General features: G+C 35.5%; 2 protein-coding genes across 2 annotated transcripts; both read right to left on the bottom strand.

Annotated features, from left to right (window-relative positions):
• Positions 1 to 9919: 9919 nt before the first annotated feature.
• LOC149960452 (uncharacterized) lies at positions 9920 to 10570 on the bottom strand. Its single transcript, XM_090177106.1, has one exon. The coding sequence runs from the start codon at positions 10568 to 10570 to the stop codon at positions 9920 to 9922; it is 651 nt and encodes a 216-aa protein (XP_090033232.1).
• Positions 10571 to 41189: 30619 nt separating this feature from the next.
• On the bottom strand, positions 41190 to 46656 carry LOC149960451 (uncharacterized). Its single transcript, XM_090176976.1, has 2 exons — positions 45006 to 46656; positions 41190 to 44356 (listed from the first exon to the last, which is right to left on the bottom strand). Exons 1-2 carry the CDS (start codon positions 46654 to 46656, stop codon positions 41190 to 41192), a joined length of 4818 nt encoding a protein of 1605 aa, XP_090033102.1.
• Between the last annotated feature and the right edge of the window lie 25433 nt (positions 46657 to 72089).

Raw genomic sequence — 72089 nt, 5'->3', positions numbered from 1 at the left:
ATCGTTCACGTGATCATATACTGATCGTTCACGTGTTTGAACACCGGTTATTTACGTTTAGGGCACCATTCAATACACGTGTTAGAACACATAATTGGTTCCTATATAACACCTTTAATTGTATGTGTTCAAACACCGTAGTAACATTAAACGAACATCGAACTCCCATTCTTTAACCCTAGTAATTCTCCTACATTCATAAATGAAAATATTGCATTATTGCTAATTATAAACACCCACAACTTTTTCATTTTAATTTTTTTAACATACCCGCCTAAAATTAAATATTAAATATGATTAATAAATTTTATGTCCAATATTATTTATAAACTTTCGAATAAAACAATATTTTCAAATAATTTTTTAATGAAATGAATTTTTCAATAAAACAGCAATATGAACATAAGTCAAAATTTTTAGGCCAGAGTTTCCAAAAGTAGACCAGTTCCGCCCTATTGGGGCTCATTAGTGCTGTGTAGGAGCTCTGGCTATCCTTGGAAATCTGCCGATATCAGTATAACTAATAAACAATTAGAGTGCCCTATAAGTGAGCAGTCCATTGAAACGTATAGTGAAATTCTTCACCAATGATTGCATGGCGGTCGCTATTCAGCAGACATCTTTTACGCTCGGGCTTCCGTTGAATTCCAACGTTAAGATATTTATATCAAAGGTCAAAAATTTTGGACCAGAGATTCCAACAGTAGACAAGAACAAGACGTACGACGGTCAGAATACACACAATCCACTCAATGTGTTAAGTTTGTTTGAGCTATTCACAGCAACCTGCAACGCTGGTATCACAACCAAAATATATCCACGGTCACACATATATTCATATTTACACTTATTTGTTACTTCTAATCATACTTTGAAAGCATCGAAGATTCCTTCGATCAGTATCACTCTTATATTTTACTTCTGATCACACTTATTTGTTACTACTAGTCAGCCGTTGAGTGTCACACTTATTTCTTCTGGTTATACGACAAAAACTAGTTCGAACAGTTTCATACTTATTTATTACTTCTGATCATACTTATTTGTTACCTTGAGTGTCCCACTTATTACTTCTGTTCATACGCCGAAGACTAGGTCGATTAGTGTCATACCTTCAGGGCACGTGTAAATTACCACCAAAAAACCATCATGAGTTAAAAACCTTTAAAACACGCGGAGATCACGTGTGAAATTACACGAACCGATTTTCGTGTAATTTAACATTAAAAAAACAACTTCACGCCATGTGTAAATTAACACCAAAAAACCATAGTGAGTTAAAAACCTTTAAAACACGCTGAGATCACGAGTGAAATTACACGAACTGATTTTTGTGTAATTTAACATTTAAAAAACACCTGCAGGGCACGTGTAAATTCACACCAAAAAACCATCGTGAGTTAAAAACCTTTAAGACACCAGGAGATCACGTGTTAAATTACACGAACTGTATTTCGTGAGCTATTAAAGGGGCTCCAAAGTCCAGTGGCAAAATGTGTGTAAAGTCAGTAAAGTGCGAAATTTAGTGAGGGGTTGGGGGGAATGAAAAGCATGCTCAATTTTCTTTTTTTTTTGCCACCGAACTTTGGAGCCCCTTTAACGCTAAATTCCACGTTTTCTACACGTGTGTAATTTTCAAACACGTATTATCCACGAAAAATACGAAAATTCCACTATAAATACACGTGTTTTTGCTACCTGGGAATGTTTATGGTTCGCCATAACAGTACTGAAATCAGAGTAAAAAAACTAAGAATTGTCTGAATAGAACTACGCTTTAGGTACTTTAAACATATCCTAAATGTGAAATTGATCTTTGATGCTTCTGAATGACTAATACATGAAAATGAAAGTTACTCGTTGAAAAACTTCAATAATTTTCTTTCCTTTTACACACTTTATAAAACAATGGCAAGTCGTAAGCTCAGAAAACAATAATACCAATGAAGGGGTAATCATACGTTTCTATAAGGCCTTTATTAAAAGGTGGGTAAAAATGTCGACCCTCGCAGCAATATTTGAATTTATATGAAAACGAAACTTCCGGTCTTGCGTAGAAGATTTCAGGCTAGCCAATGTTTCTCGTGGTACTTACATCTGCTCAAGACATTTTTACAGTTTAAGGGGACCAACAGATGAAAACCCAGATCCCATACCGTTAGCTACTCTTTTGGATCCTAATTTTGCTTTTCATAATCAAATACATCAAGTAATACACGTTGCAACTTTCTTTTCTTTATAATTATTATAAATTATAACTATATTATCATATCTTTGTAGGAAGAAAGACTTCTAGCCGAACCTCAAGAAAAAGTAGATCACAAAACAACTGAACCGCAGGAAGCGCAAGAAACAATGGATCAAGGAGCAGCCGAACCTCAACCTGCGTCTCTAGAAAGTAACAGTCTGAACTTGAAAGGCTTGTTACCACTAACTGGATGGTCAATGGAAATTTGTGAAAATGGTGTCATCTTTACTAAACATAGAAACAGAGAAATAGTGTTATCTTGTGAACTTCTTAAAAATGATACAATTTCCAATGGTAATGATGATCAGCTTGTTAGTATTACAATTATTGCCTTAGGTAAAGAAATACCTAGTGACAAAATTGATAAGAATTTGGAAATTCAGTGCAATACAGACGTATATAGCTTTTTAAAAAGGTTGAATTTTTTCAAAATCTGTCCTGGGAATAACGATGAAGATCTCGTTACACTTCACAAAGAGCGACGACCAAACAACCATAAAACGAACAGCAACTACTCTGAAAATTTAAAATCTGTTTATAGTAATAGATGCGAAGGTTTTATTGAAGTTTTGAAGAAGAGATGCGTTGCATGTCAACTTTATCGCTCAAGTTTGCGAACCCTACGTTTGCGTTCCAAAGTTGTCACTAAACAGTCTGCTAGCGCGAAAGCCAAGTCCTCCAAAGTTAATAAGAAGTTTAAAAAATGCCATTATCAGAGAAGGGATAAAAAGAACTTTCAGATTTAAAACGGCTATTTAAGGAAAAAATTAAGAAAGAGAAACCAGGATCGTTTATGTCAATTTTCATTAAGCAACAATTACAATTGGAACGATCTAAATATGGCATGAAGTGGTGCTCCTACATGAAGAATAAATCCAAATCTGGATACGAAGCCTTACGAAAATCCGGAATAATTACACTTCCTACAACGAGAACATTGTACAATCATGATCACACTTTGCAAAACAAATCTGGATTTAATCAAGATGTTTTTAATGAGCTAGTGAATGTTACTAACATTGATAACCTTCCAGAACACAAGAAATACTTTGCACTTCTTTTAGATTAAATGTCCAACAAGCCAGATTTAAATTGCCACAAAGACACTGGGTACCTTACTGGTTTTACCGACATTGATGATTATCATAATTCTCTTTATGAAAAGGAGCAAGAATTGAAGGGTATAACTACACCACCACTCGCAACGAGTATTCTTCAACTTATGCTTCGTGGCATTACGAGCAATATAAGAATACCATTTGCCCATTTCCCAACAACTGGTGCTACAAGTGGAGAACTATATTCTATTATTTGGGAGGCCATTAGTTTGTTGGAGAATAATGGTTTTCGAATTTTAGCTGTAGTCGGAGATGGGGCCTCAACAAATCGGAAGTTTTTTCGCATGTGTCCCAATGGTTAAGGAGAAAAGAGTGTACCCTTTGTCACTTGTAATATACATGCTGCTGATGAAGAAAGAGATATTTATTTCCTATCAGATGCCCCGCATCTGATAAAAACTGTTCGGAACTGTTTCAGCAACTGTGGCGCGCATTCGTTGTCTCGTTATCTGTGGAAAAACGGTGAAGAAATATCCTGGAAAGCGATACTACGCCTTTATTATTCTCAACTACGAATGAAAGGCCAATTTAAACATTCATCAAAGCTCACGTATGCTCATGTATTTCTGAATGGATATTCAAAAATGAAAGTTAATTTGGCCACTCAAATTATGAGCGAAACTGTAGCCTCTGCAATTGAAACACTATTTGGGAATGAAACGATAAACTTTATAAGGACATTTGATAAATTTTTTTAATTATGTAATGTCAAGAATTGTACGGAAGGGTTGAGGAAAAGAAAACCTAACAAGAGAGTTTACCAAAGTGAAGATGATGAACGTTTGAAGGTAACTAAACAAATTGAAGGTAGTTCAAATTGTTCAATAGTATAATGGTAAAATATTACTTTTAGTGGCTGAAAGAAGATTTCATAAAGTATTTAGATGAATGGGAGAAAGATGTTGAAAGCCGGCTGGGAGATTTTTCAAAATAGAGAGGAGTAAGATGCTCTTGAGTGCAAGTACTATCGAAGGTCTACGAATGACAGGTCTGTAGAAAAAGCTGTGTTATCTGTAATTTATTAAATTTTAATTCACAATTATAGCACTATCAACAGTAGAAATTGTGAAATACCTTCTCTAGAAAGGGGCCAAGTTTGTATTAACCCAGCATCTAAACCAAGACCCGTTGGAGCAGTATTTTGGAAGGCAGCGATGTGCAGGCGGTCGGAACAGCAATCCCTCAGTTGCCCTTCTTGAAGCCAACATGGACAAGTTAAAAGCCTTATCAGGATTGGTTATTGAGGCAGTTAATGGAAATACAACAATTTCTGAGGAAATGATTGTGTGAAATTTTTAATAGCTTAATCTATCACAATTCAAGAGCCACAGTTACAGTTAATAAACTATTTGTCTTAAAACTTTGGAAATTTTTCATTTGACTAGTTTAAAAAAATTCATTTTTTTTAAAGATTAAGAACATTTGGTTTAAATTTGTTTAAATATCACTTAGCGCTTCAAAGTTTAGGTACATTTAAGCAATTGAAATGCTTGTTTCAGGAAAATGTAAAGAAGTGATTTCATGGCTAGTAAAGGTGGCTGTTTTTGGAGTTTTTACCTTCTTCATTACAGGTATATTTTTAGGTGGTAAAAATTGTTGGAACAGATGTAAATCAGGGTCATCATTTAAGAAATTGAAATCCGAAGTATCGTGAAAGTTAATTCCACTCGGAGTTAAAATGTTACTTTCAGGAATGTGTAAAATAAGGATTTCGGGTATTGCTTGATTATACCGAGTTTCGTTACTGGTAAAGGTGGCTGTTTTAGGAGTTTTCAACTTCTTTTTACTGCCAGTCTTCGTCACTTCAGGAATATTTTTGGATGGTAAAAATTGCTGGAACAGATCTAAATCGGGGTCACCATTTAAGAAATGGAATTTCGAAGTATCGTCAAAGTTCATTCCGCTATGAGTGAAAATGTTACTTTCAGGAATGTGAAAAGTAGGGATTTCTGTTACTTTATCCTGAGTTTCATTTCTTGTAATGGTGGTGGCTGTTTTAGCAGTTTTCAACTTTTTAACGGTAGTCTTTCGAGGCGCTGTTTTTGGAGTTGTTCTTTTTGAAGTTGAGGTTTTCGGGGTTGAAGTTGAAGTTTTCGGGGTTGGTGTTTTCGGGGTTGATGTTTTCGGGGCTGATGTTTACGGGGTTGTTCTTTTCGGCATGATGATGTTCTCGGAATCTTTGCTCTTCTCCATCAGATTTTTCCGTAGTGCTTTTTTTGCTCTGATAGCCTCTTTCGTGTTATATTGAAATTGTTCTAAAATATCCCTCACCAAACATTTCCCTCGAGTATTTAAAAATACGTCTAGAAGTTTTATTGTATATTGCTTTCCATCTCTCTGCGATTTCTTCATTTTGCGTAATATGGTGCTTAGCTTTAACCTTTAAATCTTGACGTCGGATTTTTTTCACGTCTAGGTCATATATGAGATCAGATACCCTTTTCATGAGTTTAATAAGATTAAAAAAATCATCAGTAACCAATACCAGCCCACCCCTTGATAACTTCATGGTCCATGATTCCGTTTCGTCTTCAAAATTCATATTGTTGGGAACTTCATTCTTGACTATTGATTTGGCTAGCTCTGACGGACACTTCCTTTTTATTAAAGTAAATGCACAAAACCCAGTGACATACCTTGTTACTTCAAGATTTTCTGGAACCTTTGTGTTTGTGATCACTCTTAGTGGCTTAGTTTTATTAGCAGAGTCAATTGAGGCTAGTTGTTTTTCAATTCTTATGGCTTTAGTCGTTTCTTTCGTGAGTGCAGTACCATTTGTACCATTAACTCATGGTAAATTAAATTTAGGAAACGACTTACAAGATTTTTTTGAATTTGTTCTGATACTTCTTTACAATTTGGACAAATTTGAAGTAGCAGATGCCGAAGCCCTTGTTCATTGTTTTCCGTTCGTTCATGCACTAATAGCTTGTGGGTTTCTTTAAGATACTCATCCCTTGTAGTGTCTTTAAATTTAATGTGTTGGACTGCAGTTGTAAGGTAATTAGTTATTTTTTCTCTGTTGTAACTTAAAACCAAAACCTCTTGTAGTGTCTTTAAAAATTGGTCTATAGTCTGTTTTTCCAAGCGAAAAGCAAATTTCTGGGTGACAAGTTTTGCCAGGGTACACTCCAAAGAATAGTTCACTGCACCTAAGAAAGTACATTATGATAAATAATACAATAAAACAGGTTAAAAAGTAAGAGAAATAATTACCGTTTAGAAATAATTCCATTTCAAATGTAACTGCTTGCAGCAGAACCTGACACGAGGCTTCTCCTCGACTGCCGGCAAATTTTCAAATATTTTAACCTAACGGCTTTCTCTTTAGAACCGCCCTTTTAGGGAGGTTACAAACGTGCCATTACCGGAAATTACAGAGCTTGCGTTGCCCTTTAATTTTAGCAGACGACGTTGAGCTACATTCCAAACCCCACCTTCCACTCCCTTTTATAAATTCCCTCTGATACTATAGCGGCGCCAGGATTTTTGAGGAGGTAGGCCAACCATTAGGAGGCCCCACCCAAATTATGGAGCCCCCCCCCCCCTCCACCACAATTTTTTTTAAATCCATCTACGTGGATTATTTAATTTTTTTTAAGCAAGTTGTGAAATTTTTGGGTAAAATGGGTACGCGACGACAAAATTAAAGTAAATTATGAATTTAAACATGACTAAAAACTGAGTGTGTGTTGATCCTTTTTTGTGTACCGATAACACTTAACAAAAATGAGTGGTTATTTACTTATTTCTACCACTGACTTCCAGTCTATCAATTTACATTCATTCCTTCGGTACTTCGCATGTACATCCCTTACATCACAACTTACAACTTTACGAAAATGAATGTACGTAGGTACACTAGGTTAAGAACCATTAATTTGTAAAGATAAAATTAAAGATACAATTTCGATATAGTAGCGCTCACGAAAAATTAAAACTAAAAAATAAACTACTATCAAAGAAAAGTTACTCGTACCTTTAAAAGGAATAAAAACAGCAGTGTCGTTAAGCCAATCACTCGCATTGAATATTGGAAAATTAATAAATAAATAAATTATTTCACAAACAAATTACAGAATTTTTTTATATTAAATTTTGGAGGCCCCTTAAGACGACTTTTGGAGTCCCCTACCAAAATTTCAAGTAGGCCCAGGCCTACCCCGGCCTATTGCTGGCGCCGCTACTACAAGCATAGATAAGATTTTAAAGATTGTCAGGTAATTACTTGAGAACGAAAGTGAAGGAAGAATACAATTTTATGGTTCAAAAGGTAGAAATATAAAAACGTGACAATAGATATTTTTTTGTGCGAAACAGTTAAAGACGGTTAAAATTATACATTTTGGAAAGTTTAGGTTTGTAAGCTTAAATTTATACATTTAGATTAAATTTGATATTATTAAAGGAATTTGAAATGAAAGCGCGTAATTTACCCTTCGAAATTTTTTACAGCTCATCTACGACTCCAACATAATATGACCATACCCTTTGGATTCCAAACATGAAATGTCGCTACACTTGTTTGGGACAATAATGATTTCAACGAAGAAACGCTAAATGGAAAAGGTACTACCCATATAATACAATTGGAATTCTTATTCAACGAATATTTTATTCCGAAGGTAAATAAATTTTTAATTATATTTATCAATAACTTATAAGGCAGCGACACAGAACGGTAGTGGTTACTCAAGACGAATTAGAAACTTCCGGTGCTCCACCAAAAATTGGTCCTAAGCCCTTGGCCGTTCAAGTAGAAATCGAAAGTGGATAATTACACCAAAACCTTACCCTTCGACTTGACATGGCGTACATTTTATCCAAGATTGGAGTTAATGATATATCGTGTAATTGGACAGCTTTCAACTCAAAGATCTTCCTCGAATCAATTCCTCCACTAAGTCGTATTGGTTACTTACCAATAATAGACTCGTCGCCAACTAAACCTAAAGCACATTGTGGTCGTATTTGATCAGGCTATATACTGAAAAGTTCAACAATTGCGATAGAATGACCAGAACCTAGAAAACCGTCTCGTAGTAAGACTTGGAGAGTTTCACATTGCCATGGCTTTTCTCGCAATCATTGGAAAGCGGTTTAAAGATGCCGGGCTTAGAGAAATCTTAATAGAATCTGAAGTTTTATCAGAGGGCTCTTTGAACAGTGTTTAAAGTGGACATCATTATAATCGGAGCGTTCGTGCCCATAAAATTGTATTCGAAACTCTATATTGCATGCGCAGGGAAGCGTTTCTATAATCGACTTCTAACGACGAAGGAAATATGGTGCGTAATTTTGGGGAAATCATTAGGCAATCTTTTCCTTTGGGAACACTTGATCTTGTTCTGGACGATTCTCATCCTCTTCGAAACGTTCTAGACGAGTTTAAAAAGTTTGTTCATACACGAAAACAGGAGAGTAAGCTGTTCGCTTTCTGGTTTTCTTATTTGGATATGGTGGAAACAATGTTACAATTCATAAGTGTTAAGATTTACAAATTAAACTTAGCTTAAAGTGAATAGCACATCTACACGGTTAACGTTTATAAAGAGAACTGTGTATATATGCCATTCACTTTAAGCTAAGTTTAATTTGTAAATCTTAATAGGTTATGGTACTGTCGTTTGATGTATAATTCCTTCAGATTTGAGAAATTATTCCATTCGTCTATTTACATATTCCGTTCCATTGTCGGTTCTTAACTTCTTGATGCATTTGCTAGTCTCTTTCTCAACCTGTACTTTGAAATTCTTGAACACATCAAGTACTTCGCTTTTTTCTTTGTAAAAATAGACGAAAGTCATCCGAGATAAATCATCTATTATGCAGAACATGTATCTGGCCCCACCTATCGATTTTTACGTCATCGGTCCACACAAATCAGAGTGAAGTAGCTCTAGTACGCTTTGCGCTCGCTGAACTTTCCTTTTTGGAAACGCAGTTCTGTGCTGCTTTCCCTTAATACAAGGTACACAAACGGTTTGATCTGAGATAGATGAGTATTCTGTTCCGTCCGCCATTTCTTTTAAGCGTCGCATTCCTCCAATGCTTAAATGTCCAAGACGTTGATGCCAGATCGCGAACGTCAACTTTTCAGACACGGAACAAATCTTCTCCCAGGCGATGTCCAATTTATAAAGACCGTTGTCGTCTACTGCAATAGCGAGTATTTCTCCAGTAGTTTTTTGACGAATTATCGCCTCGTTGTCGAATTCAACGATCAAACCATCGGCTCGAAGCTTTGAGGCGGATATCAAATTCTCGTTTAAATTTGGAACTACCAAAACCTTGCTCAATATTAGATTAGCAACTTGACCTTTAACCTTTACTGGTAGCGCTACATATTCAATCCCGGTGGACTGTAATGAGCCTCGTCCAGTTTTCTGTAACCCATTCTACATGCGGAGTCATATGTGAATTGGCACCGGAGTCGATTAACCAATCGCCCCTTCTTTTTGGTTCACCTTTTACTGCACTATGAATGTGAGCCTTTTCGGTCATTGACTTCTTTCTATCGTCATCCTTTACTTTTGACCAACAATCGGCCGCTTTATGGCCTACATTGTGGCACTTGTTGCATTTCCCTTTGAAGCGCCTTTGGAAACATGAGCCGCGACTCCGTAAGCTTTGGCATTGCTTTATCAGCTTCTTGCAACAACCTCGTTGCGACCAAATCTGTCGTGAACATTTGTCCGCAGTTTTCAAGCGCCATTACTAAAGGGTTATAAGTGTCCGGTAGACTGGCTAGAATTATACCAGCCAGTATCTCGTCTTCAATTGCCGAAGCGATGGACTTGAGTTTCTGTGCCACGGTTTTCTTCTTATTTAAATAATCAGCCATACTCGTGCAATTTTCGAAACGAATATTGATTAGTTCAGAAATACGGTGTGCCTTACGCGCGAATCCCTTGTCTTCAAAGTGTTTTTGGAGTTCATCCCACGCAGCTTTGCCAGTTTTATCATGCAAGTCTCTAATTTCCGTATATACATGTACATGTATGTGCGGCTCCACGCCCAGACCGATAGTCGAGTACGCTTTCTTCGCTTTAACCGCATCATCTGCCGCTGTTTTCGTTCCGTCAACAAAATCCCAAAGATCCTTTTCGGTGAGGTTGAGCTCCATAGCAAACTTCCACTTGTTATAGTTGGATTTGCCTTCCAATTTCTTAAAGTTCATGCCTCCCGAACTTGATCCCGCCATTGTCACGAAACAAAAAAACATAACTATGTAGTCGAAAAATATATAAACACCGGCACTCGGGCTAATTACACTAGTAAACAGTGAACACTAATCACGCTTGTGAAAATGTCCTGGGCCCATAACCTGTGAAGATTTTCATATTAAACTTAGCTAAAAATGAATAGCACATCTACATGGTTAACGTTTATAAAGAGAACTGCCTTTTAATACGCAACGAAATACAACAAAAACATAAGTGTATAGGTATACATGTATCGGGATTCAAAGTCCACGGGGTGAGGAGGTCGAGAGAGAGAATAAAATAAAACACAAGAAACCACGTGTCAGAATATAGTGCGGGAAAATTCAAGTATTCGAACAATAAGGGCCACGAGACTAGGTGACTGGAACCTACATTTGTCATCGCTAAGGTTAATGATACCTTGGTATTTCGCGTACGATCGACCCAACTATTCTCGTTACTCGTCCATTTACTGGGTAGAAACGAGAAATTTAGAATGAACCCACCCTGAGGTGCATGAAAAATTTTCGAACGGGGAATTTCTTGTGCAAAGGTCAAAAAAAATTCATTATCGCAAGTCGCGTGCGATCAAACCATTGAACCAATGTTTAATCGAGATAGCTGAACTAACTGGCATTAAAAATGCAGTTCACCGTTGGATTTTATCGCAGCACCTAAGAGCGGATGTATCTAGAGCCTTCGACGAAATGGCTAACAGTCAAAAAACTAAGAGAGATAAAAAGATATGGATTGGTCAAGGTCGTAGAAAGATTTTGCAATCGTAGAAGCGGTTAAAGCACAGTTTTAGGAATGAAAAATCCATTTATTGGCTCTCAAGTCAACTTGCTTCACATAGCGAGTGGGAGGGTGGCTTTGAAAGAAACCACTTCGTATCACTTAGAAGCTAGGCAAAGGGGTGAAACTCAACTTAAAAATTTTCTTAAGTCTTCTATACAGGGGTTTTTTTTTTGCTCGAAAAAGTAATATTTTTCAATCACTATATTTTCTAGAAAGTTGAAATTCGTACTGTACATTTTACCTGCCGGGAGACACTTTCTACCAAAATTGCATCTAAATCAAAAAATATTTTCACTTTTTTTGAAAATTTAAATTTTAACCGCTAGGTGCTATAAGAAAATTGTCAATGAGAAAATTGTAGAGCGTCACCGAAAACGTGCAAATAGCGTTGGCGCGAAAAAAATAGACGTCTTTATCACTGAAAAAATAGGACTTGAAAAAGTGAAAAGTTGGGCAAGCTAAAATAACGTTTTTTGAATTCCATTGGGAGAGTAGTGTAACTTTATGAAAGTCAGAAATTTGTTAATCTGGTGTTTAATGCAATAAACACCGCTGAAAAATCGAGGAGACAATGGCAAAGAAGGTATTACACGATTTAATTTCGTAGGATGAAAAATGTGAATTTTTTTAAAAAACAAAGAAATATTTTATTTATCTACTTACGAACAAAATTTATAAGTACGTTTCGCAAATACCACCTTCGGCTGCGATGCAGGCTTGGGTGCGAACAATCATATTGTCGAAGGCGGCTTGAATCATTTCCGGGGTTACTTTCTCGGCAAGCGCTTACAATTCGTTGACGCAGCTCTTCAAGGGTCTCAACCGGAGTGGCGAACACCTTGTCCTTGACGAAGCCCTAAAGAAAGAAATCCAACAGAGTCAGATCGGGTGACCTTGCTGGCCAGTGTACGGGACCGTTTCTCCCTATCCATCATTGTGGAAATTCGTTGTTCATGTAATCTCTCACGGCTCTGTGTAGTGAGGCGAGGTACCGTCTTGCTAAAACCACAGTCTTGCCAACGGCAGTTCGTCAAGTTGTTGTTCTAGCTCATTTCTCAAGAAATCCAAATAACTCTGGCCATTTAGATTTTGCGGTAAGAATACTGGACCAATTAACTGGTTTCCAACAAGACCAATCCAAACATTCAAGCGCCCAACAACAAATTCAAAATTTTTTTGACTTTCATAAAGTTACATTACTCTCCAAATGGAATTCAAAAAAAGTTATTTTAGCTTGCTCAACTTGTCACTTTTTCAAGTCGTATTTTGTCAGTGAAAAAGACGTCTATTTTTTCGTGCCAACGCTATTTGTACGATTTCGGTGACGCTCTACAATTTTCTCATTGACAATTTTCTTATAGCACCTAGCGGTTAAAATTTAAATTTAAAAAAAATATTTTTTGATTTAGATGCAATTTTGGTAGAAAGTGTATAATGTACAGTACCAATTTCCACTTTCTAGAACACATAGTTTTTGAAAAACATCACTTTTTCGAGCACAAAAAAGCCCTGTATATTCCATCGACAAGGACTTCTAATCTAGTATCGAAAAATTGAATCTAGCATAGAGATAAGTGGGTTTGTATACCGATATGAGGTCCCGCGGGGGGGGTGAAACAGTCCCCTTTTGGGGGTAAGCAGTCCCCCCTTGGGGGTAAGCATTCCCGCCTTTCCCCCCATTTGCGGCAATATTCGCTAGGTCAAAAGGTTAGCTGATTTACGAGGTTAGGTCAATAGGTTAGATGATTTACGATGTTATAACCCCTCATAAAACCTAGGTGGTAAGCATCAACCCCCCCATTTTCGGCAGGTCAATAGGTTAGATGATTAACTCCCCCCTGTCGCTATTCGGCAGGTGGTGTGGAATCAGCTGACACGATGTTATGCAAACAGCTATAAACCCGAGTAGTTAAATAGGTCCGTTAAAACCTATCCATCATAGTGAATGTCCCCCTAAGGCACCTGTCTTTCGAGGTGGTAATAAATAGTTCAATGGGTTTTCGCCGACAAACACTTTTCCGCCGCCAAACACTTTCCCCATTATTTTCGAACACTTTAGGCCCCTAAGGGTGTAAAAGGGTAGCGTAAAATAGCGGGTGGTCATCGCTAAAAGTGTTGGGTAAAAAAAGAGCCGAATGTGGGCAAATTTCAAGGTTTTACTTATATATTTTGGGGTGGGCAAGCAGTCCCCCCATTGGTATACCGATAGCCCCCCATTTGCGTTCATTTTCGGTAGGTCAATAGGGTCATATGATTTATCGATAGTTGGAGGATCTCCCCTTTAGCGTCCCTATTCGGTAGGGGTGGTGGAATCATCTGACATGACGTTATGCAAACAGCCAGTAGCTATAAACCTGAGTAATTGGCCTATTTACCTATAGGTCAATAGGTCCATCATTATTTCTCAACCACTTGTCAAAAACCTATCCGTCTTAGGGAATGTCCCCCTACGGCATCTGTCAAACACTTTTCTCCACGTGCGAGTGGTGTTATGTAATAAATCTAAATAGTTCAATGGGTCGAGCCTTTTGTGTTTTCGCCGACAAACACTTTCCCCGTGTAACATTATTTTCAAACACTTTCACGATGCGCAAAGCTATCCGTCTTACGGAATATCGGCCCTAAGGGGTAAAGGGTAGCTAGAGAACGGCACTTACCCCCAGCGCGTAAAAAAAACACAGCGGGTGTCCCCTCTCGCTAGCTAAAAGTGTCGTTTTACATCAGGTGTGGATTCTTCGCGCTAAAATGGTTATAACAAACGATTGTTCCCACCACAAATGTAAAATCAATCTCCGCTGTTCTCGGATGAGGACGTAGCCATGTAAGTTTTTATCAATTTTTATATTTTTAGCTTGGTGATCTATTCCAAAATTAAATGGTAACCCTGTATGCGTAACAATTTCAATATGCAAGATACTCGAGAATGGTAAAATAGTCTATATTTAAATTTAAAGTGCGAAAACTATATTTGCTTAGTTGATATGTATTTTAACGTATTAAAAGCAGAATTCATCTTTCTGACAAGAGTCTTACCCATCATACATACACCATCTAATCAGGAGTCTATGTTTAACAATTGGAGGAATTCGTGTTTACGATAGGTTCTTTTTAAACGTAACTTAGTACATTAATTGAGTATTTTGAAATATTTTAATATCGGAATTTTTTTGATGAATTAAAAGTAGAGTTAAGATGCTTTTATAGTATTTTCTATGTATTTGCATATCTGAACCTCGGGTTCAATTTTGGGTACATGGACCACTTACACGCTAATGATATTAAAATGAAGTTTAAAAATATTTCCATTTGAACGAGTCCCCCTTTTTATATCCGCAAAGTACTGAACGATTCTATCTTATGGATTAAAATAGTTCTAACAATCATATCTATTAGTACAATTACAACATTTGAGAAAGACACTTTTCCCATTGTGAAAGTGGAATCCAAAATAAGAATCAGTTCAATTTAAAACACACTTTAAATTTAAGTATTAACTATTTTACCAATCTCGAGTAACTCTTTTTTTCTTTAAAAGCTGAAGAAATATTAGAAACGCCATCAGTGATCAATTAATTGTTCACATTATTTTTATATATAATTATTTAGTTGTAATGTTAATTCTTAATTACTGGTAGCCTTCACTAGAAACTATTATAATAATTATATATGAATTTATAACCAAGCGTGTATTTACCACTAGTGAATGCAATATCAGTCGAAGAATTGAAGAAAGACGGAATCACGTCATTATTAAGAACTGGTGACTACTTCTGTATATATTGTGACGGTTCAGTTTAACATGTTCCAACTGTCGGAGGGCTAGCATGGTACTGTGACGGATACTCAATCTGTTTGAAGTACCGTAAAGCTGTTTATTTCCAATCTAAAAGAATTCTAAGTATAAGAATTCCACCAGGTGTATTAAAAGCGTTACCACGCATATATTTGTGTTTAAATTGTGATATGTTAGGGACTAAGAGAGCAGCCAATTTGTCATATTGCGAAGTAGCTGGTGGATGTTGTGTATTTCCAAAAATTAAAAAATAATAATAGTATGTGTGTTTTCTATTAATTTTCCACCTATATTTGGCGTATTGAACGTAGAGTCAGGGGTTTTTATAGTATTTTACTACCTATATTTACATTTTGGGAAGCTATTTAAACGTATTGAACGTACAGAGTATTTTGCAATATTTATGGTAATAAAAGGTAATTATTGTTGAAAATAAAAGATTTTAATTAAAACATTTCGGTGATCTATTCCAAAATTAAATGGTAACCCCCGTATGCGTAACAATTTCAATATGCAAGATACTCGAGAATGGTAAAATAGTCTATATTTAAAGTTAAAATGCGAAAACTATATTTGTAGTGTTCAATTTAAAAGAAAATTACTTCAGCTTTTAAATAAGATTTTTTTGTATCTACCCTATATCATTTACATATTATTTTTTTATTCTAATTTAACCATCACTTTAAAAACTTTGCACGTCTGAATAGCTGTGTAGAGTACTATTAACAGAGATAAATATTTCTGGGTTCAGTTAATGTGATGATTCGAGTTAAAAATTTGCATATGTTAAGGTTATTGGATTGAAGGAAACTTCAGTGTTTTCAGGGTGATAATTAAGGGTAGTTGCCTTACAATATAATTGAAAATTATCTTTTTAAGTCTGTGTTCAAACATTGAATATGTTAGGAAGTGAAAAAATTTCATTTAGCAAGCTTTTCTTAAATTTCGGTATCCACCCTGTATCATTTAAAAGCTCAAGCATTGTTTTTATCAAGTTAATTTTAAACATATCTTAAAACAAGCTTCCCTAAGTCTGACTAGCTTTGTAAGGTAGTAATAAAATAGCTAAATATTTTTTGGGTTTAATAATTGTGCTTCTTAGTGAAATATTTGCATATATTACAGTATTATATCACTCAGAACCATAATTATTGAACCCAAAAATTAAAGTTTTAAATTATAGCGTTTAACGGGATAATTTAAAAATTGACGCGTTATTGAGTTAAGCCTAGGTGGTTTGTTTATACCACTCAAGCATAAATAAATACATTCTTGACCCAATACATAATACAAATATCTACTTAACTAATTATTTTTTAAAATAATGAAATTTAAAATTCTACTCACTATTTTGTATTTGATGATAATTTGTGTGCCGTGATACGATCATCTTCAATTGCACCACGGCAAAGCCGTTACACTTTGAAACTAGTGAAAACTACCACCTCCCCAAGATGGTGGGCTCAAGCAGTCGGTTACACGGTATTACCGAAAATTTACTGTTAATATAACGGTTAATCGACGAACAGGACTATAACTGTTGCGTACAGCAACTATCTAGTAACTCTAACGGTAAAAGTTGGTACTGGAATTTACCTGTTAAAATTTAACAGGAAGCTACAGTAATTTTTCCCAGTGTAGCATATGAAAGTATTAATTTTCAAAAAGTGCATTTAAATTGAAGTGAGTCCTATTTTTGGATTCCCCTTGTTCCTCCTTCTTTCATCCCAGCATGTTTCCCCTTTTATCATGGTTTCTCTCCAAAAAATAGCCAAAAATCTTAAATCAGTAGGTCTCGTTCCTATTTATCTCCCACCACCCAAATTGTCAGCTTTATTATGTAATAACAAAGAACCAACTACCCTCCTCGACAAGGCCATCATTTATAAAATCTCCTGTGATTGTGGTGATTATTACATTGGCAATGCCGTCGCCCATATCATCAAAGGCGTAAAGAGCCCCAAAAATATAAACAACCCGTACAATAATTCTCCCCTTAGCGAACACCTTCGTGTTTTTGGCTATAATGCTAGGTGGGACTCAATAGACATACTAGCTCAACCCAAAATTACATAAAACTCATTTTAATGTACGCGAATCCATCGAAATTTTAAAAAATAAATCTGCGCAATGTTTAAACCGTGACGATGGTCCCTTTAACGTATCCACGTTTTCTTCACTTTTTAAATGTTTTTATGGTCCTCACACAACAAACCAACTCCTCCTCTCGCAGAATCCCCCCCATTCCGACAATAGTAGCCTCGCGCACGAACGAAGATATCGAGCCCGTTGCTCATATAACCATTCGACGGTCGACTCGCCTTCGAGAAAAAACGCTCGCGGCTAAAGAACAGTACCCCCACTATATGTATAAAGCGCATAAATATTTTTTCGTCCCAAAGTTTTACCATTGTACTGTCAGACTTGTAAAAATCCCCGAAGAAGGAGGAACAGTTCCTCCGAAACGTTGGATTTTTTAAATAAATATATCGTGAATTTTAAAACCGCTTAAAGTCTCTTTTCATTAAGTATTTTTAAATATTTGAATATCGGAATTGTATTTTGTTGCGTTAAAAGTAGAGTTTAGATGTATATTCGTTTTAAGAAAACTCGTGATATAGGTTCAAGTGCCAAGCATATTTAAGTACTACAATGATATCAAAATGAAGTTTAAAAATATTTCCATTCTACGTTACTTTAACAACGAATATTCTATGACGTCAAAACACTCAAATCCATGTTTCAAATTCAAATTAACCGCGCAAAACACTTAAATCTATGTTTTCATTTGAATTTTAAATTAACCACGACGCGCCCCAGACCGCGTCCCAGACCGCGTCCCCCAGGGGAAATCCGAGCCCCAGACCGCGTCCCAGACCGCGTCCCCCAGGGGAAATCCGAGCCCCAGGCCGCGTCCCCCCCGGGAAATCCGCGCACGCGCGCAAGACGGCGAGGTGGGGAGGGCTTCGTATATCAACATATTGTGTTCAGGCCAACTTATTCACTATGCTATATTGTTTTACTAGTCACTATATAATGTCTGAGTTTTACGCTCACTGTGATTTTCGCAACTTACATTATACAGAGATGCTAATATATTAATGTATATAAACTATGTATAATGTTTTATTTCACAAGGCGTCGGTTAACGCATTGCAGTTACATTAACATCTCTGCAAAATATCACACTAATCATTCACTCAATCAGCTAAAGCACATATCGTGATGCCTACATGTAAGTCGTTCCGGCTTCGTAGGTATGTCTCTTAAATAAATAAAGAAATAAATAAAGAAATAAATCTAACCGTCATATTAACATTTGTAACTACACATATTGTACTTTCATTACTTGAAACTTCAGATTAGCTAGATTGTATCGCTAATTAATCCACTGAATATTTTAGTATCCCGTTTTTGTGAATAATTCCAAACCGAGTTAGGTTTGTTTGAAGTTACGAGCCGACCTGTTTCAATAAAGTATTAAAACGGAATTTATTTTTTCTGTTTGACAGAGAAAAGATTCGTTCATACCCAAAAAAAGGTAACTTTGTCCATCGCAAGTTAATGCGAACTTGTCGTATTGTCGAAAACGTATATCGTTAAATTGTTAAAGCTCTTAAAGGCTGGTTTCCACTAGGGCAAAAAGGACATAACGGCGACAGTCGACGCAAATACTTCCCCGAGCTCATCAAGGGTGGTATCGCCTTAGATAGAAGACCCGATATGTTCGCGAATTCTGACAACGACCATAATTTCAAACTACGTTTTTTATATTTTTTATTTCTTTCTTTTATTTTGTTTAATTATATATATTTAAAATTGAAGCTGAAACAAATTTTAAAATGACTTTGGTTTCCCATAAGACATGCTGAACACATATCAGTCGACTATAGCTATCTCAACAAGCTTATAACAAACGTTACCATTTTCAACTGTTAAAATTGTTAAAATAACATAAAATCTGAAGTTTCTATACAGATGTTTCAACTCCCACAGTTAGCGTAACTTCAAGCAATATTTATTGTATATTTATTATTTTATTTAATCATTTATTTATAATAGAATAGAATAGAATGGTAAAAGTCATAACCTGGGCGGCGCGCGTGCGCGGATTTCCCGGGGGGACGCGGTCTGGGACGCGGTCTGGGACGCGGTCTGGGACGCGTCGCGGTTAATTTAAAATTCAAATGAAAACATAGATTTAAGTGTTTTGCGCGGTTAATTTGAATTTGAAACATGGATTTGAGTGTTTTGACGTCATAGAATATTCGTTGTTAAAGTAACGTAGAATGGAAATATTTTTAAACTTCATTTTGATATCATTGTAGTACTTAAATATGCTTGGCACTTGAACCTATATCACGAGTTTTCTTAAAACGAATATACATCTAAACTCTACTTTTAACGCAACAAAATACAATTCCGATATTCAAATATTTAAAAATACTTAATGAAAAGAGACTTTAAGCGGTTTTAAAATTCACGATATATTTATTTAAAAAATCCAACGTTTCGGAGGAACTGTTCCTCCTTCTTCGGGGATTTTTACAAGTCTGACAGTACAATGGTAAAACTTTGGGACGAAAAAATATTTATGCGCTTCATACATATAGTGGGGGTACTGTGAAGAAAACGTGGATACGTTAAAGAGACCATCGTCACGGTTTAAACATTGCGCCGATTTATTTTTTAAAATTTCGATGGATTCGCGTACATTAAAATGAGTTTTATGTAATTTTGGGTTGAGCTAGTATGTCTATTGAGTCCCACCTAGCATTATGGCCAAAAACACGAAAATGGGCGACGGCATTGCCCAATGTAATAATCACCACAATCACAGGAGATTTTATAAATGATGGCCTTGTCGAGGAGGGTAGTTGGTTCTTTGTTATTACATAATAAAGCTGACAATTTGGGTGGTGGGAGATAAATAGGAACGAGACCTACTGATTTAAGATTTTTGGCTATTTTTTGGAGAGAAACCATGATAAAAGGGGATACATGCTGGGATGAAAGAAGGAGGAACAAGGGGAATCCAAAAATAGGACTCACTTCAATTTAAATGCACTTTTTGAAAATTAATACTTTCATATGCTACACTGGGAAAAATTACTGTAGCTTCCTGTTAAATTCCTGTTAAATTTTAACAGGTCAATTCCAGTACCAACTTTTACCGTTAGAGTTACTAGATAGTTGCTGTACGCAACAGTTATAGTCCTGTTCGTCGATTAACCGTTATATTAACAGTAAATTTTCGGTTATACCGTGTAACCGACTGCTTGAGCCCACCATCTTGGGGAGGTGGTAGTTTTCACTAGTTTCAAAGTGTAACGGCTTTGCCGTGGTGCAATTGAAGATGATCGTATCACGGCACACAAATTATCATCAAATACAAAATAGTGAGTAGAATTTTAAATTTCATTATTTTAAAGTAATAATTAGTTAAGTAGATATTTGTTTTATGTATTGGGTCAAGAATGTATTTATTTATGCTTGAGTGGTATAAACAAACCACCTAGGCTTAACTCAATAACGCGTCAATTTTTAAATTATCCCGTTAAAAGCTATAATTTAAAACTTTAATTTTTGGGTTCAATAATTATGGTTCTGAGTGATAAATTTGTATATATTATAGTTACCACTTTGAAGGAAAATAGCAGGTAAAAAAAACACTTAGCCCACTTAATACTGTAATATATATATATATATATATATATATATATATATATATATATATATATATATATATATATATATATATATATAAATATTTCATCCAGAATCTCAATTATTGAAACTAAAAATATTTAGCATAGCTATTTTATTATTACCCTAGTCAGACTTAGGGAAGGTTGTTTTAATTTATGATTCAAATGAATTTGGAAAAAAAATGTTTTAGCTTTTAAATATATTTTACACGACGCTGGATAGCAAAATATCAAACTTAAATTTAGTAAAAGCTTGCTAAATGAAATTTTTACACATATTCAGTGGGGTGAATAGAAGACTTCGCTCTGAAAACACTGAAGCTTCCACCAGTCCAGTAACTTTACCCTATGAAAATTTTTCATCAGGTCAATTGAACCAAAATCATTTTCTACGTTATTAGTACTTTGCACAGCTATTCTGACTTGAACCTGGTTTTTTAATGCTTGTTGAATTGAATGGATAAAATACTTCAGCTTTTATATAAATGATATAGGTTGGATAGAAAAAATTCTTATTCAAAAGCTGAAGTATATTTTATTATTTAACACCATCACTTAAAAACCACTTTGCCCAAGTCTGATAAGCTCTACACAACTATTCTGACTTGCACAAGGTTTTTAAAGTGATGGTTAAATTAGAATTCAAAAAAATAACTGATATAGGGTGGATCCAAAAAAAGTAATTTTTTTTAATTGAACACGATCTCTTCTGAATACCTGTGTTGGTTAATTCTAAGGTGGTTACAATAATTGTAATTCTGGGGGGGGGGGAATGCATGTAATAAAGTTATCGCATTGAAAAAAGCTTCAGTGTTTTCATAGTGAAATTTAAGGAAAGTTGGCTTTAAATATAGTGGAATATTATCTTTGTTATTCTATGTTCACCCATTGAGTATGGTAGCAGATGAAAAAAAATAATTAGCCGAACTAATACTGTAATATATGCAAATATTTCACTAAGAAGCACAATTATTAAACCCAAAAAATATTTAGCTATTTTATTACTACCTTACAAAGCTAGTCAGACTTAGGGAAGCTTGTTTTAAGATATGTTTAAAATTAACTTGATAAAAACAATGCTTGAGCTTTTAAATGATACAGGGTGGATACCGAAATTTAAGAAAAGCTTGCTAAATGAAATTTTTTCACTTCCTAACATATTCAATGTTTGAACACAGACTTAAAAAGATCATTTTCAATTATATTGTAAGGCAACTACCCTTAATTATCACCCTGAAAACACTGAAGTTTAATTCAATCCAATAACCTTAACATATGCAAATTTTTAACTCAAATCATCACATTAACTGAACCCAGAAATATTTATCTCTGTTAATAGTACTCTACACAGCTATTCAGACGTGCAAAGTTTTTAAAGTGATGGTTAAATTAGAATAAAAAATAATATGTAAATGATATAGGGTAGATACAAAAAAAATCTTATTTAAAAGCTGAAGTAATTTTCTTTTAAATTGAACACTACAGATATATTTTTCGCATTTTAACTTTAAATATAGACTATTTTACCATTCTCGAGTATCTTGCATATTGAAATTGTTACGTATACGGGGGTTACCATTTAATTTTGGAATAGATCACCGAAATGTTTTAATTAAAATATCTTTTATTTTCTACAATAATTACCTTTTATTACCATAAATATTGCAAAATACTCTGTACGTTCAATACGTTTAAATAGCTTCCCAAAATGTAAATATAGGTAGTAAAATACTATAAAAACCCCTGACTCTACGTTCAATACGTTAAAATAGCTTTCAATACGCCAAATATAGGTGGAAAAATAATAGAAAACACACATACTATTATTATTTTTTAATTTTTGGAAATACACAACATCCACCAGTTACTTCGCAATATGACAAATTGGCTGCTCTCTTAGTCCCTAACATATCACAATTTAAACACAAATATATGCGTGGTAACGCTTTTAATACATCTGGTGGAATTCTTATACTTAGAATTCTTTTAGATTGGAAATAAACAGCTTTACGGTACTTCAAACAGATTGAGTATCCGTCACAGTACCATGCTAGCCCTCCGACAGTTGGAACATGTTAAACTGAACCGTCACAATATATACAGAAGTAGTCACCAGTTCTTAATAATGACGTGATTCCGTCTTTCTTCAATTCTTCGACTGATATTGCATTCACTAGTGGTAAATACACGCTTGGTTATAAATTCATATATAATTATTATAATAATATAATTAGGAATTTTAAAGCCGATTTCAAAAGTTAAAAAGAAGACAGCAGCCCAGCTGTCAATTTTCCCGAAAAGACAATCGACAAGGTGTAATTTTTACTTAATAATTACGTCTGTAAAATCAGTGTCATCAAATTTTCCCATGATAAAATGTTGTACCGGTTTATCAGGAAAATCGAAGCCAATTACTGCCGATTTTTTCTTACGCAGTATGACTTTAAGCCATTAAACTATTAAAGTCGACAGAAATTCAAACAAACTTACAATATGTGGAAAAAAGTTTCAAAAACTTTGAAACCAATGTGGGTGTAGTTGCAAATGGATGAACTTTGCCAAAGGAAAAAGGCGGAGGAAGATCAACGAAAGGGCAGTGATGGTTTAGTACCAGTTATGAAGCGAGTGGAGAGAGCTGATCAACCTCCAACTGTTCCAATTGCTATTTTGAAATACCACTTTGAAAAAGTAGCTTTGCGTAGCAACGGAAAGCCAAATTTTAAAGCTTTAGGCTAAGCTTCTCTTTTCGGTTTAGTTAGTTGCAAGCCAGATTCCCTGCGCGGTATTGATAAGCTCGAAATAGCAGGCGAAACCGGTCTACCGTTGGAAATCTTGGCTAATATAACTAGATTTTAATTTTTTTTGACTCGAAGATCTATTTGGTCCGAGTTTTAATTTTATTCTCGAAGACCAATTGCACCAAGTATTTCGTAAGCTTGATCATTACTTTAAATTTGTTAGGGTTTACCTTTTTGGCCCTTTTTTTACTATGAACCTTTCTACCCTTTCGCGTAAATTAACTGCATTATAGTCCATAGGAAGTTTTTATGAACTTTGATATTATGGGACCTTATTTCAATTTGTCGCAATCCGCTGCTAATACTTTTATCACGAATGTTTATCTGAAAATGTATTTGGGCGTTTCAAACAGTCGGTTTGGAGTCTTCTGGATTAATTTGTGACTGTGGTAGCAACAACATTGCATCTTTAAGGCATAGTTTAGGGTTGGCAGGCAACTTCAGAAGACGGAACTTTTGAATTTTCCATTTGCTCTAGATTTCTAATTCCATAAATCCAAACCGTTGGATTTAAGGATCATGTGTCCCAGCCATCAGCTAAAAAAACATGATAAATGCACTTCATCATTCGCAAGAAGAAGGCTTCAAAGACTTGGTTCTAGATGGTATCTATTTCAGTATGTGCAGCTTATAGTCCTAAAGAAAACGACTGCAGCGATAATTCCAGCTACCACTTTTACTTATATTTATCAGATCCAAGAAGATTTCAAACTAGTAAATCCAAAATTTCAAATTAAAAATTAATTATGAAAGTAATTAGCGCTTTAGTTCAATTTATGAGCGCAGTCATATTTATCCTGAAATATGCTACTCGGCAGAGCACCAAGGCACAGAAGGCTCTGACTACCGACTGAAAGAAATATACAGTATAGTACAATTTCCCCTTCCTCTCTTTTTGGAAGAGATATGTTTTTTTTGTGATATCCTGAGCGATAATACCATTTTGTCTAGTCTAAAACTCTACCTCCAACGAGGGGCTAACCACTTCCTTAAATTCAGCGAGTGCAGCCTTTGGTAGTGCTAATTCTGTAATCGATTACGTAATCACTTTAGTACAGTTAAAGCTATGGGGTTGCACACTGATTACTTATAGTGGTCAGCCCCTCGACCCCAATTATGATGCAGGGACATACTGTATTACCCTTTTTCGTGGGCTCACAAATGTAGTTCTAGAACGCCTGTCCCTGGAAACTAGCTAAACGTTTTTGGCAATCAGGGGCGGCGATATAGGGTACGCAGGGTACGCAACTGCGTGGGGGCGCAAGAGGTTTGGGGGCGCATTTTTTCGAGGACTATAAAGTGAGTAAGTTTTATAGTTGGAGCCAAAAGTAGGTAAAGACTTGTTTAAATTTGTTGTAGTTCAGTCTTTAAACACGAGTAGTTTATTTAAATGCGTTACGAGTTTTACGCTACTTCATTTTAACTTACTCTTCGAAGAATTAGTTCATCACGCAGGGTACACGCCGGAGACTTTTTAGATTATATAGTCGCGTTATGAGATTTACTCTACTTTACTTTAAGTTTTATTGCTTAGAATTAGCTCATAAAGCAGGATATACGATGGACACGTTTTTACTCTATGTTACATTTCTATGTTGGAGAGCTTAATAAGGAGACCGGTTGTTTAAATTTAAAAGTAACATATAATGTGATATTCCGTATTGGATGTAGTTTTGTCTAAGTACCGTCACGTACCCTACATAATTTTTGTTGAACAATGAAAAATGCTAGGAACCAGAACCGGAACCGACAAAGCGCAAATTTAAGAACCGGAACCGAGATAGTCCGAAAACATGGAAATGTTGCATCCCTAACATCTATAATTCTATATATATATATATATATATATATATATATATATATATATATATATATATATATATATATAGAAAGGGGTGCAAAATCTTACGCGGTGTGGGGGCGCTACTAAGCCAAGCACCGCCACTGTTGGCAATATTACTAATGTCAATTGTAAATTCATATTTTTAAAAGATATTTTATGTTTAAGGACGTACAGATATGCGGCTTAGCACACGTTTGGTCATATGATATTTCATAGCCTGGGAAGAAGAAACCGAAAAGTCATGCCTGTATGTGCCCTACTTCGAATCAGAAAGGAATACCCCGAAGACAATGCGAATAATTATACTGGATATTAGCCTGCCCGAAATTAAAGCTGCATGGGATTAAAAATATTAAAATTTGGTTTGAACTATGATAAGTTAAAAATTAAGGAAAAAGATGATACTTCATGGCAGATTGAATTTTTAATTACAATCATAAATTGAAAGTTAAGCTTTAAGGCAAAGGTCCGTCCTCAGAAGCAGCCTATTAAAATAATGATCTAGCATCGAGAAAAGACCTCTGTCTAGACGCTCCACTTTCAATTTAAAATTTTTATGAAATTTATAATCTGCCATGAAGCCTTTTTATTTAAATCTAAACAAATTAAAAATCTGACATTGTCCAAAATATTTATATTTATACAAATGTTAATATTTTGGTCATGGTCTAGGATTTTTGTCAAATAAGAACCTTATTTTATAAGATTGTACAAATTAATGTCTGTGGTTTTAATCAACCCAAAAGGAAGTTCATATTTTAGGATATTGTACAGATTCACGTCCATTTGTTTTTAGTCAACCCTAAAGCAATTTTTATTTTGAGATTTAGATTAGTTCAAATATTCGACACTAATCTAAATGTTGTTAGTAGATACGTAAATTATGACCCTTTGTTTTGAAATATTTTAAAACTTTTATTTAAGCTATTTAATGAATGGCATTGTAAATAAACTTAAAAATTTAAACAAGTTTATATTAATTAATGGAGTCGTCTTCTTCTGTCAACGTTTCTTAATTAAGACCTTCTGGTCTTGGTATAGGTGCCAAGTTTTGGGGAAAATGCTTAGTTAAGTTTCATACAGGTTTTCTCTGCTGTTAATTTGCCTAGCTACTAAGTTTTCCATCAAACTATAAATGTGACAGTTAGACTTTGGGTCTTTCAGTGGTCTTGCGTTCCATTCATTTGTTGCTTCCGAGAAGGAATACTTAAAATCTTCTTTAGCTTGGCTTTAATTTAGTCTCAATTGCATTTCAAAGAGGTTTTGCCGTCCTGAAATATGTTTGAGATACAATTTGGTCCATTTTATTATTCTTGCCTACATAATTCATAAATCAAAATCATACTGTTTTAAACAATATTTTCTCATCAAACTATGGTAACATTCTAGGGGAGATGTATGTGAAAAATTATTGATTTGTTTAAAATATTTCAATATCAGTTTGTTGTTAACAAGTTTAGCAACATTATTGTGCGTCGTGCTGTTCGGGTTAATCCATTTCCTCATCCTTTCATCATCTTATGTTAACCTAGCGTGGCCACATTTTGGATATTTATTAATTTGACTGAAAGAGTGCTTCTTAATTACGTGGTAGGGAAATGATGGCCACATCTCTATTATCTTTTCACCGTTTTGTGTGCAACACCACAAATGTTTTGACAGTGCCTTCACCCTTGGCAGTAGATCTTCGGTTTATTTTAATTTAGCAAGTGCCCGAATTATTTTCCCAACTTCTTTGCAAAACATGAAACTGGTGGTTGATGGTGTTCTTTACGTAAATACGCTCTAATTTGAATATGGAATCTTTACAATGCCTTTTATCTAATCCTACCATTTTTTCAGAACTAACAACTCTAATTTTGTGGATTGTTATTCAACTTCTGTTTCTGCGTAAGTTTAAAATGAAAACATTGGTTTATTTCCACTGATAAATGACACTCCGTACATACATGCGATCCGTCGCCTTTCTTGAGAGAGAGGCGGTTAAGCCGCGTTCACAAACAGAAGTTTTTGTAGAGGAGAATTCTAAAGTAAAATGGGGAAGAGCATTCCGCTTTCGGCGGGGTGATCCGTCTTCAGCCTTTCTCTTTCTCCTTCTACACAAGGTCAGCAGTTCACAAAGACTTACTTTACACAGTTTTATTATGTGGCAGCCATAGCGCACCGAAACCACGAGGGAAACAAAGTCTTTCGTTCCCTCGGGCCTCGGACTCCACTCTCTCGAGAAAACCGGGGTTTTTGTATCACATGACCGACACGACGTATCTGGCACGTGATTTAGGTTGAAATATCAAACTGGAGTAGATACGGGTTGACCGCCGATTTCCTTCTCGTCTTGAGAACTTTTCTCTCCCCTTTCGACTTTCGGCGGGTTTGTTAACCGCCTATTTCTAACTTCGTCTGAAGTCTACATTACGCTTTCAACTTCAGCTATTTACCATTTTTAACGTCTTTGTGAACGCGGCTTTACATAGAAGGGAAAAGAGAAAGGGGAGTATCGAATTCAGAACGGAAACCGTTTGATTTTAATCAATCACAAAAATCTTTATGCAACACAAAAAATATTAAAAATACTATAGACAAAAATGATAAAATGAAAGAAATTAATTACTTTTCTCTGGATATCGAGAGATAGTTCTACTTCACTCTTGTGATGGTTAGGCCACCACAACTTTAATGATTGTTTATCTATTCAATAGATTATGGGGGGAGGGATTTAAAAGTAAAATAATAATACTCTTTGACCTTAGATGTGTTAACAAATTTATAGTTTACGGATTTCTATTAGATCAGTTCCTGAGTTCTTGAATTCGGGCATCGCAGCTCGAAAGAAAGCGAGGTAGGGGGGATAAACAATACACTAAACACTAAACACTATATATAAAAAACCCTACAATTACTTTGGTGACAATTAACTCTTAAAAAAGCAAACAACTAACTACGAATGATATCAGAGAGGGCAAAAACGAACAGTAAAATGGAAATGCTTATGGTCTAAACACACGAAGCGGAATGAGCTCCCACCTCCAAGGAGGGGGGGGGGGACCTATTTTAACCTTTCCTCGGTCAATAGCGAGGGATTAAACCTTTTTTCTAAGATTTCTTCTCTTCCGTTTTTCAGATTTTGACCCTGAGTACGCTACAAGGGGACGTTAATAGAAAATGTCTACTCATCACTGATTCTTCAGGGATTCAGCGGGGATTATTTAATACATGTATATATGAGTGCCACTTATCACGCATTCGGCGCACTCGGACCGTTAAACTTTTTTCCTCTCGGGGCTCTGTCTTTTGGTTTGGTTCAGAGGATTGTTGGGCGGAGTTAAAAAAAAACAACTCGTGACCTCTAGTTTTATGTGGGTCATTGTTGCCACTAGTGTCTTGTGGTGCCACGGATCACGTCGTCTGACCTAGCAAAATACGCTAATGGCTGCGGGGGGGGGGTGATGCCAGAGGGTCTCGGGGTTATTTTTAGATCCACATCGATATATATATATATATATATCGAAGTGGGACTATTGCTATGGATGGAATGTCGTTAAGTGTTGTAGTTTGTTTGTTTGGCGTGGAAAAGCGACGACACGGTAGATGGAGCTGCGAAAAATAATTTTTATTAATTAAGTTATTGACGACACCGGGATTCGAACCCAGATAGCTGCTGGCAATCTCCAAAGACCTACGCCTTTACCAAGCGAGCCACAATCTAGATTCGGAACTTCTAGTCCTTTTTAGCGACGCGGGGGGACATGGCTAGTTAAGTTGTCGCAATTGCCGTTCCTTTTTACAAGTTATTTTACGTATATTTACGGCGTTTTAGGGTCAAGTTAACCTCAAACTTCGCCTCCCCCCGCCCCCAACCCAGTGGAATTTCACGAAGGGTGACATGGGCGTGGCGGGAAGTTTGAATTAGAGTGTGGGGCTACACAACTTTTCCCGATGGCCAGTTTCAGGTCTGTCAGGTAAACAGGGGGCACAATTTCGACCCCCCTTTAATAACAATACGCACTCTTCGCCGTCAACTCTTTAAATTAGGATGGTACTTTTTACCTCTCCGAGGGGACAAAGTCCCCTAGGAGGGGTTATACAACGACCGTGTCTGTCTGTGGGTCTGTGGGTGGGTCTGTGGGTGGGTCTGTGGGTGGGTCTGTGGGTGGGTCTGTCTGTCTGTCAGGACTGCGAACGCGTTCGCATTTTCGGTGCAAAGTGTAATCACTGCGTACGCAGTTTCTCAAAGGGTTGGCAAAACCACCGTGTGACGGTGAGCGTTAACGGATGCATTTGCGGTTTGGTTTGGATGGTGTTTTTTCGCTCACCGTCGTGACGGTTTGGTGTATTACGTTTTTGTAATGTTTATGCGTAGGTTGTGAGTGTTGAATTTGTTGTGTTTGTGTTCTGATGGTTGTGCATGTTGAGTCTGTTGTGTTTATATGGGCGTTTTCTCTCCAACTTCTTCTTAATGACTTTGGGACGGACCGAGTGCTGAGTGTAATGCTACCTCTCAACGTCCAATGGCAGGGTTTCCACCAGTTGTACACGGTATTCGTCTTAGTATCAATTTGCGATCGCATCGGGCGGGATTTGAACCCGAGACCTCCTGATTGACAGGCGGACGTTCTACCACAGAACCACCGACACTTGTTACGCCTTATTGAAAATTAGACCTTCAGCTTTATCGGAAGCGTATTTAATAGAGTAGGAAATTTTGGTTTAATTGAAATAGAATTGAAATTGAAATTATTGCATCGAAGAAATTCTAATTTAGCGTTTCTCTATTGATTAAAAACAAATGCGCCACCCAGGTTTCGAACCCAGACCATTCGGCTTGGCAGTCGAGCGCTCTACCACAGAACCACCGATAGCTGCTTAGATTCACTGAAATTAAGACAGGCATCGTAAGCATAATAGGTAATAAAGTCTTTTTTTATTAATGAATTTATGAAGGCCTAATCTGGTATTTTTTAAAGGTTAAATCTTGTTTTAGCGCAGTCAGCCGAGATTAGAGGGTTAAAGGGTAGACCCTGTGGGTGGTCCACTTTCTTAACGACCTATATATAGTTCTGTTAATTCAAAGGAGATAATTTAACGTTAATTGCTTTAAGAGCTGGCGGTTAGTCAAGTGGCTCTCTGTGCTTTGTTGATGGTAAGGTTTTTGCTTCTTGTAAATACATTTGGTGTGGATATTTGGATATCTACGATTTCTAACGCAGTCAATGATTTCTTGGGTGTGCGAGTCATTATATGATATTGGAAATTGGACGGCATTGGTCTTTTTCATGTGGTATGCGTCACAACGTCAACAGGAAGTGAACGAGTCGTCCACTACCAGATATCTACGGTATCTTCATCAAGGGCGAGTGTTGAAATAAAATGAGCGTTAAAGATGCGGCAAGTATTTCGTAAGCGAGTAATTCCAAAAAGCCTCTGTAGATATTTCTTTCATTAAAATTTGCTTCGTATTATATTTAACTGATAAACTTGTTCTGTAAAAGGGTTTAATTCAATTGTGCATTGTTATAGTACGTCTAACTTACTGTTGTAACTACTTAACTTATGATATTCTGAATAAATTGAAATTGGTCGTTTCGTCTCAATTATTTTAATTATAATTAAAATTTTATACCGGGCGGGATAGAAATGGGTTAATATTTTTAACAAATAACTCTAAATTGCGGAGATATATCTTAAAGGGTTATCTCGAGAAATTAATACCACTAGGGACAATTCTTCCGAGGAGAGGTATATTTTGGCTTGCCAACTTGTTACCTCTCCTAAGAGGGGTTATACAACCACCGTGTCTGTCTGTGGGTCTGTGGGTCTGTCAGGCCTGCGAACGCGTTCGCATTTTCGGTGCAAAGTGTAATCACTGCGTACGCAGTTTCTCAAAGGGTTGGCAAAACCACCGTGTGACGGTGAGCGTTAACGGATGCATTTGCGGTTTGGTTTGGATGGTGTTTTTTCGCTCACCGTCGTGACGGTTTGGTGTATTACGTTTTTGTAATGTTTATGCGTAGGTTGTGAGTGTTGAATTTGTTGTGTTTGTGTTCTGATGGTTGTGCATGTTGAGTCTGTTGTGCTTATATGGGCGTTTTCTCTCCAACTTCTTCTTAATGACTTTGGGACGGACCGAGCGTTGAGTGTTATGCTACCTCTCAACGTCCAATGGCAGGGTTTCCACCAGTTGTACACGGTATTCGTCTTAGTATCAATTTGCGATCGCATCGGGCGGGATTTGAACCCGAGACCTCCAGCTTGACAGGCGGACGTCCTACCACAGAACCACCGACACTTGTTACGCCTTATTGAAAATTAGACCTTCAGCTTTATCGGAAGCGTATTTAATAGAGTACGAAATTTTGGTTTAATTGAAATAGAATTGAAATTGAAATTATTGCATCGAAGAAATTCTAATTTAGCGTTTCTCTATTGATTAAAAACAAATGCGCCACCCAGGTTTCGAACCCAGACCATTCGGCTTGGCAGTCGAGCGCTCTACCACAGAACCACCGATAGCTGCTTAGATTCACTGAAATTAAGACAGGCATCGTAAGCATAATAGGTAATAAAGTCTTTTTTTATTAATGAATTTATGAAGGCCTAATCTGTTTTTTTTTAAGGTTAAATCTTGTTTTAGCGCAGTCAGCCGAGATTAGAGGGTTAAAGGGTAGACCCTGTGGGTGGTCCACTTTGTTAGTTTTTTTTTGTTATTTATTTACGGGTATTATTAACGACCTATATATAGTTGTGTTAATTCAAAGGAGATAATTTAACGTTAATTGCTTTAAGATCTGGCGGTTAGTCAAGTGGCTCTCTGTGCTTTGTTGATGGTAAGGTTTTTGCTTCTTGTAAATATATTTGGTGTGGATATTTGGATATCTACGATTTCTAACGCAGTCAATGATTTCTTGGGTGTGCGAGTCATTATATGATATTGGAAATTCGACGGCATTGGTCTTTTTCATGCGGTATGTGTCACAACGTCAACTGGAAGTTGAAATAAAATGAGCGTTAAAGATGCGGCAAGTATTTCGTAAGCGAGAAAAATACAAATACCATCTGTAGATGTTTCTTTCATTAAAATGTGCTTAGTATTATATTCAACTGATAAACATGTACTGTAAAAAGGGTTAAATTCAATTGTGCATTGTTTTAGTGAATCTAACTCGCTGTTGTAACTACTTAATTTATAATATTCTGAATAAATTAAACTCGATTGTTTCGTCTCAATTATTAAAATTAAAATTTTATACCGGGCAGGGTTTGAACCGAGAATACGTTTTTCGTAAATAACTCTGAATTGCGGAGATATCTTTGGGGGTCGTGTCGAGAAATTAATACCACTAGGGACCATACTTCCGAGGAGAGGTATATTTTGGCTTGCCAACTTGTTATTTATGCAGTTGTTAATAATCCATATTAAATATCTGCTCTAAGAAAATACCAATTTAATCTCCGATATTATATAAAATTCGAGAATGACATATTCTATTAATTTCTGTTCTGCAAAATTAAATTAATGGGTATTTTTTATGAATTTCCGAATTTACATGACTTTTGGTGCCTAATCTTCCCAAATGTTTAATATAAATTTCCTGAAAAAACACATTTGAATCCCAGTTTAAGAATAATAATGATTTAAAACAATTATGTTCGTCGTGTTTTGCTTACCTATTTCACCTTTGATGCGTTCCGTCTATCTAACGATAGGAAATCACATGGCCTCAACAGCCATATTAGTTTGCCTACCTGTGTCTACTAAGGGGCCCTAAATGGGTTAGAGTGTGCAATAACTGGTGGCTTTACCGGGGAGTCGGGGTCCGGCTCTTGTAACCCATAAGGGCGGTGGCGCACTGGGAGATGTTAGCTCTGATCAAATGGTCCTATCTCCACCTCCGACTTCGGTCAGGTTTGGGCTGGATACTGAACTTCGGTTCAGGCTTACGGAGCGGGTCCAGGCAAGCTGGCCGCCTCGGCGGATTGGGTAGCCTGCTGTGGGGCGGCGGGCCTCCATATGCGGGCACGGCGGTCCTGTTTCCCGGCCTTTTGGGGCCCACCGGGATCTCCGGTGCCAGCTGTGCCGGGTTACTTGGGCTGCTGTGTGCTCGTCGTTCCCCTTTAGGAGCTCTCTCCAAAGGGCTTGGCTCCTTACCTACGTAGGTAGGGTGTCGGCTGGAGTTGCTAGAGCATCCATTCTAAATCCCACTGCTGTGTGCGAAGTGGGGATTGGTCCACCCATTGCTGCACCTTCTGCTGGGTTGAGTGGTTTGCGTCAAAGGTGAGACCATCGGTAGTAGGGTTCCGCTACCAATGCTGGATTTGTCATCGGTCCGGGCTAGGTGAACGCTGGCGTAGGGGACTATGATGATAGGCCTCCGGTGGTATGGTCTTTGTTACTAGGTACACCGGGCTATAAATTCTGACACACTGTGTCTACTAAGGGTGTATGGGTTTGCCCACCCGAATGCGCCGATGTGGAACTAATATTACGGCCTGGGCCGACTTGTTAGTTTTGTCTCCTAGCGGAATCGTCCTGGTACCCTCGCGACTTTGTGGCGGCAGCCTTGGAAAATCGCGCTTTCGTTGGGGTCTTGTTACCTGGTGGTAGGCCTGAGCCCCGCGAACATGAAAATGGTTCCATGGGATCGCTGTGAGCTGAAGGGTTACGATACACAGTACTAAATTAAGACATATAAACCTTAGCTGGAATTGGCAAATATACTTTAAAAATCGTTGAAAAATTAGTATTATTTTTTGTAAAAGATTTAAAAATAGGTTTAGATTCCAACAGCCAAACTAAAGCGGAAGTAGTTATTTTGGTATAGATATTATCAGCTATGTTCGTGTTGCTCCTAGATGAAAGAAAGTGAAAAACGCTTCTACTTTAATTTCCATGGTTCATTTGTCGAATGTTTACTTTTTATTGTTTATCTAATTGTAAGCTCCAAAGTAAATAACTTCTTGAAAGTATCTAACCAAAATAAAGTCAACAACCGAACAGCTACGTTCAGTAACACTTATTGGATGGAATCCGGTTTCTGAGAATGAGCTCCGTGACGTATGAAGCTACACTGTACGATTTGTTTGGGAGTTCGGTTTCTTAACTTAAAGGAGACGACCCGAGGTGTTACATACCGATTTCGTTCAAACTCGAGGGATTGGTAGACCTTATTCAATGGGCAACGGTTTTGCCATGGCAACGAAAAATGTTTTTTACAACATGAAATGGAAATTTTCCTATTGAAAATAACATGGGATTTTCACCGATTCTGTGAAGAATTTTAAAAAATTGAAAAAAATTAAAATACCAAAATTTTAAAAAATTTATAAAAATTGACGAAAAAATCAAAATTGATCACATTTTGATCAATTTGAACCAAATGGGTGAAAATGAACCGATATAGCTTAATTTGGAAACAATGTGAGAAAAAATAAAAAAATGCAAACATTGAAAAAAATATTTCAAAATTGATTACAATAATTTTTTTTCAAAATTGAAAAAAATGTAAAATTGAAAAAATATTGATCAAAAACCGTAGTTTCGATCAAAATTCATAGGAATTGACGGAAATTTATAAGTTGTGTAAAATTGGATTAATGTATAGATAAATTGCGATTTTTTGAAAAACAAAGTATTTATTTTGGTCAATTAGCCAAATTTTAAAGTTTTGTAAAAATTATATAAAATAAACTCAATTCGACCAGCTATCTCAAAATTGTTTCAATTTTTTTCAAAATTGAAAAATGTTAATAACCGTGAAAAAAATTATCAAAATCAATAGTTTCGATCAGAAACGATCAAAATTGATAGGAATTGATGGAAATTTATTTATATAGATAAATTGATTTGTTTTTAATTATTTTCCTAATTTGGAAAATAATAGATAAAAATTAGCAAAATCTTTAAATTTAAAAAAAAGTATACAAAATTTAAAAAATCAGTAGTTTCGATCAAAAACCGCATTAATTTTCAATCTTTATCCGTAGTTGTTTTGGTTCTAAAAGTTCTAAAATTTTATTTACTTAATAAATAATAAATAAAAAATAAGTGAAAATTATTAAAAATTATTTCTATCAAATAAAATTGGGTAAAAACCTTTTAAAAATTAAATATTTGGATTAAATTGGGTAAACCTGTGAAAATAAGTAATTTGTAATAAAATTGGGTTAAATTCATTAAATTGGGTGAAACAAAGAAATTACGCTAAAATTGACCAAATTGGGAGAAAAAATTAAACAAATATTAAAATTGTCCAAAATAAAGAATAGTCGCCAAATGACAGCGATTTTTACGATTTTGGGCTTTTATAGGTAATTTTGCATGCCTACAATTAAAATATTAAATACGGATGAAAGTGAACAAATATGGGTAAAACCAATAAATATTAGTTACTTCAAGTAAAATTGGGAAAAATTATTAATTATTTCAAATAAAATTGGGTAAACGCGTAAATATTTCAATTATACTTGAGTAAACCATCGAATAAGTTACTTTTAATTTAATTAAATTCACAATTGTTAGTAAAAATCATGTTGGTTGGTAGAAAACGGAAATAACGAACTAACTTCTTTCCTATATAGTATTATAGTACTATATAAATATGTTTGTGTAAAAATAACTAACTTAAAAAGGTAAAATATGAGAAAACAAATGATTAGAAAAACCGAGAAACGTTTAATAACAACGAATAAAACAATTTTGTATTACACTGTTTCTTAAAATAATCAATAATAATAATAATTTAAAAAAATTGCTAATTTTGATCTATTATTTTCCAAATTTGGAAAATAATTAAAAAAAAGCCATTTATCTATGTAAATAAATTCCCATTAATTCCTATCAATTTTGATCGTTTTGGATCGAAACTATTGATTTTCATAATTTTTTCAGTGTTATTAACATTTTGAAGAAAAGAATAATTGAAACAATTTTGAGATAGTTGGTCGAATTAAGTTTATTTTTATATAATTTTTACAAAACTTTAAAATTGGGCTAATTTAGTTCTATTATTTTCCAATTTTGGTCAAGTTTGACCAAATTGACCAAAATAAATACTTTGTTTTTCCAAAAAATCGCAATTTATCTATACATTAATCCAATTTTACACAACTTATAAATTTCCGTCAATTCCTATGAATTTTGATCGAAACTATTGTTTTTGATCAATACTTTTTCAATTTTATATTTTTTTTTTCAATTTTGAAAAAAAATTATTTTAATCAATTTTGAAATATTTTTTTCAATGTTTGAATTTTTTATTTTTTTTCTCACATTGTTTCCAATTTAAGCCATATCGGTTCATTTTCACCAATTTGGTTCAAATTGACCAAAATGTGATAATTTTGATTTTTCGTCAATTTTTATCAATTTTTATAATTTTGGTATTTTAAATTTTTTTAAAATTCTACACACCCTTGGAATCGGTCAAAATCCCATGTTGTTTTCAATAGGAACATTTCCATTTCATGTTGTCAAAAACATTTTTCGTTATCATGGAAAAACCAATGCCCATTGAATAAATTCCCTTAAGGATTTTTCAAGTTACCGTATTCATAACTTGTTCGACATCATATTCGCCACTGTGTAACAAAAACAATTAATTTGTGATTAAATCAACCTTGAAGTTCAGGGTTATGATATTTTTAAACCAAAATATTTTCCAGAAATCAATTGTCCAGATGAAATTTAAAATAAATTATGGGAGAGATAACCACTATTTATGTTAGAAAATGTTCGAAAGAGTTGCAATTTTTTAAACTCGGACCGTAACGTTAATTAAAAATTGTCTAGACGTCACCTCTTTACAAAATGACAGCTAGGAGCTATTACGTTCGCGGGTTTGGCTCGGAAGCGAGAACCGTTGGGAAATTAGGCTGTGAATCGGAACAAAGACGAAATTCGAATCCAAAAGTAAAGTTTTTTAATCGACACTTTCAAAAATAATCAAATAATAAAACACAATAAAAGAAATTATAACTTGCACAAGTCGCAGCTAGGGTCACTTGGAATTGCTGACATTAGGGGAAAAGAACGTTTATATTTGATTTAAGATCGGGGAAATACGGATATCTAGAGAATAAAAATCGGGAAAATAAAAATGGTACCGACACTCAATTTGAAAAGCTAGGAATCATGAATGAGTTCTATTTTTCTATGGCGAATCTGAATGTAGCCCTTTCGGGGACAATAGTAATTTTAGGCGAGATGCTCTATGGAATTTTCAATTTTCTCCAGGGGGAACATGGAAATACACGTTATAAGAACCAATAATGGGCCGCTGAAAGAACTTATGAGGGAGGGGTGAGAGATTTGAACAGGTTTTCTAGGGATGAGACTCAGTAGCGACGGATTCGGCGGGATGTGTTTGTTTGGCTTAGTTGGCGACTATAGTAGGGGTGATGGAGAATAGAGAAATTTCAACGTTACGAATTGATGGTCTCGGGTTGGGCGTCTACACTTTCTGGGGATGCTCTATCCTGGTGCCTCGAAGTTGGGGTGGGGGGGGGGGTGTTTGCAGGCGACGAGGACGACTTTGTTTCTCGGCAAAGAAGGGACGAAACCAGGGTTGTAGCTAGCAAACGGTAGATTTGGACGACGGATGGAAAGGACTCTCTTTCTGGCGATGACGCTTGTCCGGAAGTTACTCTCGCTAACGCTGAAAGTTCTTATTTGGGGTTTCTTAAAATTTTATTTGCGTTTTGTGCCCATTGGCCTATTTTCATGGGGATTTAGTTGGGCCTTTTGCTTATTTTATTCCGACTTGGGGTTATCGCGGAGCGGAGTCCGAACTGGGGTATATCGCAGGGTTAACCATTGAGGTTGTCTTCTTCCTCCGAGCAGCTTGTCAAGATTTTAGAATGACGTAGAATTACTTCCACGTGTTTGATTTGTTGGGGCTGTTGCTATCCTTTTTAAAATCCCACCGACGATTCATTAAGCTTATCCTTATCCTTTCTCTCTCTCGTCTTTGGGGTGACGAATGGATATTTTCCTGGTCCCTGGGCATCTGGATCGGCAAGTTGGCTGTTACCGATGCAGTATAGTCTTTGGCAGGGGGTTGTTGGGGTCTTTTTTGACTAGTTGAGGTCTGTGGTGCAATCGACCTTCGACTTGTTATTCTTGACTTCGCTGGCGCCAGGGGGGAGGGGAGGAGGAAGGTGTGAAATGGCGGACAATGGGGAAGGATTTTAACTAATGAATTCTTTTAAAAGGGGTTTTTAACTTAGTAATTTTAATTTAAATGGGTAACAGATTGTTATAGCTTGTGATAGGGGTTTTCTGGGCATACCAAACATCAAACAGTTATAGGAGGCATAAGGGGTTTTGGGGTCAAGCTGAACTTAAATCTATTAATAATTGAAATACCATAATTTCATGAGTATCGGTTACCGGTTTCAAATAGTCCGTTAATTATTCTCTAAACACCCTAATCAAAGATAAGAACCCAATGTTAAACTTAAAACAAATGGATACGACCAATGACAATTATATCTAGACTATATCTAAGGGTTTAATCACATTAATTTTAATAACTTTGGGTGAGGTAATAAAGATTTGTTAAGCATTAAGTTAAAAATATTGGTCTTAAATTGTTCCTCTAAAGTAACATGAAATAAAAAAATTAAAAATTCCTTTATATTTCGTTTCTGAGTTGGGCTATAGTGTACCTTATTACGTTAGGCGTTTATGGAGGGTGCTATTTCTAAACATTATGAAAAAATAACGTTATTAATGCCGTGAAAATTTGCCTCTCGCAACGTCACTGCTTTGATATAATTTCCAAAAATACAAGAGATAAAATGCCCATTCAAATGTTCTTATTTAAACATGAGAATTCCGCCCAAAAACCGATATCTAATCTAGAACACATTATGTACAAGTGCCCTAAGTTGAAATGGTAATAAGTGATGGTGCAAAAAATTTTATAACATAATTTAAAGTTTAACACTAGTTAGTTGAGGGAGCTATAGGGTCGCGTTGCATCATGGACAAGATGACACACTCATACGCAAAAAACTAATTAATTGATGATACGCGAAGACGCTATCTGACGTGGTTCTAAGGCGGTGCCTTAGGTTTGAGCCTTTCTTGGAAACCGCTGAGACCACATATGAAAATGATACGTCGTCGGGCCCATACATTTGGCTGATTTGGAACTAATATTTATGAGAGTTAATTACAACCGGTTCTTAAATCATGTTGAATTTTAATTCGGAAAGATGTAACTGGTTTAAATTACATAACTTACTGAGACGTTCTGTAAATAACTTTCGAATATTTATTTCCCATCGTTTTTCAATGATTAAAAATCGTTTCGGGAAGAATTTAAAAAATATCATTCTGAGTAACTCTGAATGATATTTTTTAGATTTTCATATGTTAAATTTATTTCAAAAGAACGATTTTTTTAGTACCAGTTGCTACTGAATGATTGAAAAATCACTTATCAGTGGAAGTGAGTGAAATACAATATTATCAATTTGCATAGATCGCTTTTAATTTGCAAACAAAAACCACTAGCTAAGCAACATCATGTACAGTGGTCTTCAGGACATCGCCAGAGCCAATTTGCTGGAAATGACGCGTCGTATGTGTAGAGATGATCTGTCGCAATCAGAAATGAGAGTGGTGAGTGAAGAGTCTTTTCATTTTCAGTTTGAAATATATTTTGTTCGTATCAGTAGACGTTTCACTAACTTCCAACTGAAAATTTGGCATCTGTGTTGTTTGTATCAAGCTTTAATATATATTTCTATGTTGCAGGTGCGTTTCTGTTTGAACGAAAAAGTGCTCAGCTTGACTTGAGTTTTCTTTCTAACAAACCTATTCAATCTGAGGCCAGGGATGGACTGGCGACGTTTTCGACATCGGATAGGACCCTCAAACCACTATCTTATTTATCGGCCCTTAAGCAGAGTTGGTCGCGACCTCGTGGAAATTTCCTCACCCCTGGCGTGTCCGCCTCTGTCTGAGACTTATCTTTCGGGTTGAGTTGAAAGGAGCTTAAAAGAATGATGCATATAGATTCTTCTACGTTCGTTTATTCATGGGGCATCCACAGCGTTATTACATGGGATGATGGGACTCGTGTAGGGGACCCATTTGGGAAAATAATCTTCGTTGAGTCTCCTAGTGAGCTCTTGCGTTTTGTTTACGCGTTTCTGGAACTTGTGGTATAGACTAATTATAAGACTGTTAGTACTTAATTTAATTTTCTTAAATGAGGAGACGGAAATTTCACTACTATTATTTTATTTGACTATGTTTCTAACGCTCTCCTTTTCATAGAGCCTAAATTGTTACCCTAGTGGTAGCCACGAATTTCACTTTCCAACTGCTTATAAAAAGCAACGCTTCCATACAAGAAAGCTTGGTCCTACCCTGGTTTTCCCCTCTCTCGCTGACCCTCGGCGACGCTGACCAATGCTTTTATCTACCTGTCCATCAGGATTAAGGTTTTACCCCGTTATGCCGCCACCGAGTCCAGCGTAGAAAGCTTCTATCCAGAATAGGACCCCAGCAAGTTACAATATAGCGGGAATGGAAATTCCCCAAAAAACCGTTGGAAGATTTCACACTCCCCCCTAAAATACAACGTATTTTATACACAAATCTTATAAACAACAAATAATTTTATACCTTCACCAACATTAATTATGAAATTCCAATATAATTTTTCATTTTCACTGATAAATCTCCAATGGATACAATAATTTGAATGAGCGTCTTAGGTGATTACCATTAGAAGTGCGTAAAAGGCACGATCGTGCTTTCTTATCGCGTCCTATTTTTATTTCCGTAATCACACCTAATTTCCACGTTTGACGTGGCTGTTTGTCTTGATGAATTAAAAGAACTTCGCCCACTTTAAAGGCTGATTCGCGTTTGGCTATACGACTATGATAGGTGGAACGTAAGCTCAGCATATATTCGGTACGCCACCTATTCCACAATTTTTGTAAAACCTTTTGTCTATGTCTAAGACGTTCGTTAAGGTTTTTCCGAGTCGCGATTACTGGTTCGTTGGTTACCTTTTGGCTTGGTAGACTAGACACTCTCTTTCCTATGAGAAAATGCGACGGCGTTAGGGGACTTGGCTCACCCGCGTCATTATTTACGAAAGATATCGGTCGGGAATTTATTATTCCTTCAGTTTCTGCCAAAACGGTGACCATTTCGCAATGATTTAGTAGAGCTTTACCCAACACTTTCTTCAGCGCATTTTTTGTAGTTTTCACCTGGCGCTCGTAGAATCCACCCGTCCAGGGACTTCTCTCAGTTATGAACTTCCACAGGATTCCTTGACTTCCGAGGTAATTTTGTACTTCCTCGGAATTTAGCGTTTTCCAAATCTCGTTAATTTCTTGATTTGCTCTACGAAATGTGGCGGCGTTATCAGAGTACACGACCAAAGGGAGCCCTCTTCTGGCTACCATGCGTCGAAAAGCCATGATGAAGTCGTACGTAGTCATAGAATCGACCAACTCTAAATGTATCGCTCGCGATACTGCGCACGTAAATAAGCATATGTACGCTTTTATTTGTTTTTTCGATGTTTCCTTTATAAACAACGGACCTGCGAAATCGACGCCTATTGTTTCGAATGGATCTGTCTCTACTATGCGGTCCTTAGGTAAAGGCGCTTCACTCATGTCGCCCGGTCTCGCGTTTAATTTCTTGCAAATGACACACTTGTTTAACAACGATTTTACTAATTGGCAACCGGAAATGACCCAGTAGCGTTCTCTGAGCTCGGTCAGAGTAGTTTGAAGACCAGCGTGCATGACATTTTGGTGGCATCTTCCTATCAAGAGCGCGGAGAGGTGCTGGTTTTTGTTTAATATTGCGGGATGTTTTTGACTATAACTAAATTCTGAATCTTGAAGGCGCCCCCCAACGCAAAGTATGCCTACATCGTTAAGAAATGGTTTTAGAGTTTTAATTTTTGATTGGTTTGGTACGGGTTCCTTATTTTCTAAAGCTACTACTTCACTATTAAAATCTGTTCTTTGTATACTTTTAACCCATAGATTTTCCGCGTCTCTAAGTTCATTAGCGTCTAAAGAGCCTGTTCTTTTGACGCTACCTTTCTTACAATTTTTTGCGAAGCGCAATACGAGAGCTGTAGTTCGTAGAGGTTTCTTTAGATTACTATGATTCTTTAAATTTACTAAATTTTGAATACCCCAATTTGTCTCCCCTTGAACTGTTAAAACAACCTTTCTCTTTTCATTGTCAACCACGGACATGTCCGTCGAAATCGATTCGGATTGCGGCCACTTTTCTTTGGACAATGTTAACCATGGGGGTCCCCGCAGCCAAATTTCGCTTTCCCTCAAGTCTATCGCTTTCATTCCCCGCGTAGGCAGGTCGGCCGGATTGGTTCTTCCAGGGCAATGATTCCATTGTGAGGTGTTTGTTAATGACTGCACTTCTACTACTCGATTTGACACGAATGGTAACCATTCTTTCGAATTCTTTTTCACCCATTCCAAAGCAATTGTTGAGTCAGTCCAGAAGTATGTTTTATCTATTTTTTCAGAAAATATTCCTCGAACGTAATCCACTAATCGGGCTCCCAGAAGACACCCCATTAATTCTAGCCTGGGTATGGAATGTTTTGGTTGAAGGGGGGCTACTCTAGCCTTTGACGCCACTAAAACTACTTTTGCTTCTTGGGAAGTTACGACCCTTAGATATACTACTGTCGCGTACGCTAGAGAACTGCTATCGCAGAAGCAGTGAATTTCTAAATTTTCGATTTTGCCTTGAATTTTATCAAAATAGTATCTAGGGAATTTTATAGTTGCCAGCGTAGTCATTTCTCGACTCCACTCGGCGAACTCTTTTCCTAATTGGGGGCTCAGTCCTTCATCCCACGAGCACTTGTCTTCCCCCTGCCATAGTTTTTGAAATAGCAGTTTAGCTCTGATCACAAACGGACTTAAAATACCCATCGGGTCAAAAATTTGGGAAACGGCGCTAAGCACGTATCTTTTAGTTAATTTTAATTCCCTTAGAAATTCTACTAGTTTTCCAAGATTAAATGCAAATTCATCGGTTATAGGATTCCAACTTAAGCCTAGGACCTTTTGATCGTCTTCGTTTTCATCCCTTTTAAATACCGTTACCTCCCCCTGGTGATTTAAATTTTGTCCCCATAAAACTCTCAACTCTTCCGAGTTGGTGCACCACTTTCTAAGGTTCATACCCCCTTCACTCATTATTTTATTCATTTTTGACGATATTTCTAATCCCTTTTTTGGGTCGTCTGCCCCGGACAGTACGTCATCTACATATAAACCTTCGTTCAGTAATTTGGTTACTTCCCCTTCTGACTTTTCGTACTTTCCCAAATGTAATTTTATAGTTGCGCCTAGCAGAAAAGGGTTCGGGCTAAACCCGAAAGGGACTCTATTCATACGCATGGTTACAAAAGAAATTTTGTCTAATTCTCCCTTCTCGTTTTCTTTTACCCAGAAAAATCTGGTATAATCCTTTTCCTCTGGAGCCAACTCTACCTGCAGAAAAGCCTTCTCTAGATCTGCTTTAATGGCTATTTTGTGTATTCGAAATTTTAACAATAGCAACAGTAGGTCAGTGAAGAGGTTGGGTCCAGGGGCCAAACAGGCGTTAAGAGAGGGAACCCCCTTTCCCGCGCTACAGGTAGCGTCGTACACTACCCTAAGTTTTGTGGTCGTGCTGCTCCCACTTATGACGCCCTGGTGAGGAACGTAGTGCGTGCCCCCCTCTTTTTCTAGTTCTTCAACGGGCACTATCTCTATGATTTTCGAATCTAGTTGTTCTTGAATAACGTTTTTGTAGTCCCCATAAAAGGAACTATCCCGTTCTACAAAGAGTTTTCATCCTAAGTAACGCGGTTTTCCTATTGCTGGGCAAAATATCTCTCGTGGTTTTCCAGGGAAACTTTACGACGTATCGCCCATTCTTAAATTGTGTATTTCTATTGAAATCTTCTAAAATTTGTTGATTTCTAGGAATTCCCTCTTCCTCGCCTTTAATCCCTATAGACTCAAGTTCCCAAAATGCTTTTAACTTTTCGGCCACCTGACTTTCTTCTACCCCCACTCTCAAACAACTTATTGCGAAACTTTTTACTTCCGATCCCCCTGCCATTGGGCCTTGAATACTCCAACCGAATTTAGTTTCTATGGCCACCGTATCTTTTGAAAATCTTTCTATTTTTCCTGTCACTATTTTCCAATAATGGTCACCGCCAATTAAAATTCCAATATCCGAACAATTCGACATTCCTTTAATAGGTTAATCAGCTAATTGTATTTTCATTTCTTTTAATTTTTTTTCTATTGCGTCACTAGGGACCGCTGTCACTCCCGTGCAAACATAAGGGACCTCTATCGCTTCTATAATAATTTCTTCGCTTGGGTTTCGGGGGTTTTGCATACAGAACTTTACCCTCCTTCTCATAGCTCGCGTACCCTCTTCATTTCCAAAATTAAAAATTGTTAAAGGGATACTCTCTACTTCTTCTAAATTTAATTTCTTAGATAGATCTTCCCGAATGAAGGTCATTTGACTACCCCCATCTAAGAGACAGCGAGTGGGCTCCCTTATACTTTGGTTTTCTGGGTGTAGTACTAAGGCTCTGGCCGTTTGCAATAATACCGTTTTTGTTTGAGAGTTTCCTCCGGACACCTTAGCCACCGTGGTCCCTACACTACTTGATTCATTATTTGGATTTGTTTTGTCAAATTTATCTTTGTCTAATTTTTTAGGTTTATTGACTTCATTTCTATCGCAAACGGCGAAATTGTGTCTGCCCCTACAGTTTTTACAAGATTTAAAAGGTGACGGGCAATATCTCGCCGCGTGTCCCGTTCTTAAACAATTAAAACATCTATTTTGGTTGTTAATTATTTTTCTTTTTTCTTCAATGGGAAATTCCGTGCATTTGATTGTGGCGTGGGATGATTTATCGCAAAATATGCAGTAAGGACTGTAAGTTTCTCCGGAACCATTGCCCGGGCGAGCAAATGTGGTTAAGGCCGTAGCCGACCCCCCGTGATATCTAGGTTTTTCGTCATTAAATCTAGTTTTTTCATATCTGGAATATCTATCTTTTACATATTCAATTTTATCATTATCTGACCCTAAAACCTCCGATAATTCTCTAATTTCTACCTCCTTCCTCAAGAATTTGACTAAATGATCAGCGTCCCAATTGCTATCCGATTGTCTACTACGGCTGTAATCCAAACGAATATCATCCGGCAAGCTCCGGAGTAACGTAGAGCAGAGAGAGGTTCTGTTTTGTTTTGGATCGTCCCCCAATGATTTTAAACTTCTTAAACTTCCCTCCCACAGATCTAACAGCTTTCGTAGTGCTTTTAAATCGCTCGACCGTTTTACGGGTTGAGCTAATTGTAATTTTGAGGTTATAAGCTTTTTCAATACGTCATCCCTACCGTATCTAGTTTTCAGCATATCAATCGCGTCATCGTACGCTTCTGCCGACGCGCTTACGCAATCCAGCACCCCCCTCGCATCCCCTTCAAGATAAGATGATAAATAATTATATTTCTCAACCTTTTTTAAGTCGGTACTGTGCACGGTAGATTCAAACTGGCTCCAAAATCCTATCCACTTGTTGGGGTCTCCGTTAAATTTTGGCATGTTGAGAACCGGAAGTCTCGTTGTTGTTGTTTTGGCTTGGGCGATGAGTGCTGCTAATTGTTCTTGAGAGATGGTGGTCATGCCGTTACCCTTCGATTGTTGAGATCCGACATTCGATCCGGATGACGATTGCCCTAATAATTTGTTGATTTTACGAGTTGTTCTGGATTTGATGAATGTGATATCCGTTCTATAACCGCACACTTCTCCGGATTCTTTTTCTTTCACGGTGGGATCCACAATTAGAGGGTCTATTTTACGATCTAGCATCATAAGTTCCTCTTCTTTTTCTAGTAAAACTGCCAAATGGTCCTCTAGATCGTCGCTGCTAACGTCGGGTTGGTCTAAGAGTGTTTTAAGCGAGTTAATAGTTTTCGTTGTCGCCGTCCTAATTGGCGTTCTAGTTCCTTTTAGGTTTAACAATTGTCTTTCTTCTAGCGTTGGTTTTTTAGCTTTATTTCCGCTACCGACACTATTGTCGGTTTCGTTCTCCATGTTGAAACTTGATTTTTGTTTTGCTTTACGATCGCTTCACTTTTAACAGCTCACAAAAGTCTGCATCCACTAATTCCCGGTTGTTTCGGCACCATAATGTTGAGTCTCCTAGTGAGCTCTTGCGTTTTGTTTACGCGTTTCTGGAACTTGTGGTATAGACTAATTATAAGACTGTTAGTACTTAATTTAATTTTCTTAAATGAGGAGACGGAAATTTCACTACTATTATTTTATTCGACTATGTTTCTAACGCTCTCCTTTTCATAGAGCCTAAATTGTTACCCTAGTGGTAGCCACGAATTTCACTTTCCAACTGCTTATAAAAAGCAACGCTTCCATACAAGAAAGCTTGGTCCTACCCTGGTTTTCCCCTCTCTCGCTGACCCTCGGCGACGCTGACCAATGCTTTTATCTACCTGTCCATCAGGATTAAGGTTTTACCCCGTTATGCCGCCACCGAGTCCAGCGTAGAAAGCTTCTATCCAGAATAGGACCCCAGCAAGTTACAATATAGCGGGAATGGAAATTCCCCAAAAAACCGTTGGAAGATTTCACAATCTTCAAGCTTAGAACCTCAGGTAGCAACGCTATGGCGGCCGCCACATAGATAAAAGTCTCGGGGATTGTGGGTAAGGAAACGCGCATAAAGAGTGTATAGAACGAAGACCACTTGTCTTTAACCTTTGAAGCTTAACTCCACAAATATTTTTCCAATATGAACAAGAAACTAAACTTTAGTTAAAGAATCGCTTAATGAACATTTTGTTTTTGAAGGATTTCTAAATTCAGAACGACGCTTTTTTATATTATGCATTTACTCAAAAAAATTAATAACCTATTAAATATAACAGACGGTAGCGAACTTGAAATCAATCATTTCTAGTATACTTAATATGGAATAAGAACTCAAGTGAAACGATTAACCAATACTCGATAATTTTAAATTTTAGTTTCAGTGATTAGCTTAATAAATTACACTGATTAATATATTTAAACAGCTAAGAACTTTGAAACGATTCATTTCAAAAAAGATTAAAATCTATAACGATTAGTTTTAGAGTTAAGTTGCTTACTTAGGAAAATAAATATATCTCGCATTTGACAATGGTTCTTAATTATAACTGATTATTTAGTTCAAACTATCTGCAAATTTCATAATCAAAGTAATGATATTTTTGGATCTTTTAATATTTGTATCGCAATGCGCAGTCAGCTAAAATGCGCCAAGAACTAATGGCAACTGAGGTGAGTTATTTTCATTTATCCAGAAGTTTCAAAATACCAATAAATATGACAATTAGAAAATGCTATGACCGAACTAATTTTTAAAACTTAAGCGCAATGTAAAATTAGGGTTTTTTTTCAGCCTATAGAGCCTTCTAGTATCTCAATATACATAAGGCGACTTATACTACCACCAAGGACCCTTTGATAAATCACAGTTTGGTTCAAGTCCAAGTAGAATTTATATGGGGTTGTCAGTGTCGAAAAATGGTTCCGTAGAAAATGATCATTTAAAGAATAGGTAGTGTTACACTTATTATATATCTTAAATAAACTTTTAGAATTATTGTTTGACAAAAAGGTGCAATAAGAACTGTCTAGCACACGCAGAACCCTTATTCCAAAAAGAAAACTCTTAAATAATAATATAATACAAATATACATGTACATAAAAATCTTGAAACTTAATCCATCTTTGTTAAAACCACAGTAAATCTCACCAGTCGCCACTACATCAGAAAAGTCAAAAAAACTAATTTCACTTTTTAACCGTGGATCGAAGATTTTTAAGCAATCAAACTCGGCTATAGATGAGGTAAACATCCCACAACGATTAAAAAAAAACCTTTAAATAGATAGCCTTTTAGAAAAATAGGGAGTACAATTCGGAGTTAGACTTAAAACTGAAAGAATTTTTTTGTATTTTTTATATTGGTTTCTTACTTTTTTTGTTTTTTTTTCTCTTTTGCCGTAGAATTGTTTTATTAAGAGTATTGTGTTTTATATGAATGTATAAATTGATCAAGAGGGCTATAAGTCGTTATAAGACATGACCCTGGAAAGTTAAAAAATAAAAATATTTTTGATTTGATTTATTATGGTAAAAAAAATGCATGTTCAAAGAAATAAGAAATAAACTCATTTGAAATGTATATAAAAAGTGTAAGTATGCTAAATATAAATATGAAAACTTTTTACGTAAATTTTACAAAATTATAGTCAGAAAGAGTTCACGTATATAGAACACAAATTCGAGACGTCATAAAAGACTAATTAACAATCTGTCCGTTATATTTGTCGAGAAAAAATTTCCATCTTACTTCATAAACTCTTTCGTTTCTTTATAGCCACTTATTTATTCCAAATTGTTTAATTGATTTAATGCGACTCAATATTTAAACCGTTATCACGACCAAATTACAGTGGTTTTCGCCCGGGGAAATAGCCCAATGAGCGTCCCTGGAGTCGCGGGAAAATGGGGCTTGCAACACGTTCAAATTCATAGAAGCATTACGGAATTTGATACAGATATAACCAGCATTCTTAGGCACCTTAATAAATATCCCCTAAGATACTTAAAATCTGTGATTACACTTTCAAAAACTTAACTATGCTTAAATATTCCAGGTTATAAGAATTTCTTTGTATTGCGTTATTTGAAACATAATAGTCCCAGAGGAAAAAAACGTAGAAATCAAATTATCCTCTCGAAATTGGTCCATTTAATTTCTTTCTGTTTAAATGAATTTAATGAGAATTGAAAAGGACTAAATGTAAGAACAGAACTTTTTTATACCTTTACCACAAGGACTGGAAAAGGTTACTTCCCATTCAATACCCTAAAAGTTAATGTAATCAATATGAAATATAAATTATTATACCTTTTATAGTACCTTAATGGTTTGAAATAAAATAAAAATCCAATCTTGTTGAAATGTTGCCCTGGAACCAATGCCTAAGAATGAGTTCATAAGCTCTTTAGTGGGAGAGAAAACGGATCCACAGCTGAAGCGGGGAGGCAACATTTCAACAAGATGGCCAAGGTTATTTATAAAAAGAACTATTTTAGTCATCTTATAAAACTTTATTTTTAACAGTGAATTGCTGTATAATCATTTTCATGGAAAATATTTAAAAATATAGGCTCGTATTTTAAACAGCATGTGACTGTTATATAAACGGAATAACGAGGCCTAACTAATGGTAAACAAATAAATATAAATAACGCTAGGCTCGAACATGGTTTAAATAAATAATATTTAAAGATCAAAAATTAATAATTGTAAGAATGGATGAAAGTTACACATAACCCATACATGGATCGAGTCGATTAACCGTCAAAGAATTACTATTGAAACTTTAAAACAACATCACCACGTTTGGAATTTCCATTTTGTGGATGGTAAGGGACCCACCACGGAAAACCCTTTCCCTAAGCGACCTAAACATCCAAAAACTGTTACAACTGTTTCATATAAAGAAATAATTTTATATTTACCGTTATCTGTAACGGGCTTAGACAATGCACTATTATTATGGTCTTGTACTATTTAATTTATCGCTATTTTCCCAAATTTGCATATGGCACCTTTTTTGTAAAGGAAATAAACTAAATGTTCATTGTCTATTTTTACTAAAAACACGAGACAAGAAATACGTGAACAGAAAAACTAGCAGATAAAAAGCCGATTAAAAGTGTCAAAGTTCTACGATAGATGGCGATACTTGTTATGTCCGTGAATTTTTTACTGCCCCGCCTAAAACGGGACAAGATCACTCCCGGTTAGCTTGAATCCTCCTAGCTTGAAGTTTGTGGTTTATTTCCGTTTGTTCACGGGGGAATATTTAAAAGAAAGGTAAGATACAAAAACTTACTAACACAGAAACGGATTAAAACCAACGGCCTATAACGTATACAATGAAATTATTATTTCAGTTAAAAATCTGGTAATGAAACGTTTCCGGTATTTAGTAATGATATAGGGTAAAAAGGTAGTCAGGCCAAAGAAGTGATTCTTTAGTTTTCAAATTGACAGTGAATTGTTCAAGGCATATATAATGAATTTAATGATATTTTTTTCCCAAAATACATTTGGTAAAGTTAAGCTTTATTTATTAGCTATCCTGATAAATATATTTTCACATAAATACTCATAGAAAGAATTGAAAAAATCATATTAGATTACCATTCATATAATATAAATTGTTAATATCTGTCCCTTCTTAGCCGTAATATTTTAAGAATAATCGCCGTTTTTTCAGTTCAAAGAACTGGTTTTTGTTTGATTGTTTCATATATGTAGTTTCGTTCGAAACGCACGTATGGTTCTCAAAAAGTCGTTTCAAGAGCCAACGACGCCTCGCGGGGACCAAGGGTTTTACATTTACATTTCTAAAAACCAAGAATTTATTTTAAGATGATCGAGTTGTAATTGTTATTTCTAAAGTTCTTTATTGCATTTTTGATTAGATTGTCTTCAAAATCTATCATTTTTAACAATATTAAAAAATTAGCGTTATAGTGGATTTTCTACATTACATTTTGGCCTAATTTAAAATTTTACCTGAAATAAATATATTTGTCTTTGATATAATTAGTACATGTACGTGATAATATTAAAGAAAGTCACACCCCTCTGAAAACAACACTCACGGAACAAGAATGATAAATATAAAATGAAGATCTACAGGAATTCAAGGATGTTGTGTTTACGTGTCAACTACGCCTTCTGGGGCCAACGCGCTTTCAATTTCAAATCTAACAATAAGAAGATTAAACTAGATTTAATTGGTATTTCTATAGTTTTTTATTCAATTTTGTTAATTTTTTCCTTCAAAAACTATCGCTATTTATTAATATGAAAAATATTATTATATATATATATATATTAGCGTTAACGCAGGTTTTCCGAGGGGTCGGACACTTGCCATTATTTTGTACGAGATTTCGGGATTTCGTAGAGATTTTGACCATTTTATCATTACTTTTTGAAGTGATTTTGGAATTTCAATGTTAATTTAGCATAGAGCGAGTTAAAATATTTTGCGATTTTAGACAAAGTGTACGGGATTTTGGTAAATGTCCGGCCCCTCTAGGTTTTCAACATTACTTTTAGCTCATTTGAAATTTAACGTGCAATAAATGTATATTTTATTAGTTGCGTTAAAATATTAACGAGTACCATACCACTCAAAAACATTACTTCATCTCTCCAAAAGTAAATTTACTTTTGATCTCTCTATTTTCCTAATGTTGTTTGATTGACGCGTGTACTTTCGCACCTTCGCTAGCTCCCACTTATGTTTTAAAGTGCTTTTAGGAAAAACAAATGAGCGTAAAATTCATCATTCTAAAACTTTAACATCGTCAAATTCATTTAGTATTTTTCCTTGTCTGTTCTAGGAAAATGGGCTGAAGGTCAAAATTAAAACTGTTATTTTAAAATAATATAACTATTAAATTATAACATAATTAAATTTAAAAACTAATTAATTTATTTATTTAAATAAAAATTTTGATTATATTACTACAACTACTGTGCTTTTCTCGCCTAATATTCGGGTTCACGACTTGAGCGCCGGAATACCCTTTGACTCTTAGTTTAAAACTCGCTATTTCAAAGAAAATATCCGCTAAATACGGTTTATTTCAAACTAGCTGAGAAGCCCGGCCTCCGGCCGTGCTTTCAGCTAGTTGAGTAAATTCGGGTTTTGCAGCTCCAACTCTTGAGCATGGGTTTCCCGCAGTTTTAAGTGACTGTCCTTGCGCTTTATTAATTGTCATTGCGAAGCTAAGATTGAATGGAAATTGCAGGCGTTTAAAATCAAATGGCAAATCGGTTGGTATTATGGGTATGTGTGGAATGAAAGGCAAAGGTGACACAGATAGAGAGGGGAAGGGTGGGCTGAGAAAAGAGAACGAACGCGAGCGAAAAGGGTCGAAGGTCATGCCATGCAGCAGCTAAGTGAGGCAATTAGAGCCAGAGCGATAACCTCCCGTGTCTCTTAATACCCGCGTCTCTTGACAGCGTGAGGTCAGGGGTTTCGGTCTTGCGGTCACCGGTTATTGGTCCCGTGGTCAAAAACTTCGAAGGTTAGCCATCTCAAGACGCCCCTAAAACCTGACGGCAGGGGCCACAATGCCACAGGCCAAATTTCGTGCGAATCGGACAATTATCTTGGGCGTGCATAGAAGGTAACAAACCAATACATATACAAACATCAGATTTTATCTATATAGATAAGAAACACGGTATTTGTTTCCAAAATCAATGCGATTTGAACCAGTGGCGTAGCTGAGAAATCAGAGGGCCCCCCGCAAAAATCTCTATGAGGCCCCCCTTTTTCATTTTTTTATGATTAGCGCCCCCCCCCCCCCCCCCCACACCGCGAGCCCTGTGGGCCATCAGCTACGCCACTGATTTGAACTTAAAAAGCGCGTTTTATAATTGAAAGGAACGAGTAAAAAAGCACTCTAAACTATGCCTTAAGACACGTACTAACTATGGTGACATCAACTTTTAAGAAGGCGCGATTTACCAACTTTAAGCACCCTCGATAAATCACGTAATATATACGTGATGAGGCTAGCTGGGCGTTTACAAATTATCATAAACGAAGTTAGAATAACCGCCTAACCCCGATTTTTAAATATTAATCGGATATTTCGTTATATGTCTCCTGTTAGTCTATCGGTATAAAAGGGTTTTTATGAGTTCTACGGAAAAAGCGAGAGGAAATTATTCGCGTTCGCGTGGTCCGAAGCTAGCGAATTCTTCAACTTGGAAATATGGAGTATTTCGTGGCAGTGTTTGCTTTGTTAGCACTAATAGCCTATTTTTGGCGCCAAAATTGTAACCGGAATTTCGTCGTGACTAAAAATATTGTTGGCTTGAAGTGCGTTCCTCTTTTGGGTCATTTGCATTATTGGTTCAATCCCGCGGGGAAAGGCGCCGGACAAATGACCAGTGAGTACCAGACACTTTCATTTATGGAAATTCAATGGACAAAATATTTGAATATTACCAATTTTATTGTAAATTTAGAATATATCATGTAGCAGTTTGTTTCGCTAGGCTGTTTCCTAAAATCACAATTACCAAAATTGGCAGCGAGGGGCTAACCACTCTTAGAAAGTCTGTACATCGGATTACGCTTAGATTAGCACTGCCAAAGGCAGGGACTTCAAAGATTACGCGTAATCCCATTAGTACAGTCAAAGGTACGGCTCTGTACACGGATTACGCGGAGTGATCAGCCCCTCGATTGGCAGTTATTGTTGTCAAATTGAGAAGTTGACATAAGTGACAGATCTCTTCAAGGTTACTTTCCTTAAAGATAAAACTTATATTAAAATAAAGTTTGAAACTAATTTTCAAATAAAGTGTAAATCTTTTATTTAAATAAATTCATTGGGGGGTTTGTCACCATTGGTAAAACCGCCGATGTTAAAGGTCGTTTACTTTTAAGCATTGGTGACGACGTCCGGCTGACGTCCAACAGCCATCAAACTAGTGGCAATGACTGGTCAAAAAGTAACAGTCGGTCAATACACATTTTTTAGTCGCGATGATTGTACCTTTTGACTAAATAATGACTCGTTTTACTATTTACTTTAACTGAAACCAATAGTTAGATGGCGATATGCTCATGGATATTTATTTATGACAAAAAAAATTGCTAGGTGGGCTTTTGTTTGAGCATCGTTACAGAAAGACGCAAAAAAAACCAGACCGATATAAAATAAAAATAATGACAAAAAAACATGGGATTTTGAGAATGCGAAAAAAATAAATAAATAAAGGGAGAGACGAAAACAAATGAGTAAATTAGGAAATAGAGGTTAAGAATCAAGTAACGGGAGAGGAATTTTAAAATGAAAAAAGGCAGCGACGCGGCGGCGAAACGTGTGGCGATTGGGGATAGAAACAATTTCTTGGGGAAGGGAATTCCAGTCATTAATACTGGAAAAATGATTTAGTCGCTGGGCGGAACGAACTCGGGGCTTGGAGAGTTTGAGTGAATGGCCCCGAGTTTGGGAGGAACTAAGAGAGAAGAAATCGTCAAAATTTACAGTTAAGAACTAGAAACAATCGTGGAGCAAACAGAGATCATTAACACGGTGTCGAAGATGTACCGGATCGATGCGAAGGTACCGCACGCGAGAGGGGGCAGGGAGAGACGAAATTTTGTGGGGAAGCTTAGCGAAGGCATTTTGAGCTTGTTGGAGAGCAAGGATATCCGATTGGAGACAAGGGCGCCAGATTGGGGTACAGAAATACAAGTGGGGAACAGTGGCGGCGCCAGGAATTTTCGCGAGGGTAGGCAAACCAAATAAATGGGCCCCCGACCCGGGACCCCCTTTTTCTCAACGAAATGCTTCAATAAAATAAGGTACTGATGTACATGACGAACAAAAAAATCTAACAACGGTAAAACGAGTCCAAATATAACAGAACTGGTTTTATTTACTAGGAGATACATCAAAAATTTCTAAAAACATTATCGACAATTGTTTCATTGTTTTTTATAAATAATTTTATCTCTTTGGACAATTTTGAGACCCTTACTAGATCAATTTGGGGCCCCTTATAGAGTGATTTTGGGGCCCCTCAAAATTTTAAGGTAGGCAGTGGCCTACCTGGCCTACCCCCTAGCGCCGCCACTGGTGGGGAAGAATTAGGGAATTATATAGGGTATGAATTAGCCTAGGAGAGCGGAAGAAAATATTGCGACGGACAACACCAGTAATAGAGCGAATTTTTTTAGAAATTTTGTTAGCGTGGCTCGAGAATTTCAGAGAAGGATCCACAATAATGCCTAAATCGCGTTCAGAGAGTGGTGTTAATTGGGGCATCCCTAATAAAATGTGTGATTGGGGTTATTCCTTCCTAAGTGTAAGACGGAGCATTGGTCGGTGTTGAAAGATAACCCCTTCAAGTCAGCCCAGAGAACAACAGCGTTAAGGTTAGATTGAAGACACGGACAGTCGGGAGAGGATTTGATACAATGAAATAATTTAGTGTCATCCGCAAAGAGCTCAATGGGTGCATCATGGACAACATCAGGGAGGGAGTTAATTAAGACGTTAAACAGAAGGGGACCAAGGACAGAACCCTGGGGGACATTACAATGGACATCAGCCCAATCAGAGACTTCACCGTCAACCACAACACGCTGTTTACGAGAAGAAAGGTCATCCGCGAGCCAAGCAAGCGCATCACCACAAACACCAGCGTCTTGAAGGGCGGGAAGAATAGCGGCGTGGGGGAGGGAGTCGAACGCCTATCTAAAATCCAGAAGAATTACGTCGACGGCGAAGCCCTGATCAAGCCAACTTGAACAACGCAACGGTTAGAAGCAGACAGCAGGTAGAAAGCCATGTTGGGCGTTACTGAAAAATTTTGAGGAAGAGAGGAAGCTAAGCCGCTGTTCAAAAGCCAAGGTTTCAGACAATTTAGGAACCTGGTTTAAAACGCAAACGGGACGAAAGTTAGATGGAAGATCGCGGCGACCCTTTTTGTGAATTGGTGTGACATTTGCCTCCTTCCAAGAAGGAGGCAACGAAAAATTCGAGAAGGAGAACGAAATAAAAAGGTAAAAGTGAAAAACAAGGGAAGGGGCACAATTGCGTAATAAGAGTGGATGAATACCGTCGGAACCCGGAGACTTGTCAAAATTTAGCTTCCCGAGAAGACAACTAATATCAGCTGGCGTACAGGTAAAATTGTCAAAAGTAGAGAGGGGCAGCGCAAGTAGGAGACGGGACAAAAGGCAGAGGTTGAATAGCAGAGGCAAAATACTGATTAAAACATTGGCGGCCTCCAAGGAAGAAGTCGTATAGGAGCCATCAGATTTTTTAATTTCAATTATTTTATGGCGAGAAACGCGAAATCGATTGACGTGAGAATAGAAATCTTTAAGGTTGACCTTTACGAGACTGGAAAGAGCTGCCTCAGATTTTCTCCTCAAATTACGCGAGTGATTAGTGTGGCCGTTGCGAGCCTTACGATACGCGGCAACATGTCCAGAGATAACTGACTGGGAAGCGTGTCGTTTATTAGATTGATTTAGGCGACACCAGGCCTATAGATTTAGCTTTTCCGCTTAAGGCAGAGTGGCGGTTAGAGTTACTATTGCGATGCTTCGGCTTACTAAATGGGATAAAGGATGAAATCCCGGCAGTTAAGAGAGTACGAAAGGCAACCCAAGAGTCAGCGAGGGAATCACGGAAAAGCGTCAGAGACCAATGAATACCCGAAAGAAAGTCATTAAAAGCGTCATAGTTCCCTTTGTAGAATTTAGTTTTAAAAATAGGTCTAAAAATGGGAGCCATACAAAGCAAAGCTAAATTGAAGAAAATAATACCGTGGTCACTAGTACCCAAAGGGGAAAAAGGGAAATGTTCGAAACCAGACCGGGGTCAGAGGAAAAAATTAAATCAATAATATTGTCGCGACACAGTGCACGGCCAAATCTAGTTGGGAAATTAACAAACTGGGAGAGGGAGTTATACAATCAAGAAAGAGTTTCGTTTGGGCACAGGCACCTACACGCGGAATATAATAATAATAATAATAATTATTATTTATTGGTTTCTTATTTAGTATAACATCTACAACATTAGTAGGCCAAGTCAAAAATGACTTTTAGGCCACATACAAGCCAGTCTATTATTAAGCCAGTCTATAGAGGGATAATTAAAGTCTCCGAAGAGCAAGAAACTATAACGCTTCGCGTCACAATGAGAACAAAGAGCAGAGATTAAAGAAATAACATACGCGTGGTTGTGATAATGAGCATTATTTGGCCTACGATATCTTTAATATTTAAAACACTAGCCTGATAATTCAAGTAGGAAGTCAGAATTTCTAATTAATTCGGCGCAACGTGTCTGCCATACGTTTTCAATACGTTTCAACTTCTATCAAAGGTTTTTGAGGAAGGTGAGCCGTTTATTTAATACGGAAGCGACGCCAAGAAGACAATTAATTTCTTCCTGGGGTACTACGTTTAAGCGACGGCTGACGAGTGGGTGAGATTATAAAGAATCATCGCATGATTTTAAACTCGATAAATATTTATAAGCGTTAGGTGGCGCTTTACACGTAGTACACCAGTAATACGGTCAAGGTTTATAGAACTTGATACGGGGTTGTCTTTTAGTTATCACCAGGGCCCTCTTAAGGCATGGGCTAAATGAACTACAGCCCAGGGCCCCAGACAGTTTTGGGGCCCCGGAAAGGCCAGCCATACAGCCTCTACTTTAGGGAAAAGGGTTTAGTTGGATAAATATTATTTGTGCTCATTTAATGTTATGTATCTTTTAGTTACGTCTAAAGTAATTTGACTCTTCGCCACATCGCGTATCATACGGTACCAATAATTTCTAAAACCTAACAGCGAGTCATGTCAGTAAAATATATTTTCGGTAGGTCTATTTTATGCTTTTGAAATTAAAAGTTTTGGTTTGATTTTTGTGTAGTTGAATTTAGACAACGGACATTCAAAGGCTGACCGTTGGGGATCGCAAAGGTCTTAAGAAATAATTTAGCCCAGGGCCCCAAGAGGTCTTAAGACGGCCCTGGTTATCGCTCCCGTATATTTTAGGCGAATAACACTCCGCGTAAGGTATCTATTTCTTTAATATGTCTATGGTAGCGCCATCCGTAGCGAGAAAGTGTTGCCAGCAGCCTCATTCCAAGTTTATTAGTAAGCTTCGGCCCCCATTGAAAAAAAAACGATCGGCGCCACTGGTTCAAAGGCGTTTTTAAGGTGGTTCAACCCCAACTCCTCGACAGGAATCGGCGTTACAATTATCGTCCTTGGTAGTGTTATTGTTTCGAAATGGGAACATTGCCAACCTAGGGTGCTCTATGATAAAATACGCGAAAAAGTAGATTAGTCCATAATTAAAAGGGATAATATATCTAAATCCTAAACAAATTTGAAGAAATTAAAAAACTTACTAATAACTCGTACCGATAGGTCTTCGAGCGAATCTCGGATCAAATAGATCTTCGAGTAATAAACTACATGAAAACTAAATAAAATAGCCAGAAATTCCAAAGGTAGACCGGTTTCGTTCTATTTGGAACTCATCAGTACCGTGCATAGCAACGGAAAGCCGAAAAGGGGGGAGTGTGGTGGAGAATAGTAACTATTCTCCACCACACTCCCCCCTTTTCGGCTTTCCGTTGCTATATGCAACGCGTTTTGAAATTTTTAATGTTTAGGCTTAGTTTCTCTTTTCGATATAACAGTCGCCAGCCAGATTTCCCGCACGGTACTGATGAGTTCCAAATAGAACGAAACCGGTCTACCGTTGGAATTTCTGGCTATTTTATTTAGTTTTTATGTAGTTTATTACTCGAAGATCTATTTGATCCGAGATTCGCTCGAAGACCTATCGGTACGAGTTATTAGTAAGTTTTTTAATTTCTTCAAATTTGTTTAGGATTTAGATATATTATCCCTTTTAATTATGGACTAATCTACTTTTTCGCGTATTTTATCATCCTTCTCACAGTCCATAGGTGGTCTCTTCTAACTCTTCTAACTTAACTTAGGGTGCTCTATGTTAAACTACACTTTGATTGCTCAGTTTGGTGATAACGTCTGGTAATGATCATACTTATTGGTAGCAGATTTTAAATTAATTGAAATTATGTAAGTGGGATCATTGTGCAACAACGCAACGAAAATATCGTTACTTAACTCTAATCGTTACCTATACCACGTAAAAAAACTTTCACTGAAAGTTGCGATTGTATAAGTATTTGTCTTAGATCGACTGTAGTAAATGTGTTTCATATTTTATTATAATGGTTCTTTTAAATCAGTTACGTTAGTGAAAAAAAACCAGAAAAATATTAAATATTTAACAACGAACATTTTCAGCATTGAAAATGGGATGACAGCATCATACGCCATTTTCAAAGATGGCAGATTTTCGAAACGCTATTTATTGGATCTATATAAGTTCGTTTTGGAGCTAGATTGACGGTACTTTAATCACCAAACTGTGATCATGGTTGGCATGATATTTCGCCAGTACTATATTACTTTTATCAAACTAAAATAAATAAAGTTAGAAGAAAAAAAAATTAAAACTTTTAGTCATGGGATTTAAACACGAGTTACCCTGCAACAAACAAGTTTTCGTAACTTTAAACTGAGCTGGAAAAACTAGGTTATACTTCTTTCGAGTCTCTTAGTTTTCGTATCGAATACCTCTCATCTAATTAAATCTCAATTAATCACTACAGTAGAAGGAAAGTAAGGGCGAGGCTCCGATCCCAGGTTCAGGTTTAGGTTCGGGATCGAGATCCGGGATTTAAGGGCTGAAATGGGGGTAAAATCATCGAAAAGTCAATATATTTATGGTATTCCTCGCGACGATTTGTTTTTTCGTATATCAACATATTGTGTCCAGGCCAGCTTGTTCATTTATCTCTGCTTATCTCGAAAGATACTTTATCGTACGGAATAAGTTGAAATGATGTAAAATTTGATAACCTAGGCGGCGTGCACAGATTACCCCGGGGGACGCGGTTAATTTGAATTTAAGAGTGTTTTGACGTCATGGAATATTCGTTGTTAAAGTAGAATGGAAATATTTTTAAACTTCATTTTAATATCATTGTAGTACTTAAATATGCTTGACACTTGAACCAATCTCACGAGTATTTCTTAAAACGAATATCTCGATCGCGTTTTATCGTACGAAATAAGTGGAAATTATGTAAGTTGTATGATACTTGATAACCTAGGCAGGAAGATAGCGCGCGCGTGCGCGGATTACCTGGGAGGCGTGGATTGCCCGGGCGCGCGGTTAATTTGAATTTAAAACATGGATTCCCTCTCCGAAATAATTCATGTACCCAAAATTGGACCGCAATTTTTTTTTTCTTTTTAGGGGAATCTCTATGGGAGTTTAACATTACAATAAAGCTAATAGGTCCAGTTTGGGGTACTTTTGGTCCGAAATGGGGTACATAGGGCCGAAAATGGTGACTTTGGTCGTTCTTAGGGTACTTTTGGTCTAATTTGGTCCATTTTTGGGTACATCAGAAAAGCAGTTGGAAAAACGAAGAGCCTTTTTTTCCCACCCATCTCCCAACTCCAAAAATTTATTGCTTTAATTTATTTATCGCTTCCGTAGGTATAAAATAAGATAAAAACCACTTACCTATATTTTAATTACGGTAAATTAAAAATACTTAATTAGTGTACTAAGTTACGTTTAAAAGAACCTTTTGTAACAATTCCAATATGTAAATATAGGTAAAAGGATTGAAAAAATACTTAAAGTAAGCGGTTTTACTAATAAACTCTAAAGGAATTTAACTTTGAAGGGTATCTTAGATTATTGTTTTTAATTTTATTCAAGTTGAAAACATATTAAGAGTCCTTCAAAGTACTATAAAAGGATTTTATTTACGAACTAAATTCATTTTTTCTTCAAACTTTCAATTCGCTTTTATTACTATTTAAATACGGTAAAATATAATTCTTATACACAAATATAGTCAGAAAGATACTATAAAACACTAAAATTAAAATTAAATTAAATTTGTGTGGATAAGATTTGTAAATATCATTTTGAAACTAATAACTTTCACGCTTTATTTAAGTCAAGCCAATAAAAACAATTACCTATATTTTAAATACGGTAAAATATAAATACATTTCCGATATGTAAATAGGTAGAATAACACTATGAAAAGTTCCTTTTTCTTCTTTTAATACGACAACACACAACTCTGATACGCAAATATATAAAGAAAATATAAAAAAAATTTACTCTACGTTCGATACGTTAAAATACATTTCCGATACACAAATATAGATAAAGAAATACTATAAAATGTAAAAAGGTAGAAAAATACTACACATTAACCATTATGAATTTAAGCTTACAACATCCTTCACGTATAGAGCATAACATATATGTTCAGAGTTAACATGTTTCCTCGTTATCTTTATCGCATGTGTTTTAAATAGCGTATGGAATAAGTTAAGAATGTACTGAAATGGTGTATGTTTAAACCTCGTAGAATAAAGAGTAAAACATATGTTCAGAGTCGGCTTGATTACTAAAGCGAATAACACAGAGACGTTTCCGGTGTAGTCACGTAGGAAGAAAAATACTACAACACTCTCTATACTCTACATTCAACACGTTAAAATATACTTCCGAAATGCCAATATAGGTAGTAAAATACTACAAAATCTCTATACTTTACCTTTAATACGTTAAATTACATTCCAATATGTAAATATAGGAGGAAAAATACTACAAAAGCCTCTTTTCTTGGCGTTCAATATGTTAAAATAGATTTCTGAAATGCAAATGTAGGTAGTAAATACTACAAAATCTCTATACTCTACCTTCAATACGTTAAATTACATTCCAATATGTAAATATAGGTAGTAAATACTACAAAAGCCTCTTTTCTTGGCGTTCAATATGTTAAAATAGATTTCTGAAATGTAAATATAGGTAGTAAATACTACAAAAGCCTCTTTTCTTGGCGTTCAATATGTTAAAATAGATTTCTGAAATGCAAATATAGGTAGTAATTACTACAAAAGCCTCTTACTCTACGTTCAATACGTTAAATTAATGATATGCCTCCGATCGAATCGTTCATTTTTTCCTATTTAAATATACACATTTAAATTAGAATTGCTTCTAGTGTTCGGCAGTCGATTAATTTTTATCCACAAATTTTCCGATTTATTTAAAAAACGTTGGTAAAAAGAATATCATTTTAACTTATTTAATTGTGTTTTTTACCCAAACAAGCATTTATTTGAATAAAAGTGGTATTTATTTAAATAACCAATAGTTAAATAAAAATTGTTAAATGTTTAAATAATCGAAAGTGAACAAGCCTATTTTTTAAATAAAACAAACAGACTTTAGAGTTGATAAGATTTGTAAATATCATTTGAAACTAATAATTTTCACGCTTTATTCAAGTCAAGCAATTACATTTTTAAAAATGAAAGAAGTTAAACAATATAAAAATTTGTAAATATTGTAAATATTTTTAGGTAATAAAGAAATTAAGAAATGTTTTAATTAAAATATCTTTCATTTTCTACTACATTTTTAAAAATGAAAGAAGTTTAACAATATAATTATTCTAATATAATTTCAAAATCAGGTATTATTTAAAGTACAAATGCATAATTTAGTGAAGCAATTCTTATTTAAATACTTTTATTTAATTAATTTGTGTATCTGAAATGTATTTATTGAAAAATAAGTGGGTTTTACTATTTATCACGGTTTTTATATATATATTTATATATATATATATATATATATATATATATATATATATATATATATATATATATATATATATATATATATATATATATATATATATATATTGGAATTGTTACAAAAGGTTCTTTTAAACGTAACTTAGTACATTAATTTATTTTGGAAGTTCAAAACGTATTAAGAGCCCTTCAGAGTACTATAAAAGGATTTCATTTACAAACTAAATTAATATTTTCTTCAAACTTTCAATTCGTTATAATTTGAATTTAAATGAAAACATCATGGATTATAGGTGCGTAATCTACTATTAGACCGAACTAATTAAAAAAATACTTAAAGTGGTTTTACTGATAAACTCTAAAGGAATTTTGGAATTTTCTAGAATAGCAAAGTAAAACTAAAACGTAAACCAAGTTTAAAACGAAACTAATAACTGGGAGAAAGGTTGAAGTAAGTAATTTTTTTGATTTTTCGTTTTTTAATTTTTGAGTTCCCTATATTATTATGAACTAAATTAAATATAATTTTTGAAAATTTGTGATAAAAGATCTGCTCCTTCGTGTTTTACATATATTTAAAAACTCGAGATTTTAATGAATTGTTTTCAAAGCATGAAAAATATAGCAGATTTTAATTGTAGTTAGTAGTTACTTAAAAAAAAAGTCGCTAGCTGACGCGGGTGGCGCCCGTGCCCCAGCGTCCGCGCCAGCCCCGTCGGTGCCCCATTTCACATTTCAGACGTCGACGGAGGCTCGGGGCACCATCAGGGCGAGGGCACGGGCGCCACCCGCGTCTCAATGTCTGACTATCATCTCGCAGTTCCATACTGGGCTATTTGACCATCAAAATGACCAAATACACGTATATTTGAACATTTCCTTGACTACATGACTGAAAAATTGTTTAAAGCTCCATCTACTTGGTTACAAAATTTGTTAAATACTTGGCTTTTAAAGTTAGAAGAAGCTAGACAAAGATAAATTGTTCTGAAAAATAAAATTAAAGATATAAAAACTAACCAATAGTATTTCGAATACCAAATAATTCGACGTATTTGTTTTTGAAATAACTAAATAGTTTGCATATTTGTCAAAAAAAACTAAAAAAGTAATTGAAATAACTATTAATTTTACTTGCAATAGTAAAATACTAAACCAAATGTATAATTTATATTTTATTTTATTTAATAAATTTAAACTATAATACTAAACTTTTTCAAAAAAAACTTTTACAAACAAAATTTAAAATACACATTTTTAAAATTTAACTACACCAGCTCCAAGTCAGCTAGCGACTTTTTCTTAAGTAACTACTAACTACAATTAAAATCAAAGGATCTGCTATATTTTTCATGCTTTGAAAACAATTCATTAAAATCTCGAGTTTTTAAATATATGTAAAACACGAAGGAGCAGATCTTTTATCACAAATTTTCATAAATTATATTTAATTTAGTTTATAATAATATAGGGAACTCAAAAATTAAAAAACGAAAAATCAAAAAAATTGTTACTTCAACCTTTCTCCCAGTTATTAGTTTCGTTTTAAACTTGGTTTACGTTTTAGTTTTACTTTGCTATTCTAGAAAATTCCAAAATTCCTTTAGAGTTTATCAGTAAAACCACTTTAAGTATTTTTTTAATTAGTTCGGTCTAATAGTAGATTACGCACCTATAATACATGATGTTTTCATTTAAATTCAAATTATAACGAATTGAAAGTTTGAAGAAAATATTAATTTAGTTTGTAAATGAAATCCTTTTATAGTACTCTGAAGGGCTATTAATACGTTTTGAACTTCCAAAATAAATTAATGTACTAAGTTACGTTTAAAAGAACCTTTTGTAACAATTCCAATATATATATATATATATATATATATATATATATATATATATATATATATATATATATAAAAACCGTGATAAATAGTAAAACCCACTTATTTTTCAATAAATACATTTCAGATACACAAATTAATTAAATAAAAGTATTTAAATAAGAATTGCTTCACTAAATTATGCATTTGTACTTTAAATAATACCTGATTTTGAAATTATATTAGAATAATTATATTGTTAAACTTCTTTCATTTTTAAAAATGTAGTAGAAAATGAAAGATATTTTAATTAAAACATTTCTTAATTTCTTTATTACCTAAAAATATTTACAATATTTACAAATTTTTATATTGTTTAACTTCTTTCATTTTTAAAAATGTAATTGCTTGACTTAAATAAAGCGTGAAAATTATTAGTTTCAAATGATATTTACAAATCTTATCAACTCTAAAGTCTGTTTGTTTTATTTAAAAAATAGGCTTGTTCACTTTCGATTATTTAAACATTTAACAATTTTTATTTAACTATTGGTTATTTAAATAAATACCACTTTTATTCAAATAAATGCTTGGTTGGGTAAAAAACACAATTAAATAAGTTAAAATGATATTCTTTTTACCAACGTTTTTTAAATAAATCGGAAAATTTGTGGATAAAAATTAATCGACTGCCGAACACTAGAAGCAATTCTAATTTAAATGTGTATATTTAAATAGGAAAAAATGAACGATTCGATCGGAGGCATATCATTAATTTAACGTATTGAACGTAGAGTAAGAGGCTTTTGTAGTAATTACTACCTATATTTGCATTTCAGAAATCTATTTTAACATATTGAACGCCAAGAAAAGAGGCTTTTGTAGTATTTACTACCTATATTTACATTTCAGAAATCTATTTTAACATATTGAACGCCAAGAAAAGAGGCTTTTGTAGTATTTACTACCTATATTTACATATTGGAATGTAATTTAACGTATTGAAGGTAGAGTATAGAGATTTTGTAGTATTTACTACCTACATTTGCATTTCAGAAATCTATTTTAACATATTGAACGCCAAGAAAAGAGGCTTTTGTAGTATTTTTCCTCCTATATTTACATATTGGAATGTAATTTAACGTATTAAAGGTAAAGTATAGAGATTTTGTAGTATTTTACTACCTATATTGGCATTTCGGAAGTATATTTTAACGTGTTGAATGTAGAGTATAGAGAGTGTTGTAGTATTTTTCTTCCTACGTGACTACACCGGAAACGTCTCTGTGTTATTCGCTTTAGTAATCAAGCCGACTCTGAACATATGTTTTACTCTTTATTCTACGAGGTTTAAACATACACCATTTCAGTACATTCTTAACTTATTCCATACGCTATTTAAAACACATGCGATAAAGATAACGAGGAAACATGTTAACTCTGAACATATATGTTATGCTCTATACGTGAAGGATGTTGTAAGCTTAAATTCATAATGGTTAATGTGTAGTATTTTTCGACCTTTTTACATTTTATAGTATTTCTTTATCTATATTTGTGTATCGGAAATGTATTTTAACGTATCGAACGTAGAGTAAATTTTTTTATATTTTCTTTATATATTTGCGTATCAGAGTTGTGTGTTGTCGTATTAAAAGAAGAAAAAGGAACTTTTCATAGTGTTATTCTACCTATTTACATATCGGAAATGTATTTATATTTTACCGTATTTAAAATATAGGTAATTGTTTTTATTGGCTTGACTTAAATAAAGCGTGAAAGTTATTAGTTTCAAAATGATATTTACAAATCTTATCCACACAAATTTAATTTAATTTTAATTTTAGAGTTTTATAGTATCTTTCTGACTATATTTGTGTATAAGAATTATATTTTACCGTATTTAAATAGGAATAAAAGCGAATTGAAAGTTTGAAGAAAATATGAATTTAGTTCGTAAATAAAATCCTTTTATAGTACTTTGAAGGACTCTTAATACGTTTTCAACTTGAATAAAATTAAAAACAATAATCTAAGATACCCTTCAAAGTTAAATTCCTTTAGAGTTTATCAGTAAAACCGCTTACTTTAAGTATTTTTTCAATCCTTTTACCTATATTTACATATTGGAATTGTTACAAAAGGTTCTTTTAAACGTAACTTAGTACATAAATTAAGTATTTTTAATTTACCGTAATTAAAATATAGGGAAGTGGTTTTTATCTTATTTTATACCTACGGAAGCGATAAATAAATTAAAGCAATAAATTTTTGGAGTTTGGAGATGGGTGGAAAAAAAAGGCTCTTCGTTTTTCCAACTGCTTTTCTGATGTACCCAAAAATGGACCAAATTAGACCAAAAGTACCCTAAAAACGACCAAAGTCACCATTTTCGGCCCTATGTACCCCATTTCGGACCAAAAGTACCCGAAACTGGACCTATTAGCTTTATTGTAATGTTAAACTCCCATAGAGATTCCCCTAAAAAGAAAAAAAAACTTGCTGTCCAATTTTGGGTACATGAATTATTTCGGAGAGGGAATCCATGTTTTAAATTCAAATTGACCGCGCGCCCGGGCAATCCACGCCTCCCAGGTAATCCGCGCACGCGCGCGCTATCTTCCTGCCTAGGTTATCAAGTATCATAAAACTTACATAATTTCCACTTATTTCGTACGATAAAACGCGATCGAGATATTCGTTTTAAGAAATACTCGTGAGATTGGTTCAAGTGTCAAGCATATTTAAGTACTACAATGATATTAAAATGAATTAATCCCTGAAGAATGATTCTTCTATAATAAAAATAATAATCATCTATTTAGAGCTGTAAGTCGGAAAACCACTCTGATAATTAGAGGTCGGGGATGGTTAACTTTTATTCAATAGATAAAGCTCTGAAAATTATTCGTAAAACGTTTTGATCAAATAATTTATATTTCTGTATTATCCGATTAATTTTTTGATAAATTTGTAAAATTAATCGGAAAAACGACGTTTTTTTCGATAAAAAGCTCAAATTTTACGAATAATACATGTTTTGAATCACTTTCCGAAATATTAACCGGTAAATTTCTTTGTTTACATTTTTTTTCCGAAAAAAATCAATTTAAACATTGATAATGATTAACCGTCCCCGACCTTTACTGATAATTTTCCGTATTTTCCCGAAAAAGGAAAAAAAGAGGTTTACATTCCATGATTGGCCTTATATTGTTTTTAAATTGAAATTTCGCATGATTTTCGCCTAATTTTTTCGAATTCTAAGTAAATTAAACCTCTTTAGTCAGGTCGCAAATTGTAAGATTTTGACGCTTTTTCGGGATCGTTAGAGTAGGACGATTTCACTTTATGGCCCGTTTTAATCGCTTTTTACGGCCGTTACGTAATAGTTACGGATGGCCTCCCGTCTTAAATCAATGTACACTGAGAGAGAAAAAAGTAGTTTCAACAGTAATCAAAAATGTAAAATATACAAATCCTTTCGTATTATATAGTTTACTCCACATAACTGTGGTTTTTACAAGTCCATCCCTTACTTCTTAAAGGGAATATAACCTCAGGTATTTGGTGTGGAACACCAACGCTTGCAGCTCTGGCCGCTCTTGCCTTTGGCTTTAAAAATGTTTGGCGCCACTGTACAGGGACATTTGAAAAATTGAAGGGGTCTTCCATAAAGATTGCTTTGCAGGTTATATTCCCTTTAAAACAAGCAGTTGTAATTGGTTTTTAACTTTTACTAACTGTAAATAAAAAATGAGCATTCGTTTTTTCTTCATGAAATTACTAGTAATTTTTACATGGGCATGGTTAGTAAGTTAACACAACCAAAGACTAAATCTTACAACTATCATTTTGATTTTACATTAGATCTGTAATACATAAATACAGATTATTACGGTTTTTTTCAACGACTAATTCTTGTTTTTGTAACTGGGCTAACATTATTTAGATATTAAAGTATATTCACACTAAATATTACCTCATAGTACGTATTTTATACTAACTGAATACTAGTAAAATGGGTATATTACATTTTAAAAAAACAAACCAAAAAATATTTTTAAATTTTTACACGGTAAAGCTCATTTTACATTAAGTCTGTAGACAGTGGTGTAACTAAGGACCCGCAGAGCCCGCAACCGCCCGGGGGCCCATGACAAATATGAGACCCTTTCGTTTTAAGGGCCCACCGAAGAAGGTCAAGGGGGGGGGGGGGCGTGCAAATCTAAACGATTGAAAACGCTTTGAATAGGCTCGAGGGGAAGGGGGTGCAAATGCTTCATAACAAATAAAAGGGCCCTGAATGAATGAATGAATGAATGAATATTTATTAACTCTTTGCAAGAAACAAATCCCTTTTGTAACAGGGAGGAATTCACATTACAATGAATCTGCTAGTTTTAGACCAAAAATCATCAAAATAAACAGGAAGTAAATCATATGTTTAGAATGAAAATAGACATAATAATTCACAGAATTAAAAATTAATATCTTGATATCTAGTGGGGGGCAAAATTTTTCGTTACGCCACGGTCTGTAGACCTTAAATTGCGTGTAGTTTCACGGTATTACGTATTTTTTAATATTCATATTATTATTAAAATAGTGATAATAAGAATATATTATTATTTTAATAAAAACACATTGGCTTGTTTAAATTATTGCACAATATTATTTATTTAAACCGATTTCAAGCAAATAAACTAATTAAATTTAAATGGTTATATTGAGGTATATTTTATCTTAATTCTAATTAAGATAAAATATACTTAAATATAACCATTTAAATTTAATTAAGTTTATTTGCTTAATATCGGTTTAAATAAATAATATTGTGTAAGAGCAAGAGTCAAGTAAGTCGAGATACGTTACTTTTGAAAACATTTCAAAATAAGAATCCTCGAGGGTTTCAAATTAAGGTGACTTGGTACAAAATTTTCAATATATATTTTCACTTTATTTTAATTAATTTTAATTATTATATTATGCTAGATTTCAAACTTAAAACTGGTTTTTCTCAAATAGGGGTTTTCAGACTTGATTTTAAGAAATACGTTTTGTACTTCCTTATAAAATATTCAGAAAACCTTATGATATAAAATTTCAGTGTAAATTTTACGCGAGGAAACGTAAAAATTATTTTCTTTCAACATTATTTTTACTGATCCTCTTGTAAAAATTACTTCAAGATAATTTAAAATTTTAATAAATGGTATTTGATAAATTTTACCGCCAACCTGTATATTTTACATTATATAGATCGTTATATTAACAGGATTTATATTTAAAAGTACAAGCAAGTTCTCGTTAAATCGACAAAATATACACTGAGGAAAAAAATAGTTTAAACAGTTATCTATAATGTCAAATATAGGCTACATATCCTTTGATATATATTACTCTACAGAAAAGGGTGCCATGGAAATTATCGCGTGAGAAAGAGGTGACGGGGACCTTACTGGAGTGGTTTGACTATGGGGAAAAGGGTACAACGGAAATTATCGCATGGGAAAGAGGTGAGGGGGACCTTACTGGGGTGGTTTGACTATGGGGAAAAGGGTACAACGGAAATTATCGCATGGGAAAGAGGTGAGGGGGACCTTACTGGGGTGGTTTGACTATGGGGAAAAGGGTACAACGGAAATTATCGCATGGGAAAGAGGTGAGGGGGACCTTACTGGGGTGGTTTGACTATGGGGAAAAGGGTACAACGCAAATTATCGCGTGAGAAAGAGGGGAGGGGGGACTTACTGGGATGTTTCGACTATGGGGAAAAGGGAACTACATAATTTATCACATGGGGAAAAGGGGTAGGGGGACTAACTGGGATGGTTCGACTTTGAGGAAAAGGGAACCACAGAAATTATCACATGGGAAAAGGGGGTAGGGGAAACTACTGGGATGGTTCGACTATGGGGAAAAGCGAACTAAAAAAATTATCGCATGGGAAAGAGGTGAGGGGGACCTTACTGGGGTGGTTTGACTATGGGGAAAAGGGAACCACAGAAATTAGTACATGGGGATAATGGGTAGGGGAACTTACTGGGATTGTTCGACTTAGGGGAAAAGGGTGCCACAGAAATTCTCGCGTTGGAAAATGGGGTAAGGGGGGCTAACTGGGGTGGTTTGAATTAATAAGCCTCGAATCAAACTACTGGCTTCTCGGCTAGTAGAATATAATTCTATACAGGGTCTTTTTTTTTGCTCGGAAAAGTGTTTTTTTTTTCAAAAACTATTTATAGTACCGATTTCAAATTTGGAAGGTCAATTCTCTATACCGGGGGACATCAGTTTGAGAAATTTGAGCGTTTTCGGTAATGTTTTTCACCAATTTTGAAAAATTATTTTTCGACCACTAGGTGCGAGATAAACAATTTCTATTATAAAGTTGTAGGCCGTCATCGAAAACCCTTAAAAATTGTTCACTCGACGAAAAACAACTTATTTATCAGTGAAAATTCGAGCTTGAAAAATTTACAAGTTGGTGAAGCCAAATTACGATTGTTTGAAACGATAATTGAAAAGGGAACAAGTCTAATACAAACGTAGTAGAGTTTTCACACTTGAAAAAATGTACACGTTTGGTTTTTAAATGCAGATATTTTATTCACATAAATTTTTACAAAACATTTTCAATAATATCACCATTGGCTGCAACACAGGTTTGTGCGCGGACAATTAAGTTCTCAAACGCTTTCTCTACCATTTCTGGTGTGACGTCTCGGCAAGCACTGATTATTCGTCTAATGAGTTCCTCCCTAGTTTCAATGGGCGTGGCGTATACCTTTGCTTTAACGAATCCCCAGAGAAAATAATCCAGCGGTGTTAGGTCAGGTGACCTTGCTGGCCAATGCACTGGACCATTTCTCCCTATCCACCTTTCAGGAAACTCGTTGTTGAGGTGCTCAGTTACTTGCCGGGAAAAATGCGGAGGGGCGCCATCTTGCTGAAACCACAACTGACGTCTTTCAGCCAATGGAAGGTCGTCGATTGCGTCACTCAGTTCGTTCTGTAGAAAATGTAAATACCTTTGGCCGTTGAGGTTCGTCGGCAGGAAAAAGGGACCAATCAAACGGTTTCCAACAAGTCCAACCCAAACATTGACCCGTTCAAATTGAACCTGGTGATGATATTCAAAACCCCAATGTGGGTTGATGTCAGACCAAAGATGGCTGTTTTGATGATTAAAGGGCCCATCTCTAGAAAATGACGCTTCGTCGGAGAACAAAACATCGCGCAAAAATTGTCTATCTTCTTGGACAGCATTTAGTAACCAGTTGCTAAATTCATAACGTCTTTGATGGTCTC

The sequence above is a fragment of the Leiobunum rupestre genome, chromosome 1, assembly GCF_980474605.1.
Source record: "Leiobunum rupestre chromosome 1, qqLeiRupe1.1.hap1, whole genome shotgun sequence".
In the NCBI taxonomy this organism is placed as follows: Eukaryota; Metazoa; Arthropoda; class Arachnida; order Opiliones; family Sclerosomatidae; genus Leiobunum; species Leiobunum rupestre.
This window is presented reverse-complemented; position numbering and strand designations above follow the sequence as displayed.

Excerpts from the sequence above, each read along its gene's own strand:
- LOC149960452 (XM_090177106.1), bottom strand. The coding sequence starts at position 10,570 with ATGGCGGGATCAAGTTCGGGAGGCATGAACTTTAAGAAATTGGAAGGC.
- LOC149960451 (XM_090176976.1), bottom strand. The coding sequence starts at position 46,656 with ATGGAGAACGAAACCGACAATAGTGTCGGTAGCGGAAATAAAGCTAAA. Across the intron at positions 44,357-45,005 it reads AAATTTAGAAGAAGTAGAGA|AACGGGATAGTTCCTTTTAT; the intron begins GTATCCCTTTAA and ends AACTCTTTGTAG.